The sequence below is a fragment of the Cuculus canorus genome, chromosome 3, assembly GCF_017976375.1.
Source record: "Cuculus canorus isolate bCucCan1 chromosome 3, bCucCan1.pri, whole genome shotgun sequence".
In the NCBI taxonomy this organism is placed as follows: Eukaryota; Metazoa; Chordata; class Aves; order Cuculiformes; family Cuculidae; genus Cuculus; species Cuculus canorus.
This window is the reverse complement of record NC_071403.1, coordinates 113,861,692-113,933,780: the sequence shown is the minus strand read 5'-3', so window position 1 is coordinate 113,933,780 and position 72,089 is coordinate 113,861,692.

Genomic DNA, 72,089 nt, shown 5'->3' with positions numbered 1-72,089 from the left:
CGGGGAGAAGTGGAGGCAGGGAATAGAGGGATAGTGCCTGGGGGGCCACTTACACTTTCTCAGAGAAAGCAGCATGAGTGGAGAGCCATGTCCTCATCACCCAACATATGAACACTGGAAAAGACAATCTTCTTTTTTTCTTGAAGATCTGACTTTTTCTATAGGCAACAAAGTTTTTTCATTGAGTTTTCTTATGAACTACTGACTAAGAAACAGACCATATTTCCTTCTCTGATCATAAATAATACAGAGATACCAGCTTTCTATGATATTATTATTGGCTCCACTTTTCCTCTCTAAATACTGCCTTAAATTATGTATACTTGGCTATTAATACTTCTTAAGTTGTTTTTGTTTCCCTTAAGGAATGAACAAAACATTTTCTTTGGACTTTTCATGACAGTTAGTGGTAGAGGATGAATGGGAAAAGAGAGATTGTGATTTGAGTTGGCAAAATATTAATTATATATTGCTTCTACTGAAATAGGGCTTAATTCCAAGAACTGAAATCAGCAGCTAACAGAAATCTCAGCTTTTCCAGGATCAACCCCAGAGTGGCTGTCTACATTTGAGAAAGTAATAGACTTTTAGCGAGTTTTTTAACATGAACAAGAAAATGTTTTCTACAAAAAAAAACCCTTTCCTTATGATACTATAAACCATGAGGTCAGCTTCAGTAAATAAATGAAAAGAAGCACAAAGCTTAAACAAGAGCCTCATGTCTCTGGCATTTCCTTGAAATGCCTTGAAATAGTCATTTGATAGCAATACCTCGTATTCCCCCTCCGTAAAATGCAGATGCTGAGTGTATGCATGTGTTCAGAGAACTGTATCTAAAATGCTATATGGGGATCACAGAACATATGGACTAATAAAAAGATGAAACAACTGCACAAAAACAATCCCAATCTAGTTGATATAATTTGTTGTATTATGTTACTATTTTATGAAGAAACAGAATAATGAAACTTCTTTTCCTTACAATATTATCAGTTCAGCTGTGACAGGAAGCCCTCTGGATATCATTCTCATCGGCTTCTTGTTCACATTTTCAGATAAAGGGAGTTTCTGATCGGTTTTGAAGTTAGGCATAATTATTCAAATCAGAGTTTGCGTGAATGAGCAATAGTGAGTTTATAATCTATGCAGCTGGTAATCCATGCCCCCCAAACAGAAACAAGCCTCTTAAATTCACCATGGATCTTGGATGTTTAGTAATTTAAGAGGCTTAAGCTTTATTCCTTCAAGGTAATTGTGCAGATACCTTTAATAAAACACAGTCAACATTGCCAGCAAACATTCTAGATAAATGAACACAAGAAATGTTAGATGCAACTTTATTATACTGTTAATCCTTGCTGGAAGGCTTCCTGGATTTTTGAGGGTAGTGTTAGTAGTGATGATAAACTAATTTGCCATGGCTCTTAAGTTCATGTTATCTTTTCTTATCAGCCTAAGGCTAGGTCAGGAAAAAAAATTGGAAACATTTGCCAGAGATGGCAGAGTGGGTAATTCAAACGCCATTGCAGAGTGTCAATCCATCCATGTCTCCATAACGGATAGTTTAATGGTCCATTTAACTCTTCAAAGCAATTGAATTTCCACTCTTATCCTGATAAGGTGATATACCATAGTAGGGTTGCCAGAATTTATTTTTTTTTACATGCAAGACAAGTTTTCCATAGTCTAATTTCTCCAATGTAGATTGAGCTAAGAGCCATAAATTACTTGAGATTTTTGCCCTCATATTTTCATTGATTATGCATCAGGATAACCTGCTTTCTGTAGGCTGTGATATTTATTTCACAATTATCTTCTCTTATATATGTTCAAGGGCAGGACCAGGAAAACATAGTTTCCAAAAATTGATGACAATTTCCAAAAGGTTTAACACAAAATATTATATTGAGTGGAATTGGAACAACTGCAATAATTGCACAGGTCTGTGAGAATGCATTTTCCCTATGTAGAAGCAGAAGGACTATTTTCTATGTAAACTTTTGCCTCTTAGGCTTGTAATGAATGCATTGGTGTAAAAGACCTTCAGCTGGAACACGGTTAATAAATATTCACTCAATTCTATCAATCAGTACAAAATTATAAGTTTGTGTGTAATAACTTTGAAAATACTGAAGTATATTATCTTACATATGCTATTACATATTGTTAAATTCTTATGTCTGATCTAATTCACAGAAGTAATGTAATAGCAGTCCAGGAATATAAAAAAAAACCTTTCCTGGGTAAAGAAATACTAAGAGTAATAAGCTTATTTTCAAGAAATATAATTGCATTGCACTCAAAATTTGACAGTGGTGAAGTTAGAAATAGACTTATTTTCAAGTCAATATTTAGGAAATTCAAAAAAAAGCCCAACTTTTGAAATTTCTGTGCTTAACAGTTAAATTATTTTTGAGATCTGGTCCGAAAGACAACCTTCACACCTCCGTGTTGGCTTAGCAGAACTTTATTCAACCAAGAACTTATTGTTTTCAATAAAAGTAAGAGGTCAGACACAGATTACATTCTTGAAAATGTACCAAGGTGTCACCATGACCAAAGTATGCTGTATATGCTTCTCCTGAGATCCTAATGAAGGTTGGCAGTTTAAGGAAAAATATTGGTAAAAATGTTCAGATCTTCACAAACAACATTTGATTATAGTATTGACAGTCTGGTTTGCCACGATCTTTTCCTGTTGTGGAGTATCATTCCCTGAGGCTCTGATAATGATTAATACTGAAAAATAATATAGTTCTAGAAGAAAGGAAATATATGCCAAGACTGCTGAGAAACAGTGGCCAAGCTGAAGACAACAAGAATTTTTTCTTTAAGTGGACTGGGATTTTGTCTGTGATCCATTAGTTTCCCTCACTTATCACCTCGCTCCAACCTTCTGCAACTACTTTCTTTCTCCCTTCAAGAATATGGCTCATTCAAAAAGAAAAAGTGAAATCAAAGGTAAAAGCACCAAGGAAAATCTTGCATGAGCACTTCTTAATCACTAGTATTAAAAATATCAATGATATAAATATATGTGTGTGTGTGTGTATATATCACTCTAGAATAAAACATACATTTATAAAGTGGAGAAAATTAGGTTTCAAAACAGTGAAATCTAGATTTGGATCTGCTTTCTCTAGCTTAATCCAAATTCTTGTGTTAGATTTGACAAACTACTAACACCATTAAATAAGAACAGGAAAACAGGAAATTAAATAGAGAAAAATATCTGCTTTAAAAATGCATAAATTGGTTTTATTTGTTCGCCTCAATCAAAGAACATTTTCTTGTCTAGATGTCAGGCTGGCATTTTTCTTTCCTAAAGATAATGACCTGATTTACAGTAGTCTCACCTTAAACATAATATTCAGTAGAAGAGCTAGTCTGGAATTTACCCCATCATTTTCTTATTTTTTGAGCATAGTCCATGAAATATGACACTAAATGTTGTGGAAGCCGTAATGCCTTGCAGAGAGCACACTGAAAATCCTCTGGGAAAAACTCTGCAGTGTTTTTTTATCTTGTTTGTTTGTTTGTTTGTTTACATGGGTGTTACTTAATCCAAACAAAAGTATCATCAGCTTCCTTACTTCTCCGGCTGGAATTTTCATTCAGAAGGTATGTGGTAATATAAAAAGTAAGCTGCGAAGACATTGGAGTTTCACATTAAAGTTACTACCTAAACACATTTACTACCTAAACACTCTTTCAGACCTCTTCATATACGAATGTACAAGTGACTGGACTGCAACATGAGTAAATCCAGTCCTTCCTGCTCTTCAGTATGTTCTCCAATCCTGATTGCAAGTCTCCTTTGCAAACCTCATCCTGAGTCTGCCCATCTTTCTGAAATGTTTCTACTATTCCCTGAAAAGCCTTTGCCAGGAATCACTGGAGGCCCATGCTGCATAGGAAGTCAGATGAGATAGTCTTAAAAGTCATGACAGTTTAGGTCTGGAAGCAAGCTACACTTAAATCTTTTTAGAGAATGTTGGCTTTGAGATGGAAAATCAAAAACCTCCTTGCCCTTTCCACCCACTGTCTGTAGCATGTAAACAAGTCTATGTGACTTTCAGAGAAGGTTTGGATGGTCTGATGTTTTGGAAAAAAATTGCTTCATCCTTAGTTTTTTCGTGACATAAGTATACCCTATCAAAAGTGAAAATGAAGACCTTATATTTGGAGGTTCTCTACCCAACGTTGATGAGTGAAATGAATGCAGAGCTTCTCAGAATCAATACGGAATAGCTTCTGCATTAAACAAACACTGTGGATAACAGGGAGCAAGCACTCTTAATGTGCTACAAAGACGAGAAAGTTAGATACTTACATGTGTTTCAATGTGGAGCCTCCATCAGGATTAGAGAACTTTGTTCTTTTAATTAATAGAAAGCAAAACTTTTGCTCCATGCTTCTCATCCTCTTCTGTCCTTCTTTTTTTATTTCTTTTTAATGTTAGTTCTTTAACAAATCCCTCTTTTCAGGGACCAAAAGCTGATATGTTCTGGAGAAATGCCAGCAAGATGTTAAGGATTGGCACAACTAGCTACTGTCATTCTATCAAGACAATAGGATTTGAGCGAAGGGGGTAGAGTTCTCCATGCAGAATTTAGCTGCTTAATCCTCTCTTGTGGACTGGCACAAAATCAACAAAAGAAAGAAACCAAATTACCCAGCTCTGCTTTGGCAGATTTAGCCACTGTCAGCAGGCCAGAAGTTAATTCCCTCATATTCTTGTTTGCCACCAACTACGGCAGGCCTTGCTGAGCCAGGTTTCCTGTGTAAATCTGTCAGTTGAAATGATGCACAGCATGAAGAAGGAGAGAAAGGACGTGCAAAGAGTGTGGTCCTTTTGCCAAATCAAGTCCCCAGTAGTCAGGGACTGGCACTGGAACTACCTCTTTGCCTTCAGCCTGAGTGATGTTTTTGACACAAGATGAGACAGATTTATAGTTTCTTAAACAGCCATCACACACACACACCCTTTCTTGCCAATAAGTAAGGATTGTTGTTACATTAAGCTCTCTGTGTGGGAGCCTGTTTCCCTTCTGGCACTCCGCACAAGCTTCCAGCTGCTTAGCATCTTTCTGAGACTCAACAGTGTGTAGAGTATGATATGTTAATAATGAAGACTACATAGTCATCGAGGCCAGTAAAATTGCAGTGAGGGTAGGAAATGTATTGTCAGTTTGCTCTGTCACCAATGTTTACTGAGTAGTCACAGTGTACGATGCCTTTTATTGTGTTCCCAAACTAAGCTCTTGAGTGGTTAACGTGACATAAGGGAATCAGACTGTTGCGTGTCATTCATTATTCTCCTCTTTCCTTAGAAATCAAGTAACAACACAACTGGAAAACGAGGTAAGTTAGGCACTAAACATTTGGAGCAACTTGTAAAACAACTCAAATTACACAGCTTTTGGGATCTCATTATGAACACCAAAATGGATACTGTTTTGTGAAAATTTTTACTTAGAAGTGTTTCCTTTAAAGCAAAGACAGTCTTGTTAGCAGAAGTGAGAATATTAGGAAGAAAAACACAATCTACTTGCCAGTGAAGAAGTAGACCTTTTTATAAAAGGTAATGATTTTCACATGAAAATCACTAATGCCCAGGGATTTCACATGTTCTTAGTGTGAAAATATTCATTTCCTTAAACTACTTAATGAAACATGTTAGACAGAATGAGTAATCCTGAAAAAAAAATATAGATCTGTGTGTGAGTTTCTCGGAGAGTCAAAATATGTGTTAACATTTCTGGTTGCCTTTTTTGGTACTGGAAGCAATGTCTGCTTATATTAGACCAGTATATGCTATATATAGTGCACTATGATAACAGTCTATGTGTGTATTGTAAGCAGTGTAATTTAGTGAGTTCTGGTTAAGCTCTTATAATTTATCTGTTTGTAGAGTACAATTATAAAGATCAGGTTTGGGGTCTTTTTTGCCTGTGTTGAAGCAAATTTTTAGACATAATCCAAAACCTTTATTATTATAACAACTTAAAATGAAAGGATAGATGAAGTATTGTTCTCATAATACATGAATTTATTTCTTGACTTCACCAAGCTACTTCTAGCTATAATCGCATGACCTTATATAAGTGCCATACTTCGTAGTTATGGCTACTGAACCTAAACATTAAATGAGCAATTTTACACTATTCAGGTACACTAAATCTTGACACAATCGGTGGAGAATTGTAGCAATTCCTAACTTAAATGGACAGAGAACTAGCACAAAAAGAGCCTCTCATCTGTTTTGTTCAGCTCTAACTCAAGACCACTATTCATGTTATCAAAAACATTATGGAAAATATGGTGGAAAATTAGCAACACTCCTAAGCAGATTGACCTGGATGAAACACAGGACGCTACCTAAGAGCAACAAGTGCATGGTGGTATACTTATGGGGAAATAATCAACTGCATAAGTACAAGTTAAGGAATATTTGATGGATGAGGTTCCAATTCTGTAGAAAAGGAAGCATTCTATCAGTGGTCTTGTCAGAATTTTTTTGCAACAACGTTTTGGTACAAAAACTGGATTTTGGAAGGATTTTCAAAGGGAAGGAAAAGGACACAGACCTAACTTTGGCCTTAGTTCCAAATCGAAGCATTTCATTGAAACACTTGACTCAGGAGTGAAATCATTGTACGCTTCCTCTGTAGCTAATGGAGATAAATCAGCACTTCCAGAAGAATAGAAAAGATTTTGATCAGATTTTGGAGATATTCCCCGACAAACTCAATAAAGTGCCTAAATTTGCATGGAACTGATTCATGTCTAAGTGTCTATGAAAACTGATTTTCAAAAAACCTGTGGCCTTATTAGTTGCCTAAGAGATTTAGGCTTATTTTTGAATCGTAGAATCATAGAAATATAGAATCTCCAGGTGGGAAAAGACCTCTTGGATCATTGAGTCCAACCATTCCTATCTGCCACTAAACCACATCTCTGAGCATCTTTTCTACCTATCTTTTAAACCTCTCCTGGGATGGTGACTCCACCACCTCCCTGGGCAGCCTCTGCCAGTGCCCCATGAACCTTTCTGTGAAAAATTTCTTTCTGATATCCATTCTTAACTGTACTTCTGAACTCAAATGCCAACATTCTACCTAAATACTCAAGTTTTGTAGAGTCATTTTCAAGATGTTGGACATGTTTACCGACATGTTTACCAACATGTTTACCTATGACTGCAAAGGGATTTCAGTGGTGGAAGAAAATAAGCCAACTTAGGAATTAGAAACCATAAGGCTGCAATATTGCAGGGCTGTGCTTTCTGAGTTAAAGAGCTTATTATGCTGTCTGAAGCTGTACAGCCTTATCAATAGCAGAGATGGCACTTTTCCATGTTTTGCAGTACTGGGGAGATGCTTACCCAGGTGTGCCTTTTGCATTTTCCTACCTGGTATAAACATATTTAACAACTCAAGAGCTAGTCCAAAGGAAGAATAATCAACATAAATCTACTCTACAGAAAAGATCATGGTAGTCCTTTGAGCCTTGTATCTGTGAGCATCCATGTACAGCTCACCTAGTTGGGATTCATACTTAACAAAGACCTGAGTGGGCGTGTGTGGTATGTGGAAACTCAGTCTGGACATTTTATTGTAAGTCTGACGTAGATTAAGAAATGCTTCAGAAAAGTAAAGCAAGGCTTGTTCTCTCTGGAGAGATGCCTGCGCTCTCAATAAGTGAGATGGCTGTAACTGAGAGCAGTTTTGGCTCACATAGTTTGAAATCTATTTGAACTCTTAAAAAAAAAATAAGTTTTAAAAAGGATTTCCTTCCTGTCAGTGAAAAGCCACAGACATCAGAGGAGCAGAGTCAACCACATGTGTGTTTCTATTCATACTTACTAATCAGATGTAACGATTGCTCACACTGTATGGATAGGTTTTATTCAAGGATGTGCATTCCTGGTTCTTAGGAGCCTGCCAAGTGTAAAAGCAAACAGAATAAGCCACACATGAGGTGATGTATGCCCTTAGGCTTTCCTGAGTGCAGTAGGACTAGGGAAATCTAACAGAGTTCCTTTTCCATCCTGACTGTTGTAAAGTTCTCAAGAGAAACCACAGCTGGATGGTGTCCAATAATCGTCCTTTTATTGGGCTGGTAAGTTACTTCTCTGAAAGAGAAGAAGAACAACAGCAGAAGGAAATACTCTTACAGGGTCTATAAACACTTCTGTAGAAAACTGAACAAAGGTGTCATAGGGAATGACTTAATTAACCATGCATGAAGCTTTTATTGATAGCAGCTCTCTAGTCTGTGATGGGGGAAGAAGAGAAATGAAAATGCATATTAATAAACTGAAGTGTTGAGGAATTATCAGAACTAGAGTCCACGTTTCCTAGGTCTGCCTGTACTACTGATATCATGACTTTCACAGTAATAGCTGAGCCAATTCAGGTGTCATCACCAAGCAGAAACAACAATGCAAAACCTAGTTGGAATGAAGTGTCTAACACTTCACCCAATTTCTCGAGTATATTTTGCAGCTGTATGAAGCTCTAAGTTATTACAGACAGACTGGAAGCCTTGCCCAAAGGAGATACTAAATATCTTACCTTACTTTACTTAATGTGGTATGGGTACATGATTTGCAGTGATCATATACCTTACACTCTATGTATGCTATGGTTCCACCTTTACATACCTTATCACTTTAATTTCTTAAGATATCTAAGGAAATATATCAATTCACTACTGGGCTGAGAGTCAGGAGAGCTGGGATTTAATAGCATTCTTTTTGACTCATCTGCAATCTTAAATATATAATTTTCCTCTGTCTTTCCTCTTCTCTGTTAATTATCTTTGAAAAGGAAAATTCAGATTTTGTACAAAACATTTGTGCAATGCCTTATATAATTAGTCTGAATCTTGACAGTCTCATATCAGCTTTTTCAGTTCAAGTCCTGCTTCTAGATGGGATTGGGTACATTGTTTCCCTGCCGTGCGCACACACACACACACACACATATACACCACAATAGCATATAGAATTTAATTTTATTCAAGGTTATGATTAATGCCAAAACTGTCATTACTTATGACTCCTACATCCGGAATCATGACTGTAAACAAATACTTTTCTTCAAAAGGGTCAGAAAAGTCCTAATAATTAATGCCATGCTACACTTTCTTTGCACATTTCAGCTTTGAATGTCTTTGCAGATCCAATCATTCCAAATAATTAAGAATGAGTAGTGATGGGTAAACAAAATGGCATCAGGTGTCTGAAATAAGAAGACGGAGCTTGTGACATCATAAAATTTTTCTTTGGTTTTGATTTTTATCTCAGTTTTCTTTATAAGGAAGAGTAAATAGTTTAGTATTCAATTCATCCCATAATTCTGAATTTAGTAATGCAAAACAGGTTGAACAAATCAAGACCTGAAAGTGTCTATTCCTTTTCATTGCCTGTAAAGTGAAACCTAAACAAACTTACTAAGATAGAGAAGAGAATATTGTAGACGTCTAAAGGGATGAATCCCCCTCATATTATTAGAACAACTGATTAGTGATGATGCACAGCCTGCAAGTATCTTCACTTTTTCAGTCAATGAGGCTACCAGCTTGGAGAGAAGCTTATTTCAGGTACAGAGTACACATCCACCCCTCGTTTTTGGTTTCCAAAAGGCTTCTGCATAAATCAATTTGTGCTTATTTACATGTGCAGCACAGGTTTTTCAGGAATCTGAAATGAGTTATTTTTGCAATTGTGGCATGAAATAATTAGATATATGGCAGTAAGGACTTGCATGATGATGAGCAAAAGTAGAAAAGTAGGAATATAAGATCAAGAGCACTTTTATTATACTAAGACCAGTACAGAGGAGTCACAGGCATTACAAAATCCCTTTCTAAATATTTATCCGTACCAGTTGATATTTGTTCCTGCGCACTTACTGAATGATTGAGTCAAATCATTTCACTTCTCTTGTTCTTACAAAGTTTATTCCATCTTCCAACCTAAATTTTCACTTGAATAGTCTGTCTTTACTCGATCTTGTGCCAGGAGGCTCATCATTTTTCCTAAATAGTCATTTTACTTCCCTGCTGTTTGCCTTCACAGAATCCTCATAGAGATAAATCATATCTTTCCCAGTCTTCAATTAGTGAAATACACAGGTGAAGGTCTTCTGGTCTACTATCTGTGTCTAGTCTGCCTTTTATATGCCTGTTCTAGTTTAAATTACCCTTTCTTGAACACAGCTTTCAAAACAGGTAAAGTTAAAATTTCTCTAGTTCCTTGCAAAATTATTTTAGCTTAGTATTTCTTTGAGCTGGAAATAAGCCATCAAATGCATCTGTTGTCATTTGTCTTTTCTACAGAGACATCATACTGAGTCTGGAAGTTGTCCTATTCCTTTATTTGAACATAATGAGATCTTTAATTTTTTTTTTCTCACATCTGAGGTGTGATTGTTTCCATCTTGTTCAAATTAGATGGGACCCTTCGCCCTATGTTCAACTTCAAGATTTTTGAGATGTAAGGCAAAATAAGTCATGTCATTTTGAGCAATATTTTACTATCTTAAATCGGACTATCATCCTGAGCAGCAGCAGCAGCTTTGTTTCTTCTTTCTAAGGTACTTCTACAGCTGAATAATTGTTTCAATATCTGTAAAGTTTAACTCCTTTCTTTAGCTAAAACTCTTGCTTTTAATTATTTCTAAGTCATAGGTTAGTTTGTTTGTTGTTCAGTTTTTCATTCTTTATAATTTTTCTACCTTATCCTCATATCCTTTTTGGAAGATTTTATTCATTACTCCATTGATTAGTAATTTATTCATTGGCAGTATTGTTTTTTCTTGGGATAAATCAAGGGAATTTCTGATCCTTTAAGGATAGCTCACCCTTCTTTCATATTTCAGTCACTGAATTCTGAAATTTACTAATAAGTTTTATAAGTTCTAAGCTCTAATTGTGAGTGTTCTGTTCTAAAACTGAAAATGTTAGTTCTTGGCTTACTTCTATTTATCTGTTAACACAATTTCAATTAAATAAGTTCATGATGACTTTACTTAAGGTTATTTTCTACAGCTATTGGACTACGGCTTATGCTTAATATCATCTTTTTCAATATTCCTTTACACTTTGGCAAATGTTATTAGTAGTATATGATTTTTAACCTTTATCTGTGAAGAAAAATACCACGATGACTTACTTCTTAGCAATAGTTATCTTCCTAACAGTAATAAAACTATTACTATTCAAATCCCACCTTGGAAACCTACAGCACAACTGTAGTAATGCGAACCGCTTCCTTGCATCGAAGGAAAATCTGTCAAACCTGAGATATTTTGACATAAACTCTTAAGGTTCAGTGAACAAGCATTCTTCTCTAAAACTTTTTTCATCAGGAATTTTTCTGACTCCACATGCATCCCCCAGACAGATGATATAAACCTCAATCAAATGCAGATCTTAAAAAACAACAGCCAGACAAACTACCAAGCAACTGAGCAACAAAAGACTTGCTCCTCCTTCCAAAGAAAATGTTTCATGCTAGTTCCAGTGCTTTCTGCTCTTTGCTTGCTTGTGCCTTTAAATTGGCTGAAACATTTGGTAAAGAAGGAAATTACGTGGAGTTCCAATTATAACAAGTCAATGGCAGACTCTTTTCTATTTTGAGAGCTTCCACGGAAGGAAACCATGTTAAAAGGCTAGAAATATCGTTAGAAGATAATTTGACAACATAGGACTGGTGATAGACAGCAGTTTAATACATGCAAATATTTATGTTAAGACGATCTAAAGTGGAAGAGGGATCTGTGTATGTACATGTATATGTATATAAGATTACAAATATTTATACTTATGGATAATAGATAATTAGGACTTAGGAGCTTGAATGAATGAATGAATGAATGAATGAATGGGCTAATTCATCAGTATTTTTTTGATTGTATTGCGGAAACAATAAGTCAACAATATGTGAAATTAATTGGTATGAGAACCATGGCCTTATTAGCTAGCTCTATAAATGAGAAATCAGGACCAATCCCTTCTGCAAAGACTTTATGGTGTTTGTTGCTCATCTACAATGCTTAGAACTAGCTCTTTCAACATCCGCAACACTTCTCTTAGTATGTCCTCTGGACATCATGTGATGCTTCTTATACTAAGACGTAATTGTGAATTTTCTGTGCTTTCTAGGTCAAAATGTACAAAGTAATGGGAAAGGCGTGTAGCAGCTGGCAAAATGATATTTTCATGGTATGAAACCTAGGATATGTGTTGTAGTGGGTTAGGTGACGTGTAAGAGTATGTAGGAGATGACTGATTTTGCTTTGAGATTGCAAAGCTTACTAGGAAAATACTGAGTGACTGTGAGAAAAAAAAATGAACATAGTTCAGGTCTCATGAGAGTGGAGTAGAGAAGGAGAATCATCTCCCTCGATCTACTGGTTACAATTCTTGGATGCAGCCCAGGATATGTTTGGCTTTCTGGGTTACAAGCATAGGTTGCCGGTTTATGTTGAGCTTCTCGTCCACCAGCACATTCAAGTCTTTCTTTTCAAGGCTGCTCTCAATCCATTCTCCACCCAGCCTGTATTTGTGCTTGGGATTGCCCTGGCTGAGGTGCAGGACATTGCACTTGGCCTTACCTACAATCCATTATTGCAACTTCTTCATTACAGAGTCTTATGAATTTGGAGGCAAAAACTATTGCTCACCTTAATACTTTACACGTATTTTTTAACAGATCTGTAACTGCAAGACATCCCCTGGGTGATTATAAGTGTGTTTAAAACACTGCATACATGCTTTTTGGTAGAAGATGTCTATATTTTAGTATTGATTGCAAAACCAGAAATTCAAAATACACAATGATATCTTTGTTGGACATTTTTTGGCTGAAAGGAAAATTCTACTTTAAAGGGTTTCATCACTTTCAAAATTAAAAAAAAAATATATCCTGGTGCAACTATTAGCATACTGTTAAATCATAGTTTATTATTATTTTTATTTCTCTCTTTTTTAATATCAGTAAAGTCAAGCCATTCTGCTTGAATTAGGGAATAAATTGCATTTTAATTCTCACCTTGCACGGAGTAGTTTTTCTTTTCTCTCAGTTCTGTTATAGTTGTTGGACATAGAGTAGCGGTTTGTATATTTGAGATCAGAACAAATCAGGTTCTCATTATTTGTTTTTCCTACTCAGTTAAGGCTGGGGTTTTTCTAAGAACGAATCGCATTAATGAACCACATAATTTATGGTATGATTACTCTGTGATTTTTGGAGTGGAGGACAACTGTCTCTTAATAATACAGATGCCAAAACTCAGTTCACGGACTGTTCTTGAATAATCAGTACAGTGAAGATCTTCCTGGACAAAGAGGTGAAAATTGTGATTTCACAAGACACATATCCGTGAGAGACATCAGCTCTTCCTGACTTTGAAAGTCAGAGAGATGAGCTAAGGCTAATGAGGCTGCAGGAAATAACAAACCTCCTTCAGACACACCAACTACATCTCTGCCAGTAAATGAAATTATGCCAAGGTCCAGGTATCAGAACACGCTAGCTTGGATGATTAAATTGGTAGAATGGTTCCCAGCAAAGTTATGGACTTGGTAAACTGGCACTTTTTTAGTGCACAGTGCAGAAGCCATCATAGGCCAAGACTCATTTCAAAAACAGAGTTTAGAGCTATAGTGGTAAAAATTGTTTAATACTATGGATGTGACCAGGTAATTTTTGTTGCCTTCTGGACACTCTGCTGTTTATTTAATTGATTTGCTTAATAACAGAGAAGTAGGCAGTGTCTCGCCTCTTCTCTTAACCTCTGGTAACCAGATCTGAAATTTGGGCTCCTATTGTTTGACCTGGTTTTCCACAACTTTGAATATTTCTCTGTCATTTGTATTTTTATTTTTTCTAGTGCATCCTCCAGCTGCTACATCAATTCCCTATATGGTGAATCCTGGGTATACAACTTAGGTTACTTACACTCCTCTCCAATTTTTCTATTGTGATATTTAAAAAAAAAAAATGTAGTCCCAGTGGACAGTATCAAAATTTAAGTAGGCAAAGAATAAGTTTTTCCACCAACAATAAAATAAAATCTTTCTCACTTCAGGCCTGGCATCCACCTGAAATCAGATAATGTCTTCAGTAGCTTCAGCTGTATTAGGAGTTCAGGGTTGTCGTGGGGAAAAAAAAACCACAACATGGAAATGTGTCTGGATAGCTGTTTGCTGAGTGTCTGACTTTCTGACAGATCACAGAACCATAGGATTTGGAAGGGACCTCTGGAGATCATCTAGTCCAACGCCACTGCTAAAGCAGGTTCACCTACCGCAGGACCATGTCTAGGTCGGTTTCGAATAGCTCCAAAGAAGGAGACTGCACAACCTCTCTGGGCAGCCTATAGATGCCAGGTATACATACATACATTCATGTTTTTCTATGGCATTATAGCTATGCAAAATTGATAATGCCAGTCTTTTATGTTAAATATTGGTCCTGGCAACAGTTACCTATTAGGTAACAGTCATCATGTTGTTTATGCACATAATTCCCACTGTCTTCCATAGGCATCACACGACTCAAACCAACAGGACAATTATGTTCCTGGATTGACTCCACGGATTGTAATGAAATTATCCTGGGTACACACAATCAGAAGTGTATCCTAGATATAACTCAGAGCAGAAGTTGCCCTCACAGTCTTTATACAAGCTGTGTCTTAACCCAGTAAGATTTTGGTCAATCCCTTTCAAATATACAAAATTCCCTTTATAATAAAAGTCATAAGACTTTAGAGCATGACCCTCAGCTTTAGCAATGCAGAAGCTCCCAGGGTCCTTCCTCTCTTTAAAGAATGAGAATAAATTCTGACAGCTGAATAAATATAGAGGGTCTGGTGTCAGTCTGAGGAAACAGGTTTTCATTTTGGCACAGAGGACTTTGGTTCACAGCTTCTCGGTGGAAAGGGAAATCGATGTCTGCATAGCGCAGGAATATTTGTTGTTCAGAACAGCTTATGGACAGAGAGAAATAATCCCTGCCTCACACTTACTACAGTACTAAACAGACAGCGACAGAATAGAAAACTTTTTCATATCAAATACAAAATGACAGATTCACCTCCTCCTACACTTTCTCTCTTCTCTAGCTTCTCACACACATTTATATAGTATTATACCTTCCTTTATGCTGCCAAGTTAGCTCAGCTCACTTGGCTGGTATCAGGTTGCAAGACAGCTTCTGTGTCACTGAGTACCTGTTTCTATGCAAATGCGACTTTTCCTATCTTGAAGGGGTTTATGGATTTTTTTTTAATAGTTCTGTAAACATGGATATAATTCTACAAACATTACCTTAGTTTTTAGTTAGTCTTTAAATATACATCTGTTGCTTCCTTTCTTATTAAAACTCTCTAATTTACATTGTATTCAAGAAGTTGATGTTTACTTTCACCATAAAGACAGAGCAGCTGACACTTTCTGAAAAATAAAACCCTCTGCCCTTTTCACTTATGGATGCATATGAGAGGGAAAAATGGGTTTAAAAATCTAATGCTGAAGGAGGCCCTTGCTTTTTAAGGATATTTTATTTTGTAGTGTGCATGTGCTACCCTTCTTCTCCTTTTCCCTCTGCCTCCAATTTAAGAGACAATAGTGAGACACCTCTCCAACTGAGGGTCTTCAATCTCATGAGGGCATTTCCTGCAGGAATGTGTCAGAGAACAGTGCTCTTATTCTTTTTTCCTTCAGCACATTTTGCTGTGTATCTCAGACGTCACCTTGTTCATATCCTCCTGTCATGAATGCCACTGTTCCTCTACTTCTGTTCAGGGTTTTTAAGTATTTTATTTGGGTTTGTGTTTTCTGTTCCTGTTCGGGTTATCTAATATTTAGGTTCTGCGCTGCTTCGTGTGGCAGAATCTAAACTTGAGTGTATCTGCTGTTATAAAATAAGCATTAATGATGGAGTTGTGTCAGGCATGGCTATCTTCCTGCACAGTCTGCAGCTTCTGCAGTCACATACGTAAACATGCGTCTTGAGGCATGCAGCCAAAATTCTACCTAATGTCGACTGCAGTAAATAATTGAGAACAGCTCATTTATTTCAGAAAAATGCTCTGATATGGCCATGAACATTATGAAACACAGAGAGGTAGAATTCACTGAATGCATTATTTTCTACTGATTATTTGTTCAGCTCCCGCCAGCACATATCATTCCTGATTTGCATTACGACAGAAAAATTAATATGAGTACAGTCACTCTTTCTTGTTTCTTAAAGTCTTTAGACCATGAAAAATATCTAGGAATGTGTGTGTTCTTTCCCACAACAGATGCTAAATAACAGCTTGTACATAAAAAAAGTGTTATCAAAGTCAGTGATTCAAAAAACGCATATGATTTTTTCCTTTGAACACATTTAATATATAACAGAGGATTAAAAATGATAAACAAGGCAGGTTAAGCTATATATCAATCACAACTTTGATTATGCAGAAAACAAAGGCTCGAAAATGTTGACTTGATACAGATAATTTTCATCTAATAATATCTCTTTGTCCTCAAAACTTTTAAAAGTATGATTTAAAAGATATTGCATGCCATAAGATTCCTTCTACTGAACTAAGATAGCTCAGAACAGCTTCTCACCACCAGCAATGGTCCTATAAATTAGGACAATTCAACTTAGCTGTAAGTCAACCAGCGGATTTCCCAGTAGATCTATAGTCACCCACAGATGGGGAATAGTTGAAGGAAGAGCACATGTCTAATGTTAAGAGGACAATCAAGGAGAGTAAGAGGAAAGAAATGATTGTTTACACATGTGGAAATGCTTGTAACGTATGTTCAGCATCCACATATGGTACATTTGTGTCATAGAAAATAATCAGGTGCATTTTGCTACCAGACTGTATGAATGTACTGAATCACTTAGACCTCCATGAAGTCCTTACTATTTCTTTATATTTCTGCTTCTCATATTTCAAGTAATACAGTTCCACATCTCTGGTACTTCAGATGGTCCTGTGGGGCCATCGTATGCAAACAGAGGTCAGGATGGGCCTCAGATTCAGTAATGTGATTGAAAGTTCTGCATACGAACAACTGCCTTTTAATAGGGATGGCATTTTGCATCCTCATTTGATCCCTGTACTAGGCTAAGAATGATAACAAGAATTAGATTTCATTTAAAAACACACAGGAAAAAACTCTATCCCAAACAGAAATGAAGTGTAAGCTTTATTGGGAAAGCAAGAAAAATATTCTGTCTTACTCTGATATTCTTCATTAGATTTCCTACAAAAAAATATGTTAATAAAAGCAAATAATTTATTTTTGTTTCTGTTTGGTTTTCCTGTTAACTTTTGAATGTCCTTTTGTCAATCAATCTGACAGAGAAACAGAATTTTTTAAAAGCTCCTAAAGGTTCTTTGAAAACAAGGTCAAAAGAGACCCAGAAGTCTCTTCCAGTGCCCTGGTGGCAAAAGAAGTAGCAGCAAAAGTTCACAATTTAGCAGACACCAAATATCCAACTGCAAGCGCTCAGCCACTGGGTAATTTCAATTACAGCCTAAAATTAAAAATAAGACACAAATCCCATAGAAGACCAAGATTCACTCAACTGAGATGAATAAGTGGCTTGCGGAGCTATTTGTGGTTTTTTTTCCTTTAGATATTAATAAAAGCATGTTCACAGTCCTGTATTGCATAGATTATCCAATGGGTCCTTTCCAACCTTGTGTTTCTGTGATTCTGTGATTCTGTGATTTTATTTAAATTCTCTTTTAAACATCTTAAGCATTAAGAGTTCAGTTTATGAATTGTAGTATAACTTATATAGTCTTAAATTTTGACATTTTGCACTTTCTTTTCCTTTAGCATTTGATAGTCCTTTTATTATTTTCTAAAGTAGACATTTAGTAAATTATTGATATTTTATGAGACATTCACTGAAATATTCATAGTGTACTTGGTTTATGTTATGGCCGGAGTAGGTTAATTCCTAGCAAATATGCTTACTGGGAACTATACTTAAAGATTTAAATATCTCAAGGGAAGAATAATATAATAAATGGTAAAGTAACTCCTACCTACAAACTCCTAACAAATACAGGGATCACAATGACAAAAACAAAAAGCTTTTGGCCTTTTTACATGTCATTGGTATTTTATCAGCTATGGTGCAGGATCTAGCACAGCACAGCACAGGTCTGCAGGACAAGAAGTAAGGATCAGTTGATGCAAATGATCTTCATTTAAAATGTTGATAAGGCACCTATTAAAACATACGTGTATCGTATAGACCCAATCCTGCTATTCTAAATCATTCAGTTTTATTTCTGATTAATAATCTCAGAATTAACTGTTGATAACCTTAAATTTCATGGGAAATTTCACACAAACCAAGGTTTACAGCATTAAGCTCCACTTTTTTAATGATTTTTTTAAAGAAATTCAATTAAAAAAAAGAATCCATGTTCAATTTCTCTAAAGGGAAAAATATATTTAGACCCTGACAAAAATAAGATTGAAGTTTAGTTTTGAAACATGAATCTCTCAAGTTTATGACATAAGGAACTGAAAAAGTCCTAAAAGAATTCCAGTGGATTGTGCTCAGATAGATTTGGGATTTTTTTAAAACGAAAGTTTTAGGTCATGTAAATTGCAAAGTTTGCTAACAATGGCCATGCCATGTAATTATGAATCGCTGTGAAATACTTCAATGATATCTAAAAAATAGTTTCTCATCATTTCTAGCCAAGCTGGAGGTATCTTTGAAAAGAGTTTTATTAGAATGAGCTAAAAGGCATCTCACCACCACCCACTAGTACTTTCTTAGCTACTATTGTTTATTTTATTTATATGGGATTGCATTGTGTGAACCAGAAATCTGCAAGATGCCTAAAGTCACCACAGTGTCTTCCAGAACACAATGGTATACCTACTGCAACAAGTAATTAATCTTGGGCTCAAGATTTCCTGATGGGAGCCTATTGACCCCAGCACAATAGATGAAAGTATTTTATCCTGTGTGTTCCCCTACTGACCCCTTGTCACCTTTTTTCATGCACTGTCTGCTCTCATACCAAACCAAAGAATTGGTCCTTCACTCTGATATTTGGGGCCTGCTTGACCCTCTGTTGCTCCGTGGAAGCAGATTTCCTGATTTTGCTTAAGAAGATTATTTGGTAAGAAAAGTCCACCAAAGTTTTACCATACGTTGCAACAAACATGAATGAGCACAGAGGGGTCATAGACACTGAGATTTACTCCCACCCCTGATTCTACACAGTTGTCAACAGGGAGCTGGGGCAAGCAGTGAGGTTGCATTACTTTGAAACATCCACTGGGAGGGATGCTGGGGAACCACTAGACACACTGAGGTTTGACCGTGTGGCAGGACCTCAGCAGAGAAGCTCACAAATCACCATTGTGGTCCTTCTGGGATGGTTGATGCATGGTTGGAAAATGAGGCTTTGAGCTGCCCGGCATGATAGATATTCATAAGAGTGAAATGGTAAAGTGGCAAATTGTACCACAGCCCATCCTTCTGTATTAATACTGATAGCCAAATCACCTCCTAACTCACCCAGAGGATGCTCCTGTAGGTGGTTAACATATGGACAATTTTGGCCATGAGTCCACTCTAGGGGCTAATGTACACAACAAGGTTGAAAGTCTAGATCTGGTGTAGATATCTGAAGTGAACCTGATTTTTAAAGAATGGCTGCTGAAGGTGTTCTTGAATTCAGTTCTCTTTGGGGAGTCCTGGACTGCCTAGCCAGGAATGTAGATACTAAAACTCGTTGTTGGTTCCTGAGCACTGATAGAATATTTTGTCTCCCAGAGACTTACAGTTAAAGAAGGTTACAGCTAAAGACCCCTCTCAGCCAGTGTAAAGGACTTCTAAGTATTGCCATTTGCAGCACTTGGGACAACAGGGCAAAAGCTGAAGTTAGTCCTAAATTTAAAGAGCTGCTTCAGCCTCTCTCCCGTAGCAGCAATTACCCTCTACTGGGAAAGCTGTGCTGTAAATTTTCAGGGTCTCTTCACACTCTCAGTGAAAGCAGACCTCCAGCTGTTACCCACAAGACACTTGAAGGGTCATCTTGGATAAATATGTGAAAACTGTCCTAAACTCTCACAGTAACTGTAGACCCAGGGTGAATATCCCCTCCACCATTCCCACCCATCAAGCTTCCATCTACTGTGATTGCTTCATCTCTCTGCTCTTCTGTGTCTGTCATTGGGAATAGTTTCCATCCAAGGGCTTGAAAGAGAATGGAAAAGAAAACAGTGATAAATGTTTCCCCTGCAGATAATCAGATTGTCATCAGAGCCCTTAAACTACTCCAGTGTCTTCCATATTCAATTAATAGGTGACCTTGGGCCCAGATCCTCACTTCACTAAATTAAAATAGCATTCCTGTTATCAATGATAATCCTTTCATCTGACTCAGCTGTATATCTGGATTTCCTGGACTCAGAGGAAGTATGCCACTGATTTTAGCAAAAAGAGAACTTAAAATCTAGATTTTCTTAGTTTATGAAAGATTTTACTCTTCTTAAACAGTGCCCTATAAGCAGAAGGCTGAATACACAGTTCTCTATAATAATGCAGGTTGGGTAATCTCACTGAATAAACTAGAGTGTTGCAATCCTGATCTGAGAGTGACTTACTCCCTGTTGTGAAAGAACAGAGAGTAGCAGGTGACGTGCAGAGCAAGAGGAGCACAGGAGATGCTGTGAGTCCAAGCGACTGCCCAAACGTGCTGAGAAAAATAATGTGGCTCTGGTTGCCCTTGCTCAGTTCACAACATGGTGAGCAAGTGGGAAACTATTGCCTGCATTCTGTCATTTTCTGTGGAAAAAAAGTATGGTCAATGGTAGATGCATAGGTGAGTTTGAGGAGATTTAGGAAACAGAAATGGTGAGGCATGGTTGTGGAAGTTGAGGCACATGAATATGGAAAAAGGTTAGGTAGATATAAACAGAGATGTATAGACAAGTCAAAACTTTACTCTGGTGCTTTTTGGAAAATGTAAAGACCATGGAGAAGGGGCGCTGAGCACAGAGAAGCTGGATGAGGTGAGGTCAGCGTTGAGAAGAGGTGGCAGTGGGAGGGAGGATATATTTAGTTTGCTTCAGGGTCCAAACCAGTTTTTGTAAGGTCTTGCATGTTTGTGTGCATGGATACCTGCATGTGTGTTCAGAAAATATGTATAAAACGTAAATTTTTATATTTCACATGTACCTTTTTCAGACTTCAAAGTCAGTGCTATGAAGCACCTGTATCCTTCTTCCATAAATTTACCCAGTAGTCTCTTTTCAATCAAATTTGGTCCTTCTTTGCTATTTTTCTCCTCGGCTGAGAGCCTACCAACTTCCCTGTTCTGCCCCTCCGGTTCCGTCTAAAGAAAACATCAGTGATAAGAACTCTGATATCTTCTTTGAGTAATTGTGTATTTGCACAATGTTGATGGGTCTTATTCACCCCAAGAGGTGTCAACAAATGCCATGAAATATTTGCACTATCATCATGTAAGGCCTGGCCTCTGAAGGCAGCTGTCTTAATACGTTGTGCTTCTGCAAAGCTCGTGCAATTCTCATTGTTTGGCAGCTGGTTTAAGTCCCTGACCCAGACCACGAGTTTTACAGGTGGAATACTCCAAAGACAGCAGGGACCAGTGGGTGGGTGGTCCTATATGTCCACTTGCATGTTGCATTCAACCTGTCAGCAACACAAAGGAAATGTAGGATTTCTAGGAGACAAATTCAAAGAGTACAATGATTTCATAGACACATTTATTCTGTAGCATCTTTGGGTCATGTAAGAGGAATTTCATCCTTAGTACTCACACATCACCAGCGTTTTAACACAAAGATGTTTTTCCTTTGCAATGGTAAGTGATGTGATCTCATTCACAAATGTAAAAGGCTGTCTTTAATACTTATTATCCAGTGTGCACATTCTATATTTTCCTCCCAAAAGTTCTGTGGGATTTTTGGTCTTCTTTTTTTAAATCAATGTCAAGTGAATAGCAACATGGTAAACACTCAGTGAGGGTAGATAACAGCCTTGCTATATTCAGGACACCTGATTCTGTCTAAATCATCTAATTCTTCTGTGCTTTTTCATTTATTTTTTTTTTTTCCTCTGGGTAACTTACTCCTAATATGGATTTGACTGAGTGGAGTACTTGTCAGTTTTTACACTACTGTACGAAAGAGAAATAGGCCATGTTCATTTACTACTTTTCGGCTACAGTTACATAGAAGAGCTCTCCTCCTATAGACCAAAGATGATCTTTGCTTTCTAACAGTATCACACAACTCTTTTGACAAATCACGCCTGGAGTCACTACTCCTAAATAATAACATCTTTCTTATTTTAATTGTATTTTAAGCCAAAAAATAAACCATATGCATGTTAAATAGACATTTGCTTTTGATCATCTCTCAAGAAATTAAACTTTTCTATTTCACTCTAAAACACTTTACTTGTCTATGGAATGTTTCAGAAAAATATTTCAGATGTAAGTTAGTTTGCACTGTGGCAAGAGCTGTTTTTGCCTATGTTTGAGCAGTGAAAAAATGGTTAAATTATTCAGCTGGATAATAAATAGCATAAGAGCAGCTGGAATATTATTGTCTGCAGCATTCTGCTTACGAAAGATGTATATATTTCAGACTCAGAGTGATTGTGGTAACAGATTTAACCATCCAAACTCTTCTACTCACACTTTAAAGCGTGCTTCTGTTTACGTGTCCATACAAGTGGGTATGAAGAGTAATGACTTTCAATTATAGTGTTATGCAAGCTGGTCTTGTTGCAGAGAAAGAAAAAAAAGTTATGCTGTAACTGATGTCCTCATCAAGCACAGGAAGGAATAGAGGAGAGGGGCTAAACTTCAGCCTCCTTCCATTTGTGTGGACATGCCAGGGGCAAGTTCCTCCAGAGCTGTTCTGCTGCCAGCTCAAGGGTAGCAATAAATATCAGGCTCCTGGTGCTAGAGGTAGGCAGTGAAGGTTCATAACTCCTACCTTGTTTGTGCTCACTTGAAAATCATTTTCTATTCCTAAGTCAAAAAGAGCAGACTCAATATCTCACCTGCATGGAGTACTTCTTCCAAGCCATTAGGGAAAAATACGCCTAATATCTGACAGTGGAAGCTACAGTCTGCAGGGAGAAATCCAGTTTTAGTCTAGACTACAAGCTCCTGTTCCTCAGTAATTTTTAAGAATTTTAGGAGGAATGTTAGGATCAAAATAGCTTCTCATATAGGAAACACTCAAGAAAGACTTAAACTTCTGGAGTCAGGGAAAATAAGCTCATCATTAATAATTTTGGAAAGCATATTAGAGAAAAATGGAAGAAAACAAGAGTGATTTCTTCAATTCCTCTGTTTATTTCTAGTATTATTGAAAATTTCAGTAGAGACTGAAAGAAGATCTACCTGAATCAGAATATTAATGATACCCTATTTCTTATATATTGAATGTGGCTTTTCCTTACTTTTTAGTTCAGATGAAACTTAATCTGATTCTGACCAAAGTAGATGAATGTTATGGATATTCAAAATACCATAGTACTGAAGCTGATGAGTTTCCGTGGAAGTAAGAACAGACAATACAGAATATTTTTTAAAGATTTTTAAAGGTATCTAGAATTGATATAACTTTGTCCAGAGATATAACACAGTGGGAGGAGGTTTGTGGGCTGATCATAAAAAAATCCTTCCAAAATAAAAGCCCGATCAGATTTCACACATTTCTCAAGGAAGCTTCTTTTCTTAAAAAAAAATCAGAAAATAATTAACTTGTCCAAGGCAAATATAAAGAGATGGAGTTTCACTTCCCTTAGTGTTTCTTAAACATGATACTTTTTCCTGAGAAAAATGTAATTAATCAGTTTCTCAGTTCACATTAAAGGGAAAGATGAGCAGTCATCATTTCCTGATTTATAGATTTAGTGACTCAAAGTGAGTGTTCAAAATTTATGTTTATGTTATCAAGAGATGAATCATCTTGATTTTGAGGCTTAAAATTTTTATTTGACTAAAAGTCATATTAATGCACCATTAGACTCCTGAAAGTTCCTAATTTAAGTAGTTGCAACAAAACAGATACTTCTGAGGACTGTGAATCCATTGTTTATTGATGGGAAGAAAGTGAACAGGAATCACTTTCTAGCCTTGAATAAATGAGGATGAAAAAGTTGTTTAATGAGTGATCGATACCAAGCATGTACAACTCTCCTAGTCACTCCTCCAAAGCAGAAGGAGGGGTTTGGTAGATCCTTGAATATGTGCAGTTTGTGTTGCTACTGATCTCTGCAACTATTCCCTTTAGGTAAAAAAAAATTAGTAGGAATTTCTGGTAGGGAAACATTTATTCTTGTACCGGTTTTTTTCCAGTTATGAGGTAGCTGATTGAAAGTTTGCACAGAAATCTATAATTAGAAACCTGATGAGTTTTGGGTCATATATCTGGTCATTTAAATATTGCGTTATACTTAATTTTACTGTGTTAGACTTTATTCAAATAACCACATTAGTGTAAGAGTGGCCATGCCTGCGACTGGTTGGTATTTCTCATTCCCTGCTGCACTGGTGGGGCCTGATCAGATATAATCAACTGTCTCTAGCTTATCCTTCTGCTCCCTCTCTCTCATTCTCTCATGCGCTCTCTCTCCGAGGTTACCTTTTCCACCTGTGCCATGACAGCTGCTTGTGTAGAGAGTATCCAAGCTATTTATTTTGTTGTGCTTATCATTGTCCTACATTTATTAGCCATCATCCTCATACTTTAATTAAATAACAGTTCACTGTACAAAGAAATCTAGGTAAGTAGAGAAGAAAGGTGAAGTACTGGGACACTAGAAGCGTCAAGTGCTTCCAAGCTGATCTTGGGAACCAAAATGTAAGGGAGTGTGATGCAAAGATATCCGTGTGGGCCACATGTCACGTGAGCTTTTTAACTTGGATGTCATGTCACATTTAAGAAATGATGACAAATTCTCTCAGTGGTGCACTGAATCATATGGACTTACTGGTTCCAAAGTTCAAGGATTACTTCTTTCTTTCCATTTCATGGTGTACACTGAATTAGAGAGAGAACACCTTAGGGAGAAGGAACATAAAAAGTTAATGTTATCCCTATATTATCCATGGCTAGCAGCAGCCAAGTTTTAGCCAAGTTGTAAGGTTTGTTTCTCATCAGACTACACTTAACTTTTCGTCTTCATGATATTTACTCCCCTGTCTAGTTACAGAGTAATTGAAATTACTTTGTCTCTTGTTTTTCAGTCTTCGCTCAGAAGAAGAGCACTTATTCTGCACTTATTCTAATTCTATTTTATCTTTTTGACTTTGGATAGGGGAGCTACATAGAATATTCCAGGTGATATTTTACTACGACTTTTTAAACTGACAAAATTCCAATTCTGTACTGGAAAAAAACCCTTTACTAGGATGATTCATAACTATCACTTGCTTTCAACTCACAGTACAATCTTTATCAGTCTTTAAGGTCAGATTCATCACAGCTGAAATTATGTTTGCAGACATGTAAATTAGGAACGCAGTCATAATATTATCCCTAAATAAACAATAGTTGGACTGATTCAGATGAAAGATGATTGATTGTTCCTTACCTTTGAGCCTCAACCAAACGTCTGAAATTCAAATGACTGACTCTGAATTTACAATTCATCCATTTTTGAGTCAACAAGTTGACCTAGCACAACTCCTGCACTTTGTGCCAAATTTTTTACCAAAAATATTCCATGAGATCATTAACATCATTGCCAAGGATAATCATAGGAAAATTTTGTTAATAATTCCTTCAGCATGCACTATGGTTATATAGCCTTGAGAAGCTGCCTTGATTCTACTACAGAACTTCTGTTAATACAAAGTCTTTTTTTCGTGTAGCTAACACTATAGGGCCATACCTGTACTGCATTATATTATTGCTTCACTGAAATCATATAAAAGTTCTGTTTTCTCACAAAAAAAATATAAGGTTGCATTAAACCTAAGATGAGTGTGTTAGTTTTTTCAGGATCAGGCTACACTTATATATGCAAATGTATACATGACTTACATCTTCTACTCATTTTAATCATATTATTAAAATAATAGAAGGTGTGAACAAAAGTATTCTACATGTCTTTAGAAAACTCAGCACATATCCACCTGTCTTTCAAAGATGCAATCAGCCTGTTGGGTTTTGTTAATAAGATAACAATAATATTAAGTAGTAACAATAACAGCAGTGATCATAACTCACAAGTAATAAGGATCTTTGTGTCAAGAGGAATGTGAAGCCAATTCAGTTGATGTTTGCAAAGAATCTCGGATGAGTCCAGATTCTATGCTAGGAGCATTAGTGTTTGACAGCCAATGCATTTTGTAATTGTTGATGATTTTTAAGATATAAAAGAAGAGAATATTAATCTGCTTAAACTACTTGCAAAAAAAGGAATAGTGCTTTAAATTAATAACCCTTTCTTTAATACTCTATTAATTTAAGAAAAGAGTAATCCTGGAGCTCTTTTATTTAACAATGCCAGCTACATAATTTAAAGGCAAAAAGTAGAATAAGAATTGGAATTCTCTCACCACACTATTAAGAAACACAAACGTCTTTCCACATTTCACCAGCATATTTCTCCCTTTGAAGATTTTCCCTCACAGAACTGAAAGTACAGTTAACCCCTCTGCAACTGCACACTCAAATAAATCAAAATTAAGCCTAATTCATTTTTAACCCTACACTCAGCAACAGTAATGATTGAGCATTTGTGACAAAACTGCAGAAGGGAGCTCGTACTTTAAGGGTGCAAACACTGCCTGTGTTGAAGAAAATGGAAAGCTGAGGTGACCTGATCTGCCTCTGCCCATTAGGGACTTTTTGATAGTCATTGTCTTCAAGAAAAATAATTGCTTCCCAAGAATGCTCAGCTAAATCATTTTATTAGTGTGAACTGGATTAAGGTTATAGGAAGGTCCCTTTTGCTTCTTGCCCAATAATATCTGACCATGCATATCAAAGAGTGGAGGAGGCAAATTATTCATTATTTCACCAGCATAATGAAAGCATAAGGGAGGTTTAAAAGGACGCTATCTGCAGCAGGAAACTGTCAAAGAACGTGGGAACACAGCCCTCCTGCATTTTTGTTTCAGCTCCGTTGATCAGAAGATTGAAAGGCCTGCTCTACCTACAGGGGTCCTCTGTTCAGGCCCCACAGTGCAATTATAATCCGTCCTCACCTCCTTTAGAATGACAGGCCAAAAACAAAGCCCAGAGCTTTTGTACAGCTTAGCATTCCTAAGAAACACAAATCTTCATTTCTTCCTTTTTTTTTTTTTTTTTAAAACTCTTAAGAATTAATTAAAATTGTTCTTATATAATATGGAGGGATAAACCAGCTTAAAATTATCTAATACTTTTTAAGGGTGGGATTTTTTTTTTTATAAAGCCTGGAGAAGGATCAGTTGCTAACTGCCACAAGGTAGAGCAGCTCTGCTTTTGTCTTCACGTTGCCCGCAGGAAAAAGGAGTCCAGTTGGTAGTATTTTGCATAAGGCTGTATAATTTCATTTTCTTCTTCTATTATTCCTGTTGTTTACACATTTTAATGACAGAAATTTACTACCTAGACCCTCTCAATGACTATTGCTGTTAATCTTGTTGCTGAATTTGTGCTTTTTTTGTTTATCTGACTAAGAACCATGCGCCTCCACAGCTAACGTGTATACTTGATCACTGCAAAAGCATTAAATGATAGTGCTGTTGGAACTGTGGCAGCCTAAGTGTATTAAGAGATGCAGGATCTATATGAAAATGTACTATTTTTAGCAGTTTGCAACAGCAGACTAGTTCAGAGGCAACAAAGACATTTCCAATTTTAAAACTGCAACGAACTATTAAATGTGCTAAGCATGCTAGATGATTTATCTACCTTCAACTGGTCCACCACATCATCGTGGTTATCTAAAGATTTCTGTACATTGCATGGTTAGAACAGTTTGGAAAATTCTGTGTTTAACATTAAATTCTGAGACTACTTTGCCTTCCTCAGCGTAAACCAGCACCAAGCAGGCGAAAGATAACTGTCAGGTTACATCGTAGAACGAGCGCACAGAATGTGTTTGGCAAGCAAATCTCGCATCGTGAGTGTGACCTTTAAATGCATATATTTGCAGAAGGTTAGACAAGATTCCAGGCTGCTGGAAAGCTTTAGATGGTGAGATCAATATGGGATGACACAGTGTAGTCTAGCTATGGATGTGAAAGTCTGCTTCGAAAATGTGAAAACAGATGATAATAAAAACAATGGCAATGGCATGAGTCTATGTCACTGTTCTCATCCTCCGACTTCTCATTTTGAATCTAGAATAGCCTAGAATTACTTTTAAACTGATTTGGGGGTGAGAGGAGAGATGTACCTTAAAAAAGTGGTATGGCTACAATGTCAGAGGGGAAACCTGACTTCCAAGAACACCAGTGCATTAACAGGTCAGGCTATATCACAACTGTTCTGATACTTACTGGTAGTCTGCACTCGTCTTTTATCACTTAACATTTTACTATTAACATTATTTAGCAATTGCTTGACCTTTTTTTAATTAGGAAATAAATTATTATCATGTCAAATGGACTGATTAAAGACCCTTTGCAAGCATTTAGGAAGACAGCATTTTAGTGAAAACACCCTTAAAAAGATAAATATTTTAGTATCCCTTTCAAGGTTTATTTTGCTGTGAGGAAGGTGTAAGGTGATGTAAATGAGAATAAGGACTTTCATTCACAAAGCCACATATTTTTGGTTATAGGCTGATTTCCTTCATTTGAAATGGACAAAGGAACATTATTTTATTCTTTTTCAAGTATGGTTTATCTCTTTGCCCTTTAAGTGACACCAATTGGATCACTCATGTAAGATATGCAGGAGCCTGAGGACAGAAGGAAACCAAGCAGTGAATAGAGTGGGGGAATATCAAAAGTCAAATGCTTGTTTTGTCATTCATTACCAATGCTATTACTTTTGGAAGTACTATGGCATGAGGAATACACTTCTGGAGCAATAGATGTATTAAGGGATTTTGGTGGAACATCTGTCTCTGATACATCCTGTATCGAGTCCTGAGAAATAATCTGAAGCGATTCCCGGTGCTGGTCAGTGGAGTCCCACCAGAGAGACATCTGTGGGAAATGTGGCTTTTTTCAGACATGTAGACATCCTGTTCCTTCGAATGAGGTGTTAGCTATCTCTTGCTATATACTAGAAAAATATTTAGCTGACAGAAGCTTTTGTTTTCTTCAAGTAATTTAGCAGTTTGTAAGTCAGAATGGATATTGTGCTTGACTGACCTTCAATTAACTGATGCAAACATATCCCTCTCTCTGGCATTTAAAAACACTCCTTTGATAACCTTTGATAATGTGCAGAACTTATCAGACTCCAAAGACTCGGCATGCCTTAACAGTAAATGAAGGCTCACAGGAGTCCAATTTGTCTTGAGGAAGTATAAAACTCAGCGAGCTCCACCATCCAAGCGACTGTGGTGGCCTACCTGGAAAGCCAGGATTTCTAACTGAAGCTGGACTTCTCTATAACTTGCATATAATTCTGCAGATCTTCAGGTCAAAGCTGGCTAAATGGGTCAATAACAAGGTAACTGCAGATTTATTTCTACAATGTCTAATTAAATAGTTCTGAAAGTTTTTAGCTATTTCCGTTCCAGATTTCTATTCTAGCAACTGACACCTATTTAGAGAGTCTAATTTGCTATGAAAACCTACTTACTGGTAGCAGTTAGGAGGAAAAAAAGAGACTGTGGACATTTATTTGTTCCTGTTAGAGCTACCAGAATTAATAATTTTTTGCAACGTTTTCACATGTGTTTTTTCTTTGTCTTGTTTTTTTTTTTCTTTAATAGGGAATAGAATTAATGAGATTTTAACAAATTCCGAAACACCTAAAGGAACTATGACAAATTTGAGCAAACCCACCATGGTCATAGTAAGTAGTCTTAATGGTTTTAGCCCTGCTTCCATCAAAATATTGCCTTAAGAAGAATATATAATTCTAAAATGTCAGTTTGAGGGGCTGTTTCCACTTTCTTAATAATTTATTTAATAGCATTGTTCTACAATGTTTCTCAAGTCAAATGCTTACATTTTCGCACAAAACATTCGCTTTTCAACTGAACGAAAGCCTAGATGTATGAAGTTATCTTACATTTTCTTTTCCCCTCTTGTGCAATGCCGTCTTTCAAGTATAGCTCCTGCAGGATGGCTTTTCAGCTACAAAACCTCTCACAGTTTTAACTTTAAAACAGAGAGGTAATGTCATGCTTTCCCTGTAAACTGAGGAAATCACAAGAACAAAGCAGTACCATTAACTCCACAGTTGAAGACTGAAAGCCAGAAGGGACAGCCATCCCTAATGCTCTAGAAGTATCTGTCTGTGCTTCCTAAAGCAAGGAAATTGCTTTGAGCTGCATTTGAATAGAAATACATCATTCAGAGTTGGTGGACTATTAGTAAAAATGTAGGAATTTGGGGACTAACCTGAAATCTTCCTGAATGCTCTTTGTTCCCAAGGTGTTTCAGCTGTGAACACCCTCTCTTCTTTTTTGAACTTACTGAGTTCGTATTAGAAAGTTCATTAGGTTTATGGTAGGCTTCAGGAGCAAGATAAATCAAAAGCTGATTTGCTCTATTACATCTCTGTGCTACCAAAAGACCGGTCTGTGTGTGTTGCGTGTGCGTGTGTGTCCACACTCACCCATGTTCTCAAAAGGAAGACTCAGGTTGTTTTGGTCAATCCCTTCTCAGTCAAGTCAACCAACTTTTCCAGTTACTGTGACACATATAAACACTCGAAGGCCACAAGTCTAATGGCCTCCAGGTATTCAGAATCTCTTCTGTCTCCCTAGTCTGAACAGCAAAAATATGTTCTTACTCTGACCTTTTCCATTATTCCTAAAGATTGGAAAATACAGGTCACAGATCTGATACTCTGCATCTTTGCTTTTTGTGACAGAATCTGAGCAAGAGACCACTAGATTTTCTTCTGTAAGAGCTCTGATGTAGGAATTTGTAGGACAATACTCTTCATTTGTTTTCCAAACATACCTTAGAGAAAGATTCAGGGACTCATGAAGCTACCATAAGACTGCAAATAGTTATGGTTCCAACCACAGCCAGCTTTGGATAATGCCCATTTTATGCAAATACATCTGAGACATGAATGCCTCCAATTAGTGCAAATATGAAAGCATTTCTTTCCATCCATATGTGCTGAGGTGGGAACGATCCGTCTGTATTCCAAACACTGCTTTTCACAACCTACTGGAAAGTAACAGAGAGTTCAATTTTTTTCTTGTGCTTCAGAGCTTTGTCCTGAATGTAGAGATTTACTCAGATTGAATGCTTACAATACCTGTCATTTATGTCTTTTTTCATCTGGGAAAACGATGATTTTAAGGATTTTTTTTTCCTTTTTAAATATTACTGCAAATTAATATCATTTGTCAATTAGTTAAAAGTTACTCATCTGGACATGTTTCATCACAAATCACTTTCAAGTGTGAACACCTTTAGGAAAGAAATGAGCCAGAGGGTAATAAAATTAGGTGACGAATGTGTCTAAAAATGCACAAAGTAAACAAATACAAATTATTTCATAGATTTTCAGATTATTTTATTTCAACACTCTGCTTTGGGCTTGTACCTCACAGTTAGTTTTACTTCCAGAACAGAGACAAAGAATGTGCAAAATACAAGAAATATGGAGTATTCAAAAGTCCTTTTTGGCAAAACAGCATACGAAAAGCACTATTCTCAGAGTTAGAGAGGTTGTTCTTGTAAGCCTAGAGCTATGAGCTTTTGAGTTGAAATTCAGCTTTTTAGGTAAAAGCAATGTCAACCCGTTTCAGAACGAAACATGCCAGGTATGTTGAGATAGTTTCGTGAGGATGATTATGAAAATCAAAGTTTTCCATCAAACTTGCAAATGTTGACCAGCATTGGCTGGAATATGCATTCTGGATATATGCACAGTGGCATACCCAGGGCCTGGAGTACCTGATGTACTACCAGACTGTTTAAACAAGTTCTCACAATCAGTGTATGTATATAAAAAGAGAAGTTAGAGAGGCTTATGTGCTTGTCATGTGTCCTAGGGCCTGTCAGCTGTGACAAGACATATTCTTCAACTTCTGCGCTGTGAAATGAGTACCTTTATGGCTCTGAAAATGTCCATGAGCTGTACTGTACCATGGTACTATCACTGTTATTTTGAAAACTTAGCTATTGGTTTAGAACAGGGAAGCATCATCTACTCTCAAAATTTACCTTCCTTCTTCGATCTTTCACAGAAGGTAAAGAGGCTTCTGAAATTGTGTTTGAGTTGGCTGGATTCATTCAGAATTTCCTGATGGGTAATGTCAGTAAAAACATGCAAGCGTGAGTTACAGCTGATGATCAGGGGGTGAAAATGCTTATGCTGATGGGAAGCATGATCATGCCCTTATACAACATATGTGTAGTAAAATACTATATAGACATTATGCTGAAGGCAGTGATTCTAAGGCATGCCACTCAATGAAGCTGCGAAACATCGCTGCTCAGTGAGAATATATTAAGCATTTCTGTTTAATTGATACAGTCAGGGAGTTTATATCAAGAAATTGCAGTCACGTGGTTGCTTTTAGTACCTTTTTCCAAAACATTTTCACAAAGGTAGTTCATTGCTTAGAGAGTTGGGAACTGCATTAGGACATCTGCTTCAAATACGTATTTTTAGATCAGGCATGCTGGTACACGCAGGGAACATCAACAGTTTTATTAAGTTTTAGCAAGGCTCTTCCCCTCTGGCAAGAGTTTCCCTTGCCTGTTGATGATTTTATGTACAGAGGAAATGACACATTTACTGGTTGCAACCTGTCAGAGGACAGACAGCTGTAGAAACAGCATGGTGAAATTTTGGAGGTGGAGAGAAATAAAACTTTGGATGAAAAATTGAAATTTAGTACTTTAGTTCCTAAAGCGGAGCTCACTCGGCATATTGAGAAAGCAAACAGCTGATTCACTGTTTCTTAGAGCTTTTGAAGTTATGTTGATACTTTCGGTGCAAAATTAAAATAAAGATACCTCAGAGATATCTGTTTGAAATCATGCCCTACTTTACTTTTGCCCACACTAACTGAAATAAACATAAATGAAGACATTTGCTTTGTAACATCAGGTTTCTGTCACAATGCCAGCAATGGAAACCAGGTTTCATGGCAATAATAACAGAAAATAAAACTGGAGAAGAGTTACAGCAGCACAAACAGGTGGGTGTCCCAACTCCTTTGTAAAGGTGAAGAAAGGCAAGGAAGATCTGCGGAAGATACCCTGGGGAAGTACTGTAGGGTATGATGTTAAAATACGTGAGATTAAATCTATGACTGTAACCTGTATGAAAGACATAACAAAGGTTACCTCACCTTCCTAATGCCACAGATATATTATATGAGTATATATGAATGAATCAAACCCACTGTTTAAAAAAATATTTTTATGCTTCTTTTTACATAGATAAACCCTATGAAAATATTATTTTTTTTTTAATGTTAACTTCCCTAAGAACTTTCTGCTTTAAAAGGGTAAAGAAGATACTTCCAGTGTCTGTGTCCCGACAGGCACTCTTTGGACTATCAGTGGAACTCTGCAAACTCTAGGGTAATATCCATAACAACATATGGCTTGTTATATCCTGCAGCTTAATCAACCATAAAATGATTCCAATTTGAATATGTTCTATTTTAATTGGCAATTGTGTTGCTATCTGTGCTTACAAATAGAAGTCAGAATAGTCATGTTAACTTCTGTCATGCTGCTCTGCAGACTAATTTGAACTTTCTCAACAAAGAATTTTGATTATTCCAAAGTTAAAGGAATTGTTTAGGTGTGAGTATCAGAATACAGATTTCCGTTTTGACGGCAGAAGTAGTAGAGGAAAAGGAATAAAATCAGGTGAAACAAGAAAATATTTTGAATGTTGGTTGTTTTCCTCTTCAGGTAAATTGAAAAATGCTACTGAAGGTATTACCTAACCTTATACCTGACTATCCTTTAGGAAGGAAGCTGGACTGGATGACCTTCTCAGGTCCCTTTTAATCTTAATTATCCCATCTGTAAAAATGCCAAAAACAAACAAAAAAAAAACCCAAAAAAAAAAAGGCCACCAAAAAACTCAGCTATAGTAAGACATTTCCTAATTTCATTACTATTAATATCACTATACTAAATGTTACAATTTTTATGACATTATACTTGGTACATTTAACGAAAATACAACACAATTTAAAATCCATGTTCTGTTACATCTCCCCCGTTCAAGATGCTTCTTACACTGGGGGAGAGGGTGAACTTCAAGAAGAATGTGTGTAGAAACTGTCTGCCCTCCAGAGACTTTGCTTTTGCTTTCATCAAGGAGAAATTTCCTTCATTACAATGACGCAGGATCACTCAAACCACCAAAATACAAAGGGAAACACTTGACATTTGATACACCTGATTAAAAGTGTAAGACCGCTTGCACAATTAACCTCATTTTCCTACCCAGTATTTTGGAGTGAATGCAAGAAAAATGTTAAAGTATGCGGTGTGAAAATCATTCTGACTATTTACCAGGTGCTCTTTCCTTTTCACTACTTTGTCACCAGCTTATATTGTCTTGATGGCTGTAACACAAAAACAGAGATTAAAAAAAAAAGAGATGAGAAAAAAAAGGATCAATTACTCCCCCACAGGCATTATTATAGTTTCATGGGTAACAACAGCAGTAGCTGGAATCAAGTCAGCCGTCTCCTGACTTGACATTGTTTGCTGTAAAGAATAAAGATATGATATGCTTTGTTGCATTCTAATTAGAGAAAGAAATCTTGGTTTATTTTTGTGAAAAAGCTTTTTTAGGGCATAGAAGTTAGGTGCTTTTTAAACTCATGTTTGCCTTCAAACAAAAGTCTGGGAAGACTGGAGTAACCCATCACCAGACTGCATAGGGGAACACGGTGAGTCAGTGCACATTGCAATATTGGCTTTAAACCAGAGAGGATTCAAAAGCAAGGTGGAATTTAAATACAGGCAGCAACACACACGGTAGTAAAACAAAGGATCTTTGCATTCAGGCATCACTGTCAAATAAGAACCTTTACAGAAAAAATCATCTGGATTTCCAAGATAACATATCTTTTCCTTTTACATATTTAAACCAGGGTTCTAAATAGAGAACTGGGACGTCACTGCCCCTTCAGCTTCCTCTGAATATTGCAGAATTCCATAAACCCACTCCTTATCTGAAAATTGCAGAAAGTTTTACTGTGTAAAACAAAGTAGTTCCACTCAATATTTTGAAACTCCATTGGTAAAACTATTTATTCACGCTACCTAGCCTTATTGTCTCTTTAGATTATCTTCCATATAATTAGGTTTTATACTTATTTAAATATATAGAGAACGTTCAGAGCAAAATCTCACATTTCTTTCAAAAAGATATTGCGTAAGAAGTTTTCTAGAGCTGACAGACTAACCAACAATGAATAAATAAATGGCTTCGGTGGGTACAACATCCTCAAAGTGGACCCATATTGCATGCATATACATACCCACGCAATTCTCTGGCCTGCAGTTTCACATATTCATTCTATCATCACAGAAAGTATTAGCAGAAAATGGATTTATTCTAAGTACAGTGAGACATATTGCCTATTCAGGTACAAGGTACTGCACTTTGGGCAGACACACATTTAAGGAAGCTGAATATCCAATCATCTTTCTATAAAAACAAGCAGTAGAACTATTTTTTTTTCATTTCTGAATGATAAGAACAATCAAATTAACAATAAAGTCATGCATCTTCATAATGGAAAAAAAAAATTCTCTCTGTTGTTATGCAGAACCAGGTGACTAAAAGGCTGTTCCCATTATTAAGTAGAGAAAAAGGGGTCGGATGTAACAAACAAGATGAAAAAGGGTTTTACACTAGAGACTAGATATGTATATAGCACTTTCACATGTATAGGGAGTGTTGGGAGCGGTTGGACTCGATGATCCAATGGGTCCTTTCCAACCTTGTGATTCTGTGATTCTGTGATTCTGTGATTCTGTGATTCTATCCAGCTCCTCAATCTGTTAGAAGTGAGCAGTCAGTAAGAAGAAACAAATAACAGACAATGCAAGAAGAAAAGGGAACAATCATAAGGAGTATCATAGAAAGGCAGCAGACTGGCAGGTTGCATGCTAAAATATCCATGTCACACTGTACCCTAGGCAGTTCCACAAATCTTAAGAGTTATGTGTGCTCAAAAGTCACAGTGGAGTTCCCTCAGCTTTAGGTCATCACATCCAGTCAACAATTAACAGCAGGAGGAGTCATACCATAAATACATATGAACCTTTGAACTAGTTACATTTTCAGTTCTTGTTCCTATTGGAAGACTCCTGGCAAAAGACCAGGAAGGGACCGTCTGAATTCCTAAATGTATTCACAGAAATAGCTCTTTTGTCCGGGTGTCATCCTTTCCACTATTTTCCATGCCTTCAGGGTATTTGCCAGTGTACATCTTAGACAGTTGTTATGTCCCCTCTGTGCCTTCTTACAGCTAAGTTGATCAAGCCAAACTGCTCTAACATGAAGAATTCTCTTTTTTTATTGATTATCTTAATAACACCTCACCACAAACTCAGAAAATTCATACATTTTAGGATGAAGCATCCTTTTTACTGTGGCCACTCCCATTCTGGTCCAGCTGCTCCTGGGGTGTAATCTCTGACTTCATCATTAACAGCTTCATTAACTTGCATGGTGTTGGGGGGAGGTGGGGTTTCTGTCCTGTCCCTGATCAAACTTTACGTTTGCCTGGACTAAGAAGTAGCCAAAGAAACTGAATGATCTCAGGGTCCTATTTTTTGCCTACTCAGGTCTTTCATCAAGCCCTGGATAAAGCTTTTCTGTAAAGGATTCCTTGTCCATGAGGACAACAAGAATATCTGCATGAGATTAATATTTTGCAATATCCTAAGCTGCTTGAGCTTTTCCTGACACATTAGGGAAGTGGGTGAGATATTGCAGATTGTTTCTTAAGCCCTCTACTACCCTAAGGATTTCACCACAAGATAAAGGAAGTCCTGGCTTGCTCCTTTCCCTGTGTGAAGTGGGTGTGGTGATGTCCCCAGAGTGCTCCTAAGCTGCTCCTTCTCACCCTAACCTGAAGTATGTGTTTGTATCATATTAACAAATAAATTGTCACAAAGACGCTGTGTTCCAGCCCTTTTTTTCCACGTTGGCTGTGTTGCTATGAGTAATGGGATTCCGAGACTAGAGATTCCTCAGAAAAATAGGTCAGAGGTTCACAGAATAATATTAATAGTCCTGAATCAAAATATGTACCCATCTCTTGAGGCAGTTAAATTGTACCTTCTTGCTTCTGTATTGTCCTTTTCCTAACTCAGAATCAAACTGACTGCTGTGCATGCATCTTAAGCTAAGGATCCAAAATGCCTTTTATTTCCGCATGATTTTGCCTTCTAATTTGCCCTAAGATGTTCCTGAAAGTAACTGTTTCCGATGACTGTGAAAAATTCAACACTTAAAATATCTTCCTTTTCCATAATATGCAATAAAATCGTATGGATTTGAAACTTTTGCAAAATACAGACTCGTTAAAAGACATGTTATCTGTAAATCTGTCGTGCTGATTTCCCATGCATGATTGGTTCAATGTGCTGATACTCAATTGTAAATAAAGCCTAAGGTTTGTCAAAAAGAATTTCTGAGTAAGTTTATTAGGTTAAAAACTGTTTTGTTTTGGTGTGCCACTGTTGTTGTTTTTTCTTGGTCCCACATGGAGAGCAAACATGGCCTGGAAGAGTGTTATGTCAAGTACCTCCCATCATGCATTGTCGCTGCTCAGTGAACTGGAGTCTAAAAAAAGTAATTCCTCATTTTCATCTTGACTAGGATTCCCCTTTTCTTTGCTGTGAAGCTGCACTAATCCTTCATTCAGCGCAACCCACACCCTCTGGTTCCACTCGGAGTTCTCCCTTTCTAACATCATTGTATTCTTTATCTGGGCCTTCTTCTTCCAACAGTACTCTTTGAAAGCTCTTTCACAGACAAGAAAGGACCAGCTCCATAATGGCCAAGTTGGCCCTTTTCTTTTCTCTCTCTTTTTTTTTAAGCTTCCGACTGAGCTTTGCTATTTAATCTTCTTGAGGCGTTCAAGATGTCACTTGCCTCTGATGACTATAGACAAAAGGGAAATCCATCCAACTTGAATGCAGTGTATACTTGAATACATTAGTTTGCTTTGAAGAGAGTTTCTTGAAGTCTCTGTGTTTCATTGGCTGTCATGGTGGCCTCCATGCAGGTCTTTATGTGAAATCATATGTCCTTTCACAGATCACATTTCCTGGAATGCTACCTGGATTTATACAATCCTAAATGTTAGCAGGTGAGATATTAAACAAAAGAGATTGTTTCAATCATTTTTTTTAATAAGCTAATGAGAATTCCCTCCTCTCCGCAAGCGTATATGAACACTTGATTCTTTGTGGATGCTTTGATTGCTTGGTTTCCACATATTTTACAGGTAGCTATGTAATGTTCCCCATTCTTACTGCTGCAAGATAAAAAAATGAAGAATACACAAACAAAAGGGTGCAGTATCCCCTGGCTCTAGCCTCTCCATTCCGTGTTTGAGCGCTAAAAATTTAACATTTGCCTCTCTATAATGCATTGTCTCAACATTAATTTTACACTTTTTTATTTTAGAAAACCTGAAACATTAATAGAAAGTATTTTAATAACTGTCATGGTCAGTATGGGTAAAGTGAATTTATTTATGCTCATAAATTATCTGCATTATGTATGTTATTTGAAGGACCCTGAATTTCCTCAAGTACTGAATGCCCCAATATGTGTAACTCTTTGACGACTGGTTACCTATGAATATTTATACAGGCTCAGAGCAGACTGATGATGTGGAGGATGTCAGATGAACAGGTATTTGTCCATATAGGTTGTTAGTTTGTATAGATTATCTATTATAGTGATATTACAGTGAGCTTATTTTTATGTCTCACATCTAGAAAAAATTGTAGGAAAACAACAAAACTGATAATGTTCATTGCAATGTGAATGTAAGCACTATTATTAAATGGAAATATAGAATTGGAATTTATTTATTAAAATATGGATCTACCGATTCCTAGCATTGGTCAGGAGAAGAAAACACGTAGAAAAATATTAGGAAAACAAGAAAATTGATAACATTCGTTACAATGGGAATGTAAACACCAGCACTTTTCTTCAGTGGAAATATAGAATTGGAATTTCTGCATTAAAATATGGATTCCTAGCATTGGTCAGGAGAAGAAAACGTGCAGTCTTTGTAGAGATATATACAACTTTTCATTTCCCATATCAATCATGAGAACAAGTTGAAGTTCAGATAATGGCCAGTTCAATTTACCCTAATTGTTAAGGACTTAGCCTGACTGTTTGCATTACAGACTGTGGCCACTGGGTTCTCAGTAGGGGTTTGCGGCCTACTCCATCCCATAACAAACCCATGTTCATGCGTCGATTCAGATCCATCACCCTGAGATAAACTGTGAATATTGCCCTTTGTCCTTCGCTGCATTCTTTCATGCATTGTGTAGTGACTATTTAAGGATTTAAAGGCTCATTTGCACAATTCTTTTGTCAGCAGCCTTGGTGCAGAATGGAAAAGTGATGGCTTCTCTGTCTGGGTTATGCCCTGAAGCTCTTGTGAGAGGAATCTACATACATACGTTTTTCTTACACATGCAGAATGTCAACACTAAAAAAAAAAAAAAAAAGAAAAGGAAAATTAAAAAAAAATGAAAAAAATGACCTGTCTGTTTCTGTAGCTTAAAAGGTTATGGGCTAATATATGGTGTGATTTGTTTTCCTCTTTTGTGGTATTTAAAAAAAATATCAACACTTGAAAACAAACAGTAAAGGAATACAAAACATTAGGTATTTAAAAATTCAGCTGATTAGGGTTGCTGGAATTTGCAAAATCCTCCTTTGCTGAAGAGGGTTGATGACATTAATAATTTAGATGCCCTCAATTGCTCAGGAAATGTCTGAGAAGATAATATTTCAAAGGTCCAATCGATCTGCCTATTATGCATGTCTGTTTTGTTAATTCATATTTATTCAAACAAGAAAAAACCCTTGGAATGACAGTAGGTTTATATATGTATATATGCATATATATACACACACACTCTCTCTCTCTCACTTACTTGCTTGTTTATTTATTTATCTATTTATTTTAGGAAAAAAATCTTGTTATTCTTCCCCTGAAAGCAAAGCTGACTGGAAGGTTTCAAAAAGGATTAAAATTTGATAAAATCAGCTCTTTGCACTCTAGCTGAGAATTCAGAAGTTTCTTCTAACTGCCTCTGGACTATTTACCTGCCTCATTTACTGTATTAATGATTTTTATTTTACATAGTTGGATAGCTCGTTATGTTCATGACATTTACAGTCATCCCTCACAAATAAGCATCAAGGATTTGAAACCAGTGCTATTGTAGCAAATTCAAGCTGCTCAGCCCGTACATCTGAATTGCAGAGTAATGTCATTGCCTTTTTCTATACAGCACTTTTCATTAAAGTTTATGACTTAGAGTGCTTAGAAATAAGCTGCATTTTTTTTCAATGTTTTCAAAATAAATTGTTTTGTAACGTGTCTCATAGCATTTGGTATGAATAAAATATATGAGGCAAATAACTCATGCAGCTGGTAGAAAAACATGAGACATGGAAGATTTGAGCCTTCAAAATAAGTCTGGCTGACACTGTTAGGCCGTTATAACTTTAACAATATGATTATAAAAGATGAATACTCTACATGAATACTCTACAGAGTGTATTACTTATCTTTTTTTTTTACATACAAGTTATTATCATTAAACAGAATACTGAAATCTGTCCAGGTTAGTTTTAATCAGACTTCATCTAATTTTAATCAAACTCCAGTAATATGGGGGTTTTATGTTGTTCTTTAAAAATATTCTGTTGGGATATTTCAGTTTTTACATCAGTCACCCATCCCCTCTGCTCTACAAACATTATGAGTTCCAAATATTTTACTGTTGATAACAATTGGTTTAATCAACCTACAACTCAGCCATATAGCCAGTGTAACCCTCACTAAAGCCTCTGACTGTTTTGGTGACCGTGTCTTTCCCCTGTCTCCTTGTCTACTTGCATATTCTTGCTCCGTGTTTCACCATGATTTGTACACTCAAGGTTATGTGTAGGCATAAGGGCAATTACCAGCTCTGTAGGGTCGCAATGACCATGAAACCTTGCCACGGAAAAGATGTGTAACTGCCTCAACAGTTGACCAGCCAGTCTTGAATCCACTCCCAGTGAAACATCTGCCTGTTTGATCTTCATATAGTGACCTGCTTTTTCGTTTTGAACCAGTGAAGGCAAGAATTTAAATGCTTTGGAAAAGAAGCTAATAAGTTGTAAAAAACATGGAACATATTAAACTGGCATCTATAACATGTTTTGTTTCCCTGCAATTTGCTAAGCTTTAAGTAGGACATAGAGAAATAAAAGAGAGAGAAATTTTAGACTGGATACTTCTGACAGGATTGACAACCTTTAGAAGTCATGTAGGTCATAATCTCTGCATATCTGAAGATTTGTCTGTCATCCTTACCCATACATTCCACCTTTGGTCCTCCCCTCCAGGGAATTCCATGAAATTTTTTGCTATGATACATGCGTCATTTTAACACTTGTATTACTCTATCTTGTTTATTACATTCCTTAGCCTGAAGATATGCACACTTTTGTGAATCCCAATGTAATGTGTTCTGTATGACAGGCTGATGTCACTAACAGGAGATAGCCTTTGAATGATGGCTCATGGCCCCGGATGTAAGAAATGACTGTGTCAATCAAACAGGATTCTAAATATGGCCACGATTTTGAACTAATGGAGGCTGAGCTTTATCTTGACCCCATTAGCCCAGTTAAATGCAAATGACCATTTGAAAATCTTTTTATCCAATGTGTATCAATAGTACATTCAGTTCATCAAAGATTCTGGTGTCCAGTATAGTAATTAACATTTTTTTCTTAATTGCAACAATAGAGTACAACGATGTGTAAGAATCCAGGTGAAGGCCTGGAACAGATCACTGAGCACCAGGGAATTTAGCTGATGTGTTTGTTCTCATGATAGGATGAAAATACAGCCCATAGCCTTCCTGAGTAACAAACTTAAAAGAGCTGCACTTCCACACATGCTCTGCTGTTCAGTGACCCCTTTAAATAGGGAAAGGTTGGACTCTAGAACCCTACAGGAACTTTTTGTGTAGGAAGTCTCAACAGTCCAAAAAATTCAGGTTTGTAGAAACAACTTGTTCCAACCCACATGAAGGACCATCGCACCCATTTCTTCACTTTGTGAAGGCCCACCATTGTCTGAAACAGTGAATGAAAAACTGGATGACAGACAGAATGTCTATTCCAAAAAAGAAAGAGTTAGAAAGAATTTCAAGAAAGGATTTCATGAACACCGGAGGAGGGCAAATACATCTGTTACCAGATCCTCCTGACAGATATTTGCTTAAACTGTTCCCCAAAAAATCTCAAAAATTACTGACTGGTTCATTCCCTCAGTTCTTACATTATTGAACTTGTTTCCAAATCATGGTGACTGTATTTAACCTGCCTACAAGAAATGGTGTCTAGACTATGCGCCTAGGATCGCTTCGGCAGAGCGGTGGCTGGCTGATCAACAATATTAAGGTCCATGCTAATGATATAATGACATGGATGACTGAGTTCCAGTGGCTTGGCTCGGGTGTGTTTAACTACGTTATTTTGGGTGTAGCCTGAGAGAAATCTTCCCAAGTGCAAAAGAGTTTGTCAGGTAGAAGAGAATAAAATCTGCCAATCCACCACAATGCCAAAATATTGCTGATGGAAGCAGGGATCCAAGCAATGAAATGACAAAATAAGGTACAAAGAGCAGCAAAGATAGCAAAATAAATCGAAGATCATGAGGTTATCTTTCTATTTGCCCTTGATTACCTTAGGCAGTTCCCCATAGAGCATGTTGTCTTTTATGATCTCTAGTCAGAAGTGCTTAACTGCACAGGGACTCTAGGACCATGTCTAAAGAGCAAACTATGTTATATCCTCCTGTGCTTCCCTCTTACTGTCATCTGAAATTATCATCTAATATCGATCCCTGTCGCTCGCGCAAAATGCTCTGAGCACCTTCTCAAAAAGTTCATGTATATTGCTTAGGGATTTACATTGTTAATAGGTATTCGGATGAGGTTAGGCTGTTTTAAAGCAAGTGAGCATCTAGCAATGTAAATGCTGGCCTCACCATGCCAGTTACTACTCTAGTGTACAGCCACGCCTTGGTTATTTTATTTTCCAGCATGTGTATAGCCTAGGTGTCAGATTCAAGGCTATGAATTCCCAGGGCTGTGAATTTTAGTGAATCTCTTTACAGTTCTTGCCCTAAATGTCTAATCCTATCAATTTTGATATAAGTTATATGCTTAGACGTTTCCTCAAAGGGCTCTTAGTGGATTTTTTTTAGATGTTTATATATATGGTTTTAAAAACTAGGCCTGTAAACAAGGTATTTGGTCTATAGCTGTCATTTAATTTGTCTTCAAAAATACAGTGTTAATGACACTGTAGAAATAATGTTAGGAAAAAAACAGAGAATTGCATTTGTTATCCATGTTGGTTTGCTACATCATTCTCAGACAGCAATGTCTTTAGTAAAAAAGAAGTTAACTAGAGAGATTAGTATTTACAAATACGTACTTTAAGGCCATTATTCAATTTATTTTTTCCAGTTATCTCTTCCTCCTTGCTCTTTCACATTTTGTTTTATTGTTATTTTCACTTTGACACATTTAACTGACAATATAACACATTTGCATTTAATAATTTACATACTATAATTGTATCAAACTTTAAAATAAATGAAAGTCTGCAGATTATGAAAATGCAGACCTCAGCAATACTTATGGATATACAGAAAAGAATGATGCTGATGAGACAGTCTGCCTTGTTAATAAATGTAGTAAAATCTGGTTCCTTAAGACACAAAACAAAGCTAATTAAGACAGAAGAATTCAAACACAAATTGAAAGTGACCTTTTTTTTTTTTTTTCCCCAGCTCTAAAGAGTTTTTCTCTAAAAGTGGCCTATATAATGCAGTGTCTCTTGGATTTATTCCAAGAAGAATTGTGAGCCAGTTCAGAAGGCCACACTGGGATTAACAAATACATAAAGGCATTTGCACCAGGAGTACAGCTGGAAATAAACAGTGTGAGATGACCTAACACTTTATTTATGTTTACAAGAGAAAAAGAGATATCCCCAGGTTTGAAATGGGAGATGTCTGACTCTGTTCTGTTTGAGGTTGCAAGAATTTGAGAAGGAATTAAAGAAATTCTTTTTCCTCCTCAAAGCAAAAGACTCTGCTGTGAGCATGGCTACATTCTGCAGTCTTGATTAATTATAAATTTCCTATGATATGAGGACAGTATTTCTTACTCAGAGAAATGCTGTTCTATGGTTCTTTCTTTGCAATACCATAATCTTGCTTTGCTTTCATTCTTGCCTAATTCTTCACACTTAATATTCTGCTTGTCACCTCCTGCCATTGACACCTATATTCCTGTGCCTGTTCAGTCCTGTATTACTCTTACTCTTATTTTCCCTGAGCCACCCTGTACTTCTGTCCTCTCTACACACTACAATGTGTCCTCTGTGTTCCTAAATGCCATATTCTTCAGGAACGTTCCTCCTATTAAATCTTTTCCTAGACAATGCCTTTCTCCCTGCCAAGGCGTCCTGTATCTTATTGCTCCTTGTTCACCTGTCTGCTCCTTATTCACTGTCCGCTCCGTCCCTTCACAGTCAACTACCCTCTACCAGTGTATGTTCCTGTAGTTTTGGACTACCATTTTCCTAAGAAAATCTTGAAATTAATAAGCCAAACTTGTCCTGGAAACACTGCAAAACAATGAATCATTTTACCAAAGTGACACTGAACTCCAGACCTCCACAAGGTAGAGGAAAATTGAAGCCATCTTGCCTCTCAGTGAAGTAACCGATGGATAAAATTCAGCATTTGGACCCAATTTGTTGGCTTACAACCATTCCTGTACTAATTTATAATGATGTGGCCAGAAAGTTTGAAGAATTAATGCCCTGGGTAATTTCAGTAGAGATTATTGTAAACTGTCAGTGCTATAGTTATTCTGGGCACAGACAGAAGTTGTGGCTAGCTTAGCATCACTTTGCATTACCACAGAAATGAATTTTAAAATGAATAAAGGGGGTCAGCACAGCCACAAATAATTGACTGCGTTATGGCAGCAGGACAGATAATGCTTAAGAAGAGCACATGCATGGGGCAGGGCGCTCGGTAAGACACAACGAATTTTCTGCCTTCACTCTGTAGCTTGTTAATTGAGTTAGCAAAGTAAGAAAGTGACCTGAACTTCAGACACATTTGCCTTTTTTTTCTAAAACAGCAGTGTTTCCTTTTGCAGTCACAGATTCGCACAGGAAAGGAAGGTGGAACCCTTAGTCACTGTTCTAAACTCCACAATAAAGCAACAGTTGATTCTGCTGTACCACTGGAGCACTGATCGATATAAGAAGAATTTAAGAGTCAAGATTTGACTTCCCATGCTTATTGCATGGCTATAGGGCTGTAGTCTTCAATATCATCAACTTCTGTCATCACAAACTCAGCCAGTTCAAAATCTACAATATATATATTTATCCTATTCCTGATCTTGCAATCACAAAGGTCACCTACTTACAGCAGTCATGTGAATAAAATTAGTCATGGAGAAAATTATGTTCTCCATCAGCTCAACCTCTAATTCTTCTCCTCTCAAGATTAATAGAGATTCTTTTATTCATTGTCCCCAAAAGTTACTCTGAGAGGCCTAATACACAATATGAAGTATTTAAATGACAATGGGTAGGGCATTTGTGAACTATGGATAGCATAGTAAAAAAGGTAGTTTCAGAAGTAACCTTAAATGACAGTGAATATCTGAACTTACATTCTATTTATTTAATTTTCTATCCAGCCAAATACCACCATTACGTGTTTTCAACAAGCAACTTCATGAGGAAGATAATTACAATTTACAGGAATTATATTTTTAATTAGAGATATAATCTCAGATATACCTATTAAATATGCGCCACTAATTTGTGTGTATTTGCTTCTCGCGTTTCACTATTTGCAAATGTAAAATGAAAATTACTACATGTTTTCAGAAAACATTCACAGCCTTGCATATTCTTGATAATTCGCATGGAATGTGAAGTTCAAACAACAAAGAGGAGCTGCCTGAGATATCTTATAATCATGAAATTCTATTGTTATTTGAAAGGTACTTTTCAAGTCCTGTCCTCTCTAAAGACTTTATTGGGATTTTTTCAGACTTTAACAGCATATTATTTCAAGGCACCTTTTGAAAACAGAAAAGCTACGGTTTTCTTTGAAATGCACAGGCTAGCAAAAAAATACTGGACTGCATTCATAAATAGTATGTAGGACAGGACTAACCCTAGGGGCCAGTTCACAGTGAGCATGTGCTGCCCTGGAACCAGACAGCAGTAGAGGTCTTGTCAGAGCAACAGTAGCAAACAGCAATCCCTGGAGTAGACTGACTGTGGCTGACTTAGATTTGTTGATTTACATTCTCTGGGACAATGAGTGGTTTCTTCTAATAATTACATGACCAGTTTTCCTAATTATTCATCATCTTTAACATATGCCATTATGAGCTATTTCTAAATGAGTCTTAAACATAAACATAATACTTTGTTTATTTTCCTCTTTCATATTTGATCCAAAAATAGACACTTGAAAACATCCACAACTTCCCATGTTTTAAAGGCAATTTCATTCTAAATTGATTAAATTACATTCATGAAAAAAGTCCCAAGAAAAAAAGATGTTGAAAAATACCACTCCAGATTAGCATTTGTGTACACCTTGAGGAGCTGCCATAGGAAATGTTTGCATAATTTACTTGAGTCCCAGCTGAATTAGTTGAGGAGAAACATCCTTAGCAACGATCATCATCATCTTGTTGGACTGTGCCTGAAGTCTGGAAATACTTGCAAAAATCAGTGTGAAATACATAGGGCTAAATTCATCCTTTGCATAGGTTTAAGAATGTTAAAAAAGTGGACACAGCAGAGAAAAAGAACCTAAGGATGTGATACAAATTGTCTTCTACTTCTCTGTTAGCAGACTATAGATAACATAAAACCACACCTTTTATCTTTTGTCACGTGGTAAAATAATGTATCAAGAATAATCAGACAGCTAAGGCCAAAAGCATGCTGCTTGAATAGTATGAGCATTCATTCCACAGATAAAAAGCCACATATTCAAGACTTCTAAATAAATGTATTGTTTAGTAAAATGCCAAAGGGAAAAAAAAAAGATAATAAAAATCAGAAAAATGAGATTATGGACATGAAAAATTAGATCACCTGCAATTATGGCAGTGCTATTATAGTAGTAGTACTAGTACTACTGTAGTAGTAGCAGTTTTCAAATATTTCTGTCTTAAAGGAATGAACAGCATGTTTGAGAACTATAAGCATTTCAACAGCTAGGTAAACACTTGCATTTAACACGGCGTGTTATCAACATTATTTTGCCATGAAATCAAAAGCATAGCACTACTCCAGCTACTGGAAAGAATATTCATAGAATCATAGAATGGTTTCTGTTGGAAGGGACCTTAAAGATTATCTAATTCCAAACCCCCGTGCCAAGGCCAGGGACATCTTCCACTGGACCAGGCTGCTCAAAACCCCATCCAACCTGGCCTTGAAGACCTCCAGGGATGGAGCAGCCACAGCTTCCCTGGGCAACCTGTGCCAGTGCCTCACCACCCTCATGGTGAAGAAATTCTTCCTTATGTCTAGTCAAAATCTGCCTCTCTCCGACTTACAGCCATTCCACTCATCCTGTCACCACCAGCCTTTGTAAAAAGTCCTTCCCCAGCTTTCCTGCAGCCCCTTCAGGTACCAGGAGGTCGCTATAAGGTCTCCTCAGAGCCTTCTCTTCTCCAGGCTGGACAACGCCATCTCTCTCAGCCTGTCCTCATATGGGACGCGCTCCAGTCCATAATAACTCTGTCTAACCCCAAACCAGGACAAGAACCACCAACGGTTCTTTTTTAGCTGGTCTCTTTGTACCAACGTGACCATAGACTAACCATAGTACAACTGTCTCATAAACTCTGAGGATATGGAAGTACAGTAAGCGATGTGCTCAGGTGACTTAAGGAAAAATGGAAGCATCATGGATCCACTGGTGAATATTAATTTTCACTTTTCCAACATCAGGACTTTTTCAAGTCTGGAGAACATTTCAGGAGTAAGCCAAAGGTGCATCTCTTACAAGATCTATGTGGTTTGTAGATTTTAATGGACGCTTAAAATAAATGTTCATACCTTGTTGAAGAAGATAAATAAGGAAGAGTGACTGCACACTGATGTGTGAGCATTTACGCTTAGTCAGAAGATGGCAACTTTAATACCCTATTTTTTCACCAGTGATCAGTTGGGAAGATGCTAGACAAAATGATGATTCAGCAGTGTCATGTGTTTTTGACAATTCCCTTCCCACTCTGTCAACAAGACACATGTGTCACAGCACCTGCTGCTCTCTTGGGCTTTTCCGGCTGTGTTGGGATTAATAATGGGACACACTTCTCTTCCTACTTTTTGTCACTCTGTCCTGCTTAAGTATCAATAAGAATAGATTGCTCTCCATTATGCTGCAAGACACTGCACACCAAGTCAGTTGTTCCAGTAGAAGGTTTCACATCTTCTTGGCCCAAGACCTGTCAGCAAGCCAGTATCCCAAGTGCTGGAAACACTAAACTCACTACATTTTTATTCCATCCCACTAACTTGGCAAATCCCCATGATGTCTGGTCCCATGAGATCTTCCAGCTTTGAATGACGGTTCTTACTAGATTGCCTTTTCCTAAGCAAATCTCACGTCTTGGTGAAAAACACAATTCCCTCCAAATCTAAAATGACTCTGAGGAAACTGAAGCATTATCTGACCTGGAAGGCTGCAAAGTGAACATGTAGAAGTCCATGTGCCTGCAATGTTCTCAAGCACAAGGAAAATGCCTGTTATGATGAACATTTCTTAGAAAAGCCTTCCGCTGGTCTTGGGAGAAATCCTGGTATAAGGCAGATGTTAAGACATGTCTACAAAAAAAGCGAGGCCTGCAGCTCGTTCCATAATTATGGAAGCATGAAAATGACACCCATATTTTTACCCCAGATCCTGAGCTTATTTTCCTGGGGTAACATAACTGTTGATGTTCAAGGTAGCTTGTGTAGAGAGAATATGGTGTCTAACCAGCAACGACTTTTCATTGCAGTGCTCTGATGCTGTACTTTGGCAGTCAGGCCAATTCAGAACATAGAGGTTTCAAGATTGTTTTGCAGATTAGTTAGAACAGAAGTAGAACTACTTCTCCACTTTCTCCTCCCACAAGGCAAGTTGCTTAATTGTTGAGCTCTCTTAGGTAATCTCTTCTTGTTTTCTGTACTGGGATAGGAATAAATACTAAGCATTTTTCAGAACCATAATTTTTATTTTCCAAAGAGCTCCACTAAAATATGATAACACCTGTCTTCCTTTGCTTTGAATTCTTATATCTTCTTTCAGAATTCTGTAGCCACAATTCTCTGGCCTAGGTGTATTTTAAATTAGTATTAATATATACACTCACAGCACTGTTATTTTGGAACGTATAGTGTTAAAATGTCCCTGCTTCATACTTCCTGAGAACAGGGACTAAGTCTGATCTTAAAAATCTTGAACTCCACTGAAAATTAGATTATTTTGATGGGTTTGTAGAATTCTGTAGATCATTCAGATCCTAAATTCACAGGTGTGTTACCTAGAAAGCGATCCAATTCCCAAAACTAGTCATTTCAGTAATTTTTTTATGTTTTTCATTTGTCCTCTTTACTTTCCACAACCTAACTGCTGGTCCAAAAGAGTCTTTGTCAGAGAAAGAAAAATATCCAGTGAGCAGATGATATTTACCTATTGGAGAATAAAACAGAAGTACATAGGTCAATTAGTTAATTTTTGTGCAGTTCTTTGAAGATTTAACATTGAAGTGTTATTTTAGTCTTTTTGGCAAATAACCATAAAACGTTAGTGTTATTTTTGCACCTACTACAGAATTTGTCTTGTGTTGTAAACCTTTGCACAACAGATTAATTTTAATAGTTGAATCTCTAGAGAGGAAACTTAAATTGTTAACATGTGAACATCCATATACAAATCGTGGTGGACCCCTAAAAATATTCCAGATACTGAACCGACAGGTGGATAACATTTTCGATGAGAGTAAGAATCCTGCAGCTCTTATGACACAACCTTCCCTTTGAATGAATAACTCTTTGCTATCTAGAATGTTCTCTCTACTTTTTACTTTTACTACTAATCTTAATCTCTTCTGTATGCTTTGCACTTTCATGATGACTGAAATGGTCAACATAGATCCCAGATTAAATAAAATCTGTCAAACGTATTTCAATCTCGTACCATGACAGACTTACAAAATATTTAGCATGTACTGGGAAGAGCAGATAGAATTGTACAAACTCATTTCATATGAAGTGGTTTGGACTGCTTTTCCACCTGACTTTTACAAAAGCAGATCTATCTCTTTGTAAGAACATTTTCTAGCACGCTTTCTGTAACCCAGTCCTTCAAATCCTGTGTATGTTAATTGCTTTTTCTTTGAAGTGGATATTTAAAAAGAGCCTGTTACTTTTGGCAGGCCCTTTTATTTTTCCTTTAATAATGCTTATTTTATCTTTTATTATCCTTATCCCTAAGACAACAGCAGCTTGTCATTGCATTAGTGTTGGTTAAGTAAGGTAGCTGGGATTTCATTTCATGAACAAAGGCATATTTTAACATATGAAGTCACAATAACCTGGAAGCCTTCATCTAAATATATGCAATATATATAACATACAGACAGAAGTTTGTGTGTGTGTGAAACAACCATTACTGTGAGTTTATTGTGACATATTTGATATGTATTATTTCTGAAGATTTTTCTTTTACCTGAGGGATTAGCAAGACGTGCTATTTTGTTACATACACCATTTGGTTAATTGAAGCAAAACTTTTTCACCTTTTTCTCTTCATCCTGTATGCAGTACCAGTTTACTAAATTCAGGTGACCTCCCGTTTGTGTTCTAGATTAGTACAGAAATTTCCTTGTGCAGTAACGCATTCGCTTATTCTAAAGCTCTTTTATTCTAACACAAACTTCATTTAGGTTGTTCTGAATTTGTGGGAAGTCTTAACTATGTGAAATAAGCTAATTTGTATTGTGTTTTGGCAAATGTTTTCAATTGGTTAGATGTACGGGCAACAAGAGTATGGTTTGAGCCTTATACTTTTGCACTGCAAATGCTTACTACTTCCTCTTCAAATTGCCAGTGATCTATTTTCCAGAGAAGGCCCTTAAATGCATATAAATTATGGTGGCAGTTGTTTGCTGCTAACTAAAGTCATTGTGTGGCACACTCTGCATGTAAACATGCCAGTCTTCACTAAAGACAGGTTGTTCCCATAATTCATCTCTCAACCTTTGAATTCCACTTGCAATTATAATTCAGATTTCATCTCATTATACTCGATTAAGCATGTACTTGATTCTGAGCTTGTCAGGTGCAGGCTTTATTTTCACTTTGCTTTTAGATCCCTTTTTAATAAATATCTGTAAATCTAGTCATAGTCTATTTATTCCTAAGAAGAAATTTTAATTCAATTCCAAGTAACACAACTGAAACTGTCTTGTTACGTTATACATCCCAAAAGTATTTTAATAACAAAATATCTCTCTCTCATCAGAGAGACTGTTGTTGCTTTTATGCTCATTGTTAGAAATGATTTAGAGAGGAAGTGAGAAACTTGTGGCTTAGTTACTATATTCAGCTCCCAAGCTGGACCAGAAGCTTCCTGTGCAGCTCTGAGACAGTCACTTCATCTTAGCTTACCAGTCAGTAAAGAGAGGCAATACAGACATCCCATACAGGGATCACAAGAATAACTTTGATATCTGAGGTACCGATACACTCATTTTAAGTACTTATTTTAGATGTTATTAAAGTTATAGCATTTTTCATGCTTTACAAGGACATATTAGGAGGTTGTGATTGAGACAACCTGTCTTGGCCTTATGCTGAGGGATCTCAAAACTGATGCACCAGAACCTTAGCATTAAAGTTGAGTGTGGTCTTCAGCATATTTTCCCTTCATCATCTGGTTGCAGATGGGAAGTCACAGAAGAATGGATCTGCAAAGAGGACTTCAGAATCACAGCATTCATTGAAGCCTAAATTCAGACTAACTCATAGCCCAAAGATCCCATCGGACCACAGACAGATGGAGTTAGAGGGTCATTCAGAGATCATAAGATATGCACAGTATACTGTCCTAATACAGCACAGTATACTGTCCTATACAGCAACAGCTAAGAGTATTCCTAACAGATACTTGTCTAACCAGTCATTTAAAGCTGCCACAGCTCCTGATAGTCTCTTTCAGTGCTTGAAAATCCTCAGCTAAAGAAAACTTCACAAGTTAAGTCTTCTTTGCTGCCTTTTTATCCTTTTTACAGTAGATGTAGTGAACAATATACAGCCTTTTTCCTACTGGCTACTGTAACATATGCAAAATCTTCGGTCTTCTTTTCTTTATGTTAAATAATTCCATTCATTTCAGACTTTTCTCATCGGTCATGTTTTTGCCAACCTCTCTGTTCTCCTCTAGATTCTTCAGTTTGTCCACATCTCTCTTAAAAAGCACATGCCATACTTGCACTCCCTTGTGAATGGAGAAGCTCTGCAGCAAAGCCTAGCAGTGAGACTACTAATAAAACAGTAGTGATGCACTACTGCTTTTCCAAAATATGTCCAGCATCATTCCACTGAGTATCTTGTAGGCTGGGGTGAATCACACTCTTTCAAGAGTCTATAACAAAGAAGTTGATCTCATGTATGTAGAGAAAAGAACTGAACAGAAATCTCCAACTCCAGTGTGAGTGCCCTGATCATTAAGTAAATATGAAAGCTAGGGCTTCTCCTGTTTTGTGCAGTCTGGCTCAGTCAACAGGCTCTCAGAGCACCCTCAGCATCCTAAGTATCCTCAGGATACTTGCCATAGCAGAATTGGTGGGGCATATAAAGGAATAACTTACCCATGATATAGGTAGAAGATTAACTTATCTGTGAATTCTGACAAGACTTCAGTTTAAAAAAGTTTGACTGCTCAAAAAAGGTCTGACTGCTAAAGCTACTAAAAAAATCTTTCATACATAGACAGAAATGGAGTAGTAGGTGTGCAGGGACTGCCAATGTCTAAAACTCTGTGTCAGGGTTGTGCAGCACAATGCTATATCAATATACCCATATTCACTTTTGTATAAGCTGGCGTATCTGTAAACATAACAATAATGGAAAATCCATTTATTTAACTCAGAGAATCAGACCCTTCACCCCTAATTTTGTTTTCACTAAAGAAAAAAAAAGCTCTGCAGAAAACGGAAACTTGGAATCTCATGGCTTAAATTCATATCAGTAAAGCATTTCATGTGGGAATCTACAAATACAGCTGCTGCCTCTGAATATTGGTGGTTAACACAAAGTCATTTATATGATAGAATTGCTGAATAACTGTACTGTAAATTTATAATTTATGTTCATATTACAAACTCCTATCAAGCTATGGGTGCTGTTAAAATCAAAAAGCAGATCATCAGACATTAAACTATGTTATTTCCAGAGTATGTCTTTTCAATGATGTTGACCTGGCCTGAATGAGGTGAACAAGTAGTTCTGTCAGCTCCTGTAAATTTTTTGTTGCTACAGGCTTGTATAAAAATTACCCGCAAGCAAATTATTTCTGCATTTGACATGAAAACTCAAACTGTAGCCTATGGAGTATTGCAAGAGATATAGGCTACCACAGAGGCAATTTTATTCAGATTCAGATTTTTCCACTCCTCCTGGAGGACCATACCCTGGGTTTCATTCACCTGACAAAGGACAGCAGAATCTCAGCAAAGAATAAAATACTTCCTCATGTAAATCTAATTTTGTTGACATCTGAGATCAATTTGGATCAAATATTTGAAGATGTTGATCACACTCCCATTGCGCTTGATTACTGAGTAACATCAGACATCCGTTTCAGGCTGCACATGGGGCAAAGACAATGTCTACAGGAGTTCTGTTTATCTTCAGACCTACCCAGAATGTGCTGCTTCTTGATATATTATTTAGATGAGTGCTGGTGCATCAAAACGCTTTGCATGTCACCCAAATCCCTGAATCTGGTGTCTCACTACTTACAGTGCTCAGCAGTACAATACTTGGGGCTGCCAGATTATCAAGGAGGTCTCATCATTAGCTGCAAAGGTTCCCCTTGACTGATTCCCTTCACACCCCACTCCACCTGCTAGCTAAACGAAATGCTCTGATAGGAATAATTTAGTCAAAGGATGGGTTCTAAATGGTCACTAATGCGAAACAGTGTTTTTCAACTTAATGTCCTGAAGACAGCATTGATCATTAATAGTCATGGAGTCATGAGCTTTACTCAGAAGAGGCTTGATTGTTTCAAAACAAGAAGTTACTGCAAGATTCCTAAGTAAATTATAATGCCAGAATATTATCTGTTATTAGAAAGCGACCACAGACATAAGTAGCAGAGCCTTTAGGAGGTTTCATTTTCAGTCTGCTCATACTCAAAAGAGAGTCACTCTGCTAAAATTGCTGAGCTCCTCTGGAAAATGTATTCATCAAATAAATAATTTACATTATAAAGACGTAGGACAATAGATGCACAAATGCCATCAAAGGCGATGTTTTAATAGTGACTCCATTTAAAAAATAGAGACAATTAGAATGGCATTTTTCTCCCTCTCAAAGCCTGTGTTAATTCCTACACAAACACTCAAAACCACCTGTGATAGCAAAAGTGTTCTGAAATACAATGCTTTCATTAGGGAAAAATGTATTTGTTATAAAGTTATAATCAGTTCAAAGGGACATTGCTGGTAGCTGCCAACCAAGACAGTATTCACCCTGGCAGTCCTGGTTATGTCATCTACAAGCCAATATGAAACCGATTGTTCAGTAAGCCAAATGCTCTGTATATCATAAAACTGATTAATTTGTGCTGTAACTCACAGTCACTACACGATATTATTTTGTATCTATTACTTCAGAGAAGGAAGGAAAGATGTCATAGATGTTATGGACATTCTTATCTTCATAGGTTCTTTTATCCTCTCTGTCATCACTTGCACTATATGCAGCTTTGTTGAAAGACATACTATATGAATATATGACTTGACTGACCCAGGTGAATCCATGCAAAAATCCTAGGCTTTCTTCTGAATCTGAATGAACAGTGTCCTGCCAAAGAACATTTAGGACCAGATTTTGTAATGTTTTCTTCTATCTAGCATTTACAAGCTGTACTATGTACCCACATCACAATACCAGTACTAACTGAGTGAGTTATTCTGCTACTTCCAAACCAGGATTAGCACAATTCAAATCCCCTTGTTTTACACATCTGATTTTTCAGTGTACCAGATTACCATTTCAAAGCCTTTCCAAACTCTTAGCCAAGAGGTCCATTGTTTTTATCTCTGCCACACTGCACACCATCCACTTCTTTCTCCTTTCTCCTTCCAGTTACAATTGCCTATCAGCTGTATTCTCCAATAACCCTCACATTCTTGCAACTATTTGTTCATGGAATAGCTCACTTACAGAACATAATAGGCATCTTTTTATAGCATCATATTTCTTTGACAGTGTAGTAGGTACTGTTCTTTCACAGGGAGGGGAACATGCCTTTTTGAGGTTTTTCTTTGGGAAAAAAAAGGCATTTCACACTTCAAGAGACAACTCTGAATGATAAAGTAGAACCAAATTCCTTTTTTTCTGTTCTTCTGAGCAGGAATGTGTCCTTGTTCAGGATGATTTCACTCTCTTGAATTATGAGTTCAAAACTCCCTGAACTGAGGACAACCAAGATCCTAACAATCATATTTTCTAGGCATATGTTGTAACCAGCAGACTACTACAAAATATAAATAGTGGCACGACCTTTCTATAACTTACTGTGTAGGTAAAACTACGGATTCCCTCTGTTAAAACCTGAGATGGGCAAATATTGGAAGGAGAGAAGCTTATTTCTAAGAGCAGTAGGAGTTATTCTCTGGGTGTATACTTTCAATTAGCTGTTCTGGGAATGTTAAAGCCATGAGGAGTAAGTGGTAGCAATTTTAAACAAACAGCATAAGCTACTTGAGGAAGAATTCAGTTTGTATCTGTGCTAGTCATCAGTTCCATTTTTAAGAAAAGACTGATCTTACTTAGATTAAACATCTATTTTAGGTAATGGATTTCAACTTTTGTCTATTTCTCTCAGTTTATTAAAAAAAAAAAAGTAGAAAATAAGCTCAGGTGTAAATGTTTACCTGATTTCAAATAAATATTCAGCATAACAGAAAACATGCCATACCACTGTCTAAAACTAATTTAAATTACGGGTGAATAATTTTCTAAAAGATTAGTCTCAACCAGGAATTGATAAATTACCAAAGTATTAAGGAAATCATATTTGATGGCCCATTCTGACTTTAACATTTATGAACACACAATTCAATAACTTTTAAAAAATGAATTCAAACTGTTGGTATAGTGGCTCAAATCCCAAGTATTAAACAGTCACGGATTAGAAGAAGTTGATGCCAGACCGATGGCTACTGGCCATGGACTGTAGTAATCAAAGTGCTTTTGCTATGTACTACATCTTTCGTATAGTTAAGCAGATAACTTGCTTTTCCAATGCCTTAATTTTGGCACACCTCTCCAAGTTAACAGTTTTTAAAAGGTAACAGCTATAATAATAGTAGTAGTACCAGTAACAATAATAATAACTCAAATTATCTTTTCCCATTTGTTGGTGTCATTAAGAATAAATGGACCCACAAAACTTTCCTCATCATTTTTATGTTAGTTACACCAACACAATTTTGTAGTGATTCTTAGATTGAAATGGATGTGTGTGCACGTGTGTGTGTCTGTGTGTTCATTTGTTTTTTATCGTTGTAGGAACGGGAGTTGAAATATTAGGATTATTTTTCTTATATGAAAATTATGTGACGCTGACAAGTCATTTGGCACTTATCATTACAGTATTTCTGTGCTCCAAAGAGGTAGCTGCAAGGGTTCCATTTGCTATTGTGTAGAAACTGCTGTAAGTTCCGCACATGGGAATTGCTGTAAAAACTGGTCTACCTCAGAAAATGTCTGCTAAAATTTTGCATGAGTGATATCGATTTAGAACTTAGTAACTAAATGCTGATTATTGCTTATTTATCATCCTTATTTCTAATTAGGAGGTTGCTGTTTTGCCTTCTTTGCAAGCTTTTTAACAACAGTGGAACGTGGTAGAAACATATGAACACTTTAAAATATATTCACAGGAAAGCACCTTCATTATAGGATATAAGAAAATTCAGGTTGGAAAGGACTTTTTTTTAGGACATCTTGAGTCCCATATCCTGTTCAAAGCAGGGTCAGCTACAAGGTCAGACCAGATTGCTGGAGCTTTAATTTATTTATTAAGTTATTCGTCAGGTTTCCTGGCCTGAGGAAGAAGGGGTTGTTCACAAAAGGTTGAGCAATATGGGCTTCAGCCACATCTCTTTTTGAACTTTTTCCACAGTCTGCCTATCAGCTGCTGAGATATATTGAAATTCCTCCTTTGGTTGTAGGCATAATCATAACTTGAGCAGTGAATTATTGAAGATATTTTCTCTTTCTATTATATTCATTTTTTACTATATCAAAATTATTGCTAGTATTAAAACCAAGTAATAAATAATATTGGGAAAACAGATGAGTGTATTTATTTCTGTGGTATTTTTAGAAGATCCTCAAGACATGTCAGGAATGATATTTTGTTCCAGTTTGTTAATATCCAGTTGAAATAAAAAAAAAAAAAGTGGGATTGACCAACAAACATCATTTATTGTATTCTTTCTTTATCTGAGTTTATACATCAGAAGAGAGAAAAAGACATAATTTGCCCTCACATTGTGGATGTATTTATGAAGCAGAAATATTTGAGAATAAACTGGAAATTAAAACTAATTAGTTCTGAATATAAAGTCTTCTGCTTTTCAATAACATATATCTGGTTTGAGTAAAAAGCATTGTTTAGGACATACAGGGTAAAGGATGTCATGTACGTAATGTTATAAAATGTCATTACTAATCCTTATTGTTGAAATGGTTCTTACAGATCATGTGGTTATCGTGAGGGAAAGGGATCATATTAAATGCATTATGTCTTCATATTAGTAGAAACAGATTCTCACAACCGCACAAAGGAGCCAGTGTTAGTACTTTTGAATAATTATCATTAAGTTTCATTTCAAGGTACATAATTGCTTCTAAAACCTCTGCTGTTCTTCTTAGCTAAATATAAATACATACCCATTGGTCAGCATATGTAGCTGAACTGTATTTATGGCATCTAATATAGAAAGAGCCTATGTTTGCATTTTTATTTGAGTATTTCATTAATTAATCATTGTGCAATAAATACTTCTCCATTTTACTGTATTCTTACACTTCATCCCAAAGAAGCTAAGCTTTTCAGTGCATTGTGCGTTATCAAGCTGATCTTAGGAAGGGATGAGAAAGTTTAGTCTTGACTTTTTCATATGTCCTTAGACCATGGCTAAATATAAAACTAAATTCTTTGTTCTTAATAGCTGTCAAACTAGTATTTCCATTTCCACTAAATTTGCATTAAAAATGTAAGTCTGGTTTGTATGGTTAAAACCCACCAGAAAAACAACGTTCCAATTTAGCTACATGTAAATTGTAGTTTTATTTATCACAGAATACTGAAATTGGAATTGCCTGGTGTAACGATATAGAATATAGCAGAGAATTTTAACAAAACATTTTGCTTATGCTGTATCAAAGGCAATTTGTTGTTAAGATAAGTAAAAGCCTGTCAACTATCTCTTCTCAAACTCTTGTAAATATCATGAGGAAGTTTTTGTGCAGAAAACTTGCAAGATTATGCAGTGTAAATGCTATCAGGACAGCACTACTGGGTTTACTCCTTTTTCAGTCTAAGCTTTCTTTTAAAAGGTGATTCCTATGAACATGCCCCAGTGTAGGTCAAATATTGAATATAGAATATAATGAATAAATTGAGTTTGATAAATGAATGAAGACAACTTTATAAAGGTTGGTGTTAATCAGCATATGTAACTATTTGATATTATTGTTGTATTCAAGCAAAAAAAAAGTGCTTCAAATATATGGCACTGGTTTAGTATTTGTTGTTCAAGACTAAAAATTCTTCAGTTTATAAGTTACTTAAGAGTAAAGTGAGAAATAACAAGGTGTCACTTTGTGCAAGATGAAAAGAATAGTAAGTGTGGATAAAATAGCAGAATTTCTTTCCAGAATGGAAAGAAGCAGATGGCATAAATGAAAAGCAGTACATTTAAAAATATATATCTGGATTTTGAAAGGGGCAAATCTTTGCCTTTATTACAGAGAGTGTTAAAGATTTAATTTTAATTAAAGAATACATTTTCTATAAGGGACAGTTGTTACCACTTCTTGAGAACTGAGGCTACAGTAGCAAACATCCATTCTCCATGCAAAGGATAGATTAGAACTATTGTTTTGACCTTCTTCAACTTTCTGCTATTTCAAGATTTGTCAGTAACCATTACTTTTAGTGGTATAAATGAACTAATTATATATGTTTAGTTCTGTAACTCAACAGATGAAGTAGCTCGCTTAACCCTATACTTATATGTGAGGTGCATCCTATAGATGACACTGTTTTTGAAGAGCCACCCACATATGAAAATGTTTTCAGACAGTTTCTAAAAAGTACATTTATGGCAAAGTCAGATTAAAAGCAGGAGAGAAAAAAAAGTATACAGAGAGAGCAAGAAGAAAGTCAAAGTGAAAGCATAAAGATCAAAGAAACATAGACTGTTTTACAAGGAGAGAGAGATTTGAGGCTGTTGCCAAGAGTTGGACAGAAATATAAGTAAACAGCAACAAAAATGACAAACAAACAAAGGAAGATACAAATTACTATCTTCTGCAGCTGTTCAGGTTTCACTCTTTCATTGTCCATTTTGAATTAAGAACAGCATGCTGTTTTTCAAAGGTGTTACATCAATTTACAGCTGCTGAAACTGCAGACCTGTAAGCCTAGTAGGGAGTTAAAAAAAGGCAGAAGAGCAATTCCCTAAGAGTTCTTATACTGTTGACTTTCCCGTATCAGTTCTAAAAAGCGGACAAAATGTAATTTGTATGTGTTTAGAAGGCATTGCCAAGAGGACTGAGTTATTTTCCAGTATCAAAGGCCATTGTTCCACCGTAATATGTTCACCTATTTTGTATTAATCACTGAGGAACCAACACTAACAGTTTCTGTGTTTGTGGATGTCTAAGTGTGAGGTCGTGGTCCGTTTTATCACCAGAAAATTTCCTCCTGATTTAAGTAAGATTTATTTTGTAGTGATCTATACTTCTTCAAACAAGCAAAACATATTTTAGCCCTGAAAAGTTTAAAAAGTTATAGTATCAGAAGTGTCCAAAACATAAACTTTTGCAATATGACAATTGGTTTTAAGTGCTATCTACATACACTGTCCATTTGTTACAGTGAAAATAACATTTCCTAATTTGTATTTGCATGGGAAATTGCAACACAAGTGCAAGAAGAACAATTACAGATCCTTGTTAATTAAAATTATAACGATGAATTATGCAAATAAGCCTCAATAGGCTTTTTAAGATCTTCCCAAGATTTCTTCACAGTTTTTAATGAAGATTTTTGAAGTATCATCTTTGCATTAAAGGCAGAACTTTAAAATAATTCAGGATACGTATTGTCATACTAACAGGAAAAGAGCTCATTTTGCTCCAGAGTAGAAAAATAAAATATTTCCTTGGAGTACTAACTCAAGATATTCTTAGTTATACATCTTATACTCTTCACAGATCGCAAAGAAGAACAGATAGAATAAATAAATTGTTCCCCACAGCATCCTTCTCTCTAAATTGCAGAGGTATGGATTTGATGGGTAACCTGTTCAGCAGATAAGCAATTGGCTAGATGGTGACATTCAGATAGTAGTGGTCAATGGCTAGATGACCAGGTGGAGATCTGTGACAAGTGCTGTCCCTCAGGGGTCCATGCTGGGACCAGTGCTGTTTAATATTCCCATTGTTGATATAGACAGCAAGATTGTACCCTCAGCAAGTTTGCGGATGACACCAAGCTAAGTGGTGTAGTTGCCACACCAGAAGGATGGGATGTCATCCAGAGGGATCTGGACAGGCTGGAGAAGTGGGGCTGTGAGAACCTCATGAGGTTCAACAAGGCCAAGTGCAAGGTACTACACCTGGGTCAGAGCAATCCACGGTTTCAATACAGGCTGGGGGATGATGTGATGTGATTGAGAGCAGCCCTATGGAGAAGGACTTGGGGGTGCTGGTTGATGAGGAGCGCAACCTCAGTCAGCAATGTGTGCTCGCAGCCCAGAAGGCCAATTGTATCCTGCGCTGCCTTAGAATTGCAGTTTCACCTTTCTTCTGCAAACCAGGCCAGTAAATTGAGATTAAGAATGTTAGAAGAAATAGTTTGATGCAGTTACGAATTCTTGTGAGGCCCTTTGAAGGTATTAAATGCTCTCCACATACCAGCCAGTATAATATGTAGTGGCTGTGTTGGTGCAGTCACTGTGAATTAAGGACAAAAGAATAGAGTTCCTTGTCCATTTTTTCTGAACAACATCAACAGGTTTAATAACAGGCCATATATCCCCACAAAACTTTCTTTGCACATGATACCTGACTATTGTAGATCTATACACTATATTGTAGACCACTAAACACCGTAGAGTGGGTTGTTGGAAAAATGAACACTTAAAGTTCAAAATATTCCTTAAAAAATACTTGAAAGGGGGGAGACATACTTGCAGCAAAAATATTCGGAGTAGTTCATACTTGTACTAAGATGACAGTAACAGCCACCTCAGTGCCTTGGAGGCAGCCTGGAGGCTCCTGTCTCTTCCTGCTGCAGATGGCAGCAAAGAAGGCTCTTCTTGTCTCTGAGAAGCAAAAGCCAAGCTACAACCTCAGAAATAAATTGAAAGTGCCTAAATAACACTGTGACTTACTAATAAGATTATGATTTCTCACTTTTATTCTGTGTAAGATGCTCTTAGTGTAGACAAAACATGGAGATGAGTAAATACCCTTCATCGAGATTCTGTCATAAACCTCAAACTACATCAACATTTATTTCCTGTAAGTTTTTTTTAACATTATATTAACTAGGAGAATGTGCCAACAGAATTTGTGCATCATGAAGTCTCAGCAACTTTTTACATGAAACATTCTCAGGTTCAAGACAGAGCATATATTTTCTACCTTGCCTTTATATTTTGGCTGTAGCAGTCATATAGCACAGACATAAAACAACATCAGATATTTACTGGCACTATTATTTTTTAATATTTTGTGTAAATCCTAGTTCTGCCTGAAAGAACTTCATCAGGAACCAAAAAGCCAACCCACAGCAACCACTATGAAGTGCCCCATCTATCTATCTATATATCTATCTGTCTCCTAGGATAAAAAACCATTTTCCTTCTCACTATACCACCTCTTAAGAGTCGTGAGTTTCCAACGCTTCACTATAGGTTTGGCATTCTGACTTATGTTTCTGTGTACAGAGCAGTTTATGGGAAAGTCCCTCCAAAGTAGTCAGTTAGACTCTACAGACATTTACTTATCCTTGTTTATATCATTCTACTTCCAGGATAATCTTCCAACTAGAATGTTACCCTAGTTCTAATGAGAGAAAAAAATTAGTTATTTAGAAGGAAGTAGATTAAGAGTTCATGAACTAGCCTGTTCACAAATAAAATGTCAAACTAAGTTATGAACAATCAGTTGGTGAGACAATTGGCAGCACAAGTAAATAAAAAATAATATTTTTTTAATTAGCTAACAATTTGTCCCTCAGCAAAAACACTAAGTCTCAAGATGGAAAAAAGACATAACTTGACAAGATTCCTGCCTTATTACCTGTGATGTTTAAAGCACAAAATCACACCCACCCTTTGAGTGGTAAACCAGTAAGTATGGACTCCACAGAAATGTAATTGTTATTTTAATTCTACATTTACAAGATAATAAAATGCCCAGTGAGCAGTGGCCATTTCCTTTTTTTATCATTACCTGACAGCTTTTTGTTACTTTATCACATGGTCTCCAGTTTCATTAAAAACAAAACAAAACAAAACAAAACAAAGAACTCCATCAACAAAAAGCCCAAAACAATGCACACATAACAACAAGCCTACACATCAACAGCTAAAGGGAAGTCATTCAACCCATAATTGCCCTGGCCTCAAACAAGCCATGAAGTAGTGCACACAATAAAGGCAATCTGTCCTCTTTTAAAGGGAAGTTCAAACAGCTGCCTTGAGATTTCTATTGCATATTCAAAGTGATAATGTATGAAATTATTAACTTCTGCACTGGGGTTTATGGCATTAAGAACCCCCCATCAAGCAAACAAACTAACTATGTGGCTGGTTTTAAGGTTTGCTTTGTTATAGACTTCTGGGTCAATTGGGCTTTCAAAAAGAGCCTGGATACTTGAAACATTTCGGAAGCTAACTTAATTGAAGACGGATGGTGTCTGACATCAGAAATGCCCATTTTCCTTTCATTGCATGTCATTCTCCACGTTGATTTGTAAGGATACCTAAGGGTTATATGCCAAGCCACCCAGGGGAGAGACTTTTTGGTTGTTTGACAGCTAGTGTAGCTCAGCTATAAGCCAGTGAACACCACAATTCATTAGGGGTTTGATCCAAAGCTTGTTAGAGTTAATGGGGGCATTTCCTTCGATTGGATTTCTTTGGATCAGAACCACTGCGAGTGTCACTGCAACCATTTCTTGAACCTGCCCAACAGAGCATATGTTAGGCTTTCTAAGACTCCTCAGATTTGTTTTATTTAATGAACCAGTTTCTGGAATTCTTTCTTTTTAAAAATAAATATCAGTGTTTACTGCCTTTTTTATGCTATTTTTGCCCCTTACCAGCCCCCATACAAATGTTCTCTTATCGTTTAATGGTGTTGACCTCTTCTTTGCCTCTCCTCCACCCTCACAATTCTTCCCCAAAAGGATTTGAAATCATTAAAGGCAAAATAAAAGATTTTTCTCTTCCAAATCAAGGTTCACTGGATTTTGCTGTCATCCTTTTCTCCATTTGTGACACAGAACAGAGCTTTCTACTGAGATTTCTGACTTCCCAACACCTTTGCAAAGCTTTGTGTAGAAAATACGTTTTATTCCATTTGTAGTAAACAGAAAGAGTTTCTTTTATTATTGCCATTTTTCACCTTTGGAGAAAATTTACGCAAAGTCATCAAGATGATAAAACATCAGAATGTTTATCAGATGAGTTGCCACAGTAAGGACAGCATTCCAGGCACAAAAATCTGAGTGGACAGCCCAGCTCCAGTCCCACAGAGCCATAAGAGCCTAGCGCAACTTATGAAACCCACAGTCCAGAATTAAGTGTGATTGTGGAGAAGCCTTTAATAACTTGGGGACTGCAGCACCGAGACTGGGGTTCAGCAAGAACTGTTTTAAGGGCATTCATGTGCTCCAGATTTCCACTGTTATGTAATCTCACCTGTATACGAAAGTCTGCCATGCTCTATTTTCCACCTGCGAGGCAGTCTCTTTCTTAAATTTGAAATGGAATAATTCGACACTTTTAATTCTATATAATGATTGAAGCCTTACGTTTTACTGCCCCATGAATGCTATTCATTGACAAATTATTCTTGACTATAGTCCTCTGAATACTTCAGAACCCATCACTTTCCATTAGGTTAGGTTTCACTTAGAGTATTGTTTGAAGGAAAATAGAGCTTCTACTTTATTCAAGTATTACTATCAATGACATCCTGAAAGAATACAGAAATTATTTGCCACATTCAGGTATCCTCTGCATTTAAAAAAACCTCATATACTAAGACTGTAACTTCTGGGACAGAATGTCTTCTTGATACTAATGCTCACTTATTCTAGCACAGCAGCTGGGTGAGTCTCTAGGCACTAGCTTAATACAAGCATTACTTACAGTATATTTGATAGAGAAATAATCCACTTAAACTGCTTAATAAACATTTTATTGATGAATAAATATTTGCATTCTCCTTTGCTGGTCCTTTCTTCAGTGAACAGCTGAAAACAGTGCATTATTCTGGTTGAAATATTATCCAGTATGCAATCTGTTCCAGGAAGATTTAAATAATAGGAACTCAATAGTTTTAAGGCATATTTCTTCAGTCACAGTTGCAGCAATATGATACCCAACGTATAGAAGAAGCTACAGAAGAAATAGAGTCACATTGGTACCATTATGTCCTTGCTCCAGGGGTTGTGGCACTTAAAACTGACAAGTGAAAACTCATGCCGCTCCCCACTTAGAGCTGTCTGAGCAAAAACTGCTCGCAGAAAGAGCCTAATTGTGTGAAAGAGGCAGGGACATTTGTAGATGTAAATTGAACGGTGCTGAAGGTAGTAGTAAAGTTGTAACATTCTATAAATTACTTTCACTGGCCTGGCTCACCACCCCTCACAGAGCTTTCAGCTTGATTCAACAGGGCTCTAAGCAACCAGGGAAGAAAATTTCTTTTAAAGAAATTTAATGCAGCAGAACTGATTAACTGGGGAACAGCCTACAAACAGGCAGCTGAGAGAATGTTCTCGGCAAGCCAAACAGCCCTGTTATGTTGGGTTTATTAATTAACATCTGGCTTCCTGCCTTTAAATTGAGTTTCCTTCTTTACTGTTTTAATGCCATGTTTTCACCACTTTTACTCTGAAATGTACCTCGAGAATGTGAGATTAAATCCTTTGGCTGTTCAGCTTCTGAAACACAAGTCAAACCACTCTAAATAGAATACAGCAACACAGCTCTAGTGGGCTCAGCAAATCTCATTTTCTTGCAGGAACTTGGTGAAGAACAGCAAAAGAGAAGAGGCAAAGTCCTGCACCAAACAGTGAAAAATAATTAGTGGAGTATGCAGGGTGTAAAGGAGACAGCTTTTAACTGAAGAAACGCTCTCCATCATTATGAGGGCTCAGGTAGGTATATCAGGGCAGCATTATAACCAAGGACTGAGCTGGTCATAAGCTGGAAAAATTACATATGTTTTATTGCTGTGGTTTTGAAGAAACAACTTCACAAATGTTACAAAGCAATGTTGGCCACTGCAAGCTGCTCCATCAACTTCTGAATGTACTGCGAATGTACAGCTTTGGTCTACTAAAAATATAGGACATGTCTTAAAAGAGATAGACTACATAATATAGACCCATTTTAGCTGATGATTTTCAGAACAACAAAGCAGAAACCATAAATGTAATAGAAGGCAATAACCCAAAGAGGTTAGAAAGTTCTATATTTTACCAACTTTGCAGTTGATAGTCTCTTTTACACTGTGTTCCCAACACACTGATATTTATGGTACTCACCTTACCTAATAGCCATATATTTTATTTGTTAATTATATTACAAGTCTTACAAGACACAGCTTACATTTAAATTGTAATTTATCAACTTGTATTTCCTTGTCTGCTTTTCTGTCATTTATTTTGTCAGGGATGCGTGTGGTTTTTGGGTACTGGAGAAGAATTTCTTTCAAAGTGACTCTATTGTATTCATCGTTTCTTCTGATATGTTGCTTCTTTGGGAATTTCTGTTTACTCCTGGCTGTCTTTAATTTCACAAAATGCTTTGGTGTTTTGCTGTTTGCATTGTTTCTAGTCTCTCACCATGTGCAACCCATCTTCTATCACTCAACAAATTGCAAAATTAGTGACCGGCTTGACAATAAATTCTTATTTTAAAATAACTCTCCTTAACGTATGCAATTTTGTCAAGTGAAAGAACATGGGTTCTTTCTGTCAATGGGTTCACAGAGCTTGTCCTCAAGTGACATGTTTATTTGCTTACTGCTGAGCCACCAGTTCATCTGCTGTAGGATTAGTGGAGATTTACAGAAAGAAAAACATATCTTGTTAATGCTTCACAAGCTAAGTTTTGTAGTTCAACGTTACTAAATCAACTGATATTACAGTGTTAATGCAGAAGTTGAAGCAGCTTATTAAGCGTTGGGGAGCTGTTTTTATTTAGTGTGCAACATTATGCTTTGCTGATTTCTTCACATACAAGGGTTTAAACTATACATTGGTAAGATGTTAGTTGATCCCACTTTTTAGAGAAGAATATGTATATTTTACGGTTTTAGTCTGATTACTGCATTGTCTAAAGAAGCAACTGACGTCATTTTATGAAGAGGGTTCCTGGGTCATGCATCCAAGGCTGCACTTCACTGTGAACAGAGATTTAACAGTGATAATCTTCTATTATAACAGATAAGAAATCTATTATTGGAAACCGTACATGAGTGCATAAATCAAGGGCCAGCATAGGCACTTGCTGCAACTGGTAGAAATTTTTCTAGAGGTTTTAGTGAGCATTAAATCTAATTAGGAGGAAAACAGTAAAATATTCGCACAAATACAGCTCCAGCACTTTCAGTTTGCATAATCCAAAGAGGAAGGTTTCATCTCGTCTATCTTTGGCCATCTCAGGGCTATATTTATAGTCTGTTAGCCTTCTTCATTCCCCTTACAGACAGTGGGAAGAGGTGAGTGATGCAGAGGAAGCCCATTTTCTGCATGGTTTGAGAACAGAAGGAAACTAGAGCACCAACTTATATTGGCTACGCAAGATCTTCACACACCACAGGTGTCTTCAAGAGTTGGTTCTCCTTATGTAGATAAGACAAATAATGTTATTTTCCTATTTGTTCAAGTACGCTAAGTAAAATAGCATGATTTGAAGTATGATTTATCACTTTGTGTATACAAAACTTCCTTGAAGTGATGTTAGCTGAAAGTTTCGTGACAAAGTTGGTATTCACATTAGATATAAAGTGGTATTATAAATGAGCCTACAGATTTTAGTTCACAACGCTCAAGGACAGCATTTTGTAGATCTAGACTCAGAACTGGGGAAAATAAATGTACTTGCACATTTATTTACCTTAGATTTGTCCAACTTTTTCACAGCTGTGGATAGGATGCCAGTTTTGGGGTTCTTCCAAAGACTTCCATGCCCTCTGAAGTCACACAATAGCAAGCCTTTAAATACCAAGACACGAGCAGCTGCACAAGGAAGAATCCAACAGCTGTTCAGCTCCTCTGTCCTGCCAACTGCAAGCCAACATCACCAAGAAAAGGTGCTGGACTGGAAGGACTCATCCCAGGGAGCGCAGTTTCTCCATGGTTATCAGTCATCACATGAAAAATCTGGCAAGAATCATTCAGGGGACCAAGGACCAAATGGGACCAGAAGGTCATCCATACTTGCTATATACCAGCAACTAAGCGATTTTTTTCTCTCGCCCTTTGTCTGTCACTCATCTTAGATCTCAAGATTTTCAGGGTAAAGTTTTCCTCTCATTATATGCCCAGTGCGGTGGAATAACCTAATCTGTGACACATGTCAGACTTGAAAAATGTACATCTCTTTGGGTCTAACTTCTTCTCCTTCCAAAAACCCCTTATGGGGTCATTCAACATATTCTTAAAGACTTATCTGCTTTAATTCATAGATCACTGATGTATCACTCACCTCCTTTCCTCCCCTGATGGAAAATGTCACACGTTCATAAAAACAGTACTGTATTTTTTTAGAATATAAGAATAGTATTTTTTATTTTTTTGTTTGTTTGTTTTACTAAAAAGCCATCTTACATTTGGGAAGGGGCGAGGTGCAAGGGACGAGAGCATTTACTTCTTTTTCATAATTTCTTTTTCCAGGTTTTGAGATTATAAAGATATTTAATAGTTTTGACCTTTAAAGTTAATACATACAGAAAACATACGAAGTCTGTTCCTTTCTTCAGTGAGAGTTTCTGGTATTCAACAAACACCATCAGACACCACTGAGGGCAGCTTCCTTTCTGAAAAGAATTCCCAACAATAAGTGGCAAATGGCTAAAGGTATTAACAGAAACAGGAACTCTGGAGAGTAACTAATATGTCCCTTACTATCCCTGTGATGGGACCTATGTCCCACAGTTGGAAAATATTATCTCTATACAATAAATAAAACATTCTGGCAATTGTTCTTCCTTTCCACTTTTCTAAGTAGGTTTATTGTTTCTTAACTTTAGAATTTTCCATTCATTTAAAGGAAGGAAATAGATCAAACAGAATATTCACTAAAAAAGTGAAAATAAATGGTCAAGAAAAAATCAATCTTTTCTTTCTAGGGAAAGGGCAAAATTGTTTATGCAGAATGGAGTTCCTTTTGAGGGAGGAAAAGGAGAAGAGTGTTGTATTTTGACCCAGTTTGACCTGGACCTCAAGAAAATAAACAAAAACCTTACAAATAACCCTTTCCCACTACTCTTTGATAAGTCTTATCTAAGGGATAGGGGGAATGGCAACAAAGTTGTAGTCTGAAGTGTCATTGTTATCCATTGTGTTCATATCTGAAAGTGAGAAACTGCAGTGAGAAAAACTGTACTGGAGAGCAATGCATCTTTCTATTATCCCAGAATGAAAACAAACAATTTTTTTGGACTGGGGATCATCTACACCGGTAGGGTAATCTATAGTGTGTTTAAATACGGAAACATGAGTCGTCTTTGGTCTAACTGGTTACTGCACGTCAGCACAGCCCAGGCCACCTACTACACACCCACACTGAGCCCTCTTCAGTTCTGGAATAAAACACAGTAAATTAAACCCCTGTCCTTGAAAAATATCGAGAACATGGATGTGAATAGTTATCAATTAATCAGTAGACTATCTGGTAGTTCATTAAATCATCATAACTCCCTTTTACCATCAACTAATTTACAACTTGGATCCTATAGATCACTGCCAGCAACGTGTTCAAGTCTTGCATCTCTTCTACATGGGTACTGTTGAATCAAGGCTGAAAAGTGTGACCTAGATATAAAAAACCTGAGATCTCTTTCAAAATATAGTTGTTCAGGACTCAGTACTATAAACCACATCTTAAACTAGTTAATGAGATGAGTAGCCTTTTAACAGCCAGATAAGACAGCTATCTCTTTCCAGCACCCCTGCTGTTGGCAGTAACTCAGATCACTGACACCACAGAGAGAGCTCATCACTGCTTCAAAGAGTAGAGAATCTGCCCCTGAATTATTAAAATGTTTCCTTTCTCACCTTGTTAATTTAGTAAATATTATTCAAAGAAAATTATTCTTTCTGTAAGTGTGTTTATCTTTTAAGGCAATTTATTCCACCAAAACTGCAAAGATCAAAATGTAGCTATGAGTTAGAGAAAGAATGAAAAGGAGACTTATCACTGTGCCTTGCAGAAAAACAGGAGGCTTTTGTGCTTAGAAAGAGGAATTTAAAAATTCATTACGCTGGAAGTGATACAGTGACTTAATTCACTGCCCTTTGGAGACCTGAAATGTATTTGTGCAGAGAGTGTGTTTTTCCAAATCCCCAAACCACCACCACACAACTTGGCACGGAGAGGAACAGCTGCGATGCTGCAGGTCAGAGGGACGTGCATTGGCAGAGGCTGAGCTGGGGAAGCTTGTTCAGCACCTGCCTGCATCGTGCCTGGCTCTAGCTGGTGCTATCAGTTTCTGATTTTGTTAAAATCTTCCAAACCAGCACATTCACCAGTCTTTCTGCAAGATAACTGTTACCAATAGGAGACTGCATTGGTCTTCATGCCTACGATTTCTACCCTCCACATGCATTTTCACAAGAGGGAGGGAAAAGAAATATGTATGTTGTTGTGAGATTTAAGTGGTAGAAAATACTTAAAAACATTAAATTGTTACAAGTATTAAGAACTGAATTAACATGCACTACATTGATAAACTGGATCATGCAAATAGTCTCATCAAAGACAAAATTCCCTGAACTCTGCTTGGCTTGTTAAGGAATTTCTCTTCCAAAGGATTGTTTGCAAGGGATCAGAATGCTCAACCACCCTTGAGCTAGAGTGTTTAAAATACATCAGACTCCAAGACTATACTTCGGAAGAGGTGAAGCAATTGCCTGCGACTTTCCAAACTGTTTGACCTGCACAGAATATCTGTCTTCACCAGGGAACTGAGCGGCTTGCCTTCACTTAACAAAGAGATAGAGCACCTGATTAAATTTAGATTCCAGCGGATTTGTATTGAAACGGTGTATTAAAAAATCTGATTGCATGTTTTGCTAAACAGGACTCAAGGGCAGTGCAAGATTTATTTCAGTAACTTTATTTGACCAAAGGCATGGGACGAATTAGCTGCCAGAAAGACAATATTATCAATGTGTTAATACAATTTTTTTTTCATAAGTTCTTTTTTCATATAATACTTTATTTGTATATGAAGCATTTATTTAGCAAATGAGTTACAGGATTGGCAACAAAATCTAGGAGGAGGTGATAAAATATTTAGCTGTTAATAGTTGTGTATATAATTTGACAAATGTAATTCTTATCCATGGGTTATAAAGGCAGTGTTCAGGGAGTAACCGATTTAAATCCTCTCAGGTCAAGATGATGCTGAATACAGGGGTTTTACTTTCTGAGTAAGTCTGTTATAAAGTCAGCTATTGTACAAAAGAAAGTAGGGAAACTACTGACTCTGTGTTCACCACCAAAATTTCCTCTGCAATCGCAGTTTAGCTACACATATATTTATGTGCACTATCCTCTATGTAA